General features: G+C 43.5%; 1 protein-coding gene, 1 long non-coding RNA gene, 1 other non-coding gene and 1 pseudogene across 7 annotated transcripts in view; 2 read left to right on the top strand and 2 right to left on the bottom strand.

Moving 5' to 3' along the window:
• Lpin2 (lipin 2) overlaps window positions 1-31169 on the bottom strand; it is a 74809-nt gene extending 43640 nt beyond the window's left edge. For 3 of the 5 annotated variants that reach the window (XM_006245662.5, XM_006245665.5, XM_006245663.5), the window contains exon 1: window positions 5341-7826. In XM_006245662.5, the coding sequence (XP_006245724.1) occupies window positions 5341-5445 (105 nt within the window). In that variant the 5' untranslated portion in view covers window positions 5446-7826. Of the gene's footprint in view, window positions 1-5340; window positions 7827-14907; window positions 14983-30717; window positions 30803-31029 lie in introns of those variants that run through there. The other 2 variants (XM_039083795.1, NM_001108236.1) reach the window with 2 other exon arrangements.
• Tsen2-ps1 (tRNA splicing endonuclease subunit 2, pseudogene 1) lies at window positions 8979-14901 on the bottom strand (annotated as a pseudogene).
• A 1552-nt stretch (window positions 31170-32721) lies between the features above and the next one.
• On the top strand, window positions 32722-32828 carry LOC120094977 (U6 spliceosomal RNA). The gene has a single exon (XR_005489643.1). It is a non-coding gene; the product is annotated as a U6 spliceosomal RNA (small nuclear RNA).
• An 11526-nt stretch (window positions 32829-44354) lies between these two features.
• On the top strand, window positions 44355-69504 carry LOC102555849 (uncharacterized). Its single transcript, XR_357343.5, has 3 exons — window positions 44355-45346; window positions 49706-50080; window positions 66573-69504. It is a non-coding gene; the product is annotated as an uncharacterized LOC102555849 (long non-coding RNA).
• Window positions 69505-72089: the final 2585 nt, after the last annotated feature.

The following is a 72089-nucleotide window of genomic DNA, read 5'->3' as shown; positions in this document are numbered from 1 at the left end:
CATGCCCAGCTAGCAGTCTGGTCTGTGATACCAATGTGTGCTACATAGTATTTTTCTACATATTATATTACCCCATGAATCGTTATTATTCTGGGATATATATTACCCCATGCATCGTTATTATTCTGGGATATATATTACCCCATGCATCGTTATTATTCTGGGATGTATATTACCCCATGCATCGTTATTTTTCTGTGATGTATATTACCCCATTCATCGTTATTTTTCTAGTATATATATTACCCCATGCATCGTTATTTTTCTGGGATGTATATTGCCCCATGCATCGTTATTATTCTGAGATATAAATGACCTCCAGTTTACCCTTCACCCTGGGTGTTCCTAGCTCTTGGCGAGTCTAAGGCAAAGCTTTAGGACTTTATCTGGTAATACTCAGGAGTAGTAACCTGCTGGTTAGATACAGCTGTAAAGTTTGTGTTTGCAACCACTGTTTTCAAGGCATCTTCCATGTGCTCAGGGGAGTTTCCTATGTAAACGAAATCATTTCTCAGATTACTTTCAAAATGGCAGTTTTTGTACTTAATGTACTCATTGTGTGAGCTATGCATTGATGGCCAAAGCACGTATTCTTTATCCCCTCAGAGGAGGATGTAACCCTCAGCAATAGACAAGGCATATGCTATGGACTGTGTTTGGTATAAAAACCACAGCCCATAGAGGACAGGTCTCCTACTTGAAATCAAGCAGCTCCACAGAGACAGGCCCAGCCACATCTCCTGGTATGTCATTGTCTTTTAGGAACTTTGAGAGATATGTGTACTAAGAAATCTCAAGGGCTGGAGAGATGGTTCAGCAGTTAGGAGCACTGACTGTTTTTCCAGAGGCTCTGAGCTAAATTCCCAGCAAACACATGGTGGCTCACAACCATCTGTAATGAGATCTAATGTCCCCTTGTGGTGTGTCTGAAGAAAGCAACAGTGTACTCACATAAATAAAATAAATAAATCAAGAAAAAGGAGAGGAGGAAGGAAGAGGAAGAGGGAGGAGGAGGGAGAGGGGGAAGAAGAAGGGGAGGAGGGGGAGGAGGAGGAGGAAGAGGAATAATTCGGGCCACCCCAGAATATAGGATTTCCTTTTTGAAGCATCCCTCCCTACTGGAGATTCTTTGCACTGACCTCTAAGCCAAGAATTAATATGACTCTTTTAGAATCAACACTTTCCCTGGACTTAGAACCTACATGAAGATTAGACTGTACCCAGGCTGGAGCTGTACTTTGACTCTCAAATAGTCTAACATTCATGTAGGTTGTAGGCCCCGGGAAAGACATGCTAAACCTCATCTATCTTCCCCTCTTCATTTTCTTGACCTCTGTCACCCCCTTTAAAAGAGGCTTAGTTAAGTCCTACAGCCAAGTGATGCTGGTGCTGATGCTGAGAACTGTGAATTCTGTGTGAAGGTCTCCTGCATCTGATGGTAGCCTGGTAAAGCTCAGGTAGCAATGAGCCCCATGAATTACCACTGCAGTTGGGAGCATCACAGCACTTCTACTAACAAAGCAGCTATTAACACTTGCAGGCCCACAGTTCAGTGACATTAACAACTCAAGGCTAAGAACATCGTTATCTCTAAGTCTGACAGGGACTGGAGAGACTGCTCTTCCAGAGGTCCTGAGTTCAAATCCCAGGAACCACATGGTGGCTCACAACTATCTGTAATGAGAGCTGATGCCCTCTTCTGGTGTGTCTGAAGACAGCTACAGTGTACTTATATATAATAAATGAATCTTTAAAAAATAAGTCTTATAGAACAATATCTTCTTTAGAAAGAAAGCTGTACTTAGAGTAAAAATAGAATTGGTTTTAGTACAATTCTGAGTTTGCTTGTTTGGCTGGCCCTGCTGTATTTAAAACCTCAGTTAAGGAAAAGCAGAACCATCTAAACCTTCCCTGCTGACGATAGGTAGCCAAGTCACACTTTTATATAAAAGGGAAAGCAGTACTTTTACAGTGTGGGACCCACAGACACTACTACAATCAAATAATCAAGAGGTGACTCATTAAAACGATTCATTGCTTCTGTGGTACTTTGTCAAAAAAAAAAAAAAACCACAAAACCCCAATCTAACTGTGAGATGATACCAGACAAACCCAAATCAATAACACAACATGTCTGTGCTCAGGACATATCACTGAGATGTGAAGACCGTGAAAACAGGAAGAATAAGAAGGTTGGAAGAGACTGACTGAGGACATGGCAACCAGAGGGGGATTCAGAAATAGAGGGAGAGAGAGAGAGAGAAAAAGAGAGAGAGAGAGAGAGAGAGAGAGAGAGAGAGAGAGAGAGAGAGAGAAAGACAATTCCTGGGCTCCCTACTGCTTCAGTCTGTTATATGTGAGAGGAAATACAGTGGGGCTTAGCAGGGATTCCATGTCCTGTGCTCCCTCTCTGGCTCACATCAAAGGCCCCTGAGGCATCCCTAGACCCAGCATACCCCTTCACTACATTACAGTATTTCCGAAGTTCTCAAGTGACTGACTCTAAAATGTCACCTTATTTCAAACTGATGACCAGAGGCAAGCTTTCAGTTACCAAAGTTGAAGGGGACACTTCCTGCCTTTTTTTTTCCTGTTTCATTGTCCTTGAGGAATTGGTTTTTTCCCAAGATAGTGTCAATCTCACGAGTGAGTGCCAGCCTATGTGGGTTGTGGTTCTGTGCTTTGTTGGCAGGTGTGAGAACGTAAGGTGGCAGAGGACCTCTACAGTGACCTCTACAAGCCCAGCTCCTGTGCCCCGGGTGGAGATTCACTACACTTCTGAGGTTATACAATCTGTGTGTGTAATAACACTTCTGAGGTTATACAATCTGTGTGTGTAATAACACTTCTGAGATTATCAACTCCTCGTTCAGGTTTGCCCCGGGTTCACTTGAGGTGGATTCATGTTTTTTCTTTACCTCTATTTTGTTTTTCATTTTGAGACAGTTTTAACATATAGCCCAGGCTGGCCTCGAACTCATCAGTCTCTTGAGCCTAGGAGTCACCATACTTACAGATACTTAACATACACACTCTAGGCAAGCTCCCTTCCAGATGGATATGCAGCTAATGCTAAGACGGTCTACCAAAGGCACCCAGTAACAAACAGGATTTCATCACAGAGCTAAGATGCTACCCTTACAAAATAGCATCAGCAGGACTGATGACTTACATAAGACATTTAGATAAGTCCTCTGGAGCATAAACAGGATTTGAGGAAGAGGGGGGGGGGAGTTCTATGATAAGACATGAAAACTGACAAAAGTTGCCCTGTTCTCAATTAGGTAAAAACAACATCACACGCAGAAGCTATTTACTCTAGAATGTGAGCCTATGGTTTCCTTTTCCTACTGCATGGATTTTGTAGACTACATAAGTGTATAAAACACTTTCCCGCCTGAGAAGGGTGCGATTTCAGAGCTTTTAGAGTTGTGTCCAATTCCTTTAAGACCAAGTCAGCAGCCTGAGGGTCCATCAGAGCACAAGTATTTTAGAACACTCTTGGGTGCAAGGATTTCTGCAGGGCCAGCAAACACCCAGTGCTACTCCTCAACAGGGGGAGGGTGGTGGAGGAGGAGAGCCATAGAGCTCAGCTCAGCATGGGAGCTGTGGGGATAGGGGTGGGGAGAGTGGAGTGAAGACATTAACAGAATTTCAAAACTAATTTCCGCCACAAGTTTAGTACTCAGGAAAATAGGACGTCTTGCCTTATCCTTCTGTCTTTCTGCCTGACTCAATACTTAGAGCTCTAGTTAGTTTAGAAGCCAAGACTCTATTGCACACACCCATGTTCGTTCGAAAGTCAAACTTCTGGATAATCATTACAGCTAATTAAGCAGATATCAAATCTAGTATGCCAGCCACTAGTCATTCAGAAAACTCTCTTGGGGTGGGGTGGTGACTCACAGCACATCAGTGACATAAGAGGGAATTAATGCAGTGTAAGCAAGTGTCTATGACTGCCCTTGGAAAACATCAGTAGCAAAACATCAATGAAACGCTCTTGCAATGGGCAGTCTAGTCAGTGTGTGGTGCTAAGTGGACTTCATAAATACTCCATAGAGAAATAAGTGTGTCCATATCCTTTCCTCTGACCTTTAAGACAAATGTGTGTGAATGCACGTGAACACACCCTTTATATTATACAATAGACTTCAAAATACAACGGTCTCCCACACAAGCTTATGACTTATATTCACACTCCATTACTGCTGCTGCTGCTAAGTCAAAAGTCTGCATGTGGACCCCTGGTGAGCTCAGACCTACAAGCAAATGTCATACAGAATATGGTGAACCTCCTACGGCAGCAGCATAAGTGCTTTTATATCTTTAAAACTAAAATCAGCCAAGTTAACAGATTTCAGAAATTATTTTTATTTTGTTGACTTCATGCTGATTTCCATAAAAATATTCAATCGTATTTGCTTAAAAAAAAGTAACCAAGGCAATTTAATGAGAAGATATAACAACATCAGTACTTTCATTAAGAGTTCCAGATTATCTGAATAGCTATTTAGCCTCTGCCTTACTTTAAAATGAGCATTTAAGCCAGCCCTAGTGGCACGGGACTGTTATCCCAACATTCAGGAGTGCTGAGGCAGAGGGATAGTAAGTTCAAGGCCAACCTATAGAAACAGTCAGCATTAGCAACACACCAAGACCCTGTGCAAAACAAAAACCAAAGTAATTCAGGTAAAATGTATTCAAACACATTATTTTCCTAAGGTTCTACCAGCTAATGAGTTAAATGATATTGTCTTCACATCACTTTAACAGACTTCAAGAACTCAAGCTTAGAAGCCAAGTTTGACTTTGTACCTTGTAGCAAGAGAAAACTAGATTAAACAGTTCAACCCCCTCCCACATGTCAAGCATATTTTTTGTTTGATCATAGTCATAAAAAGAGTAGCCTACAGGCATTCTTTTGTATCCAAACAAAATGCCAGTTTCAAAATACTCGCTTAGCCTTATAGGAGATTTGGCCAGGACAATAAAAACCATAAAACTTAAGTGACTTCTACCCCCTCAACTACCACACTGAGATCAAGAGCAGAACTCAACACACTACTCTGAAATCTAGCTGCAGACAAGTTAGAGCAAACACATTTCTTCTCGGCATACAGTTATTAAATAACAGAATAAGGACAGCATAAAGGCAAGAAGGGAGAGCAGGCAGTCTCTTTGCTCTACTAACATTTTAAGAATTAGAAACTCACCACAATACATTTTCCACACTAGAGGCACTTTCTACTTTCATTCAGCAGGTGCTGTCCCTTCCCAGTGCTACCCAGACTGGGCCTCAAGCAAAGAGAGAGAGAGACATGGGAGAAGGGAACTCACCAGAATACCAGGAGGGGCCTTGCCATGATAAACACCTGCAGTTTTACTCAGCGAGCTTTCCTGAACCTTCTTCTCATCTTCACTATTATCTTCTAGGTAAAACATCTTAAAACTGAAGAAACTTATCAAGCATGACTCTACTGAGGTGAATGCAGCAACACAGTTACTCTGTGGACGACCAAATGCTAACTGACTCAGAAAGGGACATGGTTAAAACTGAAAGCAAACAGGTCTTTAAAAAAAAAAAAAAAAGCAATGCACACACCACTTTACCAATGAGATTTGCTCAAAATGCCTCAGCCCCATCTCTCCACAGATGATAAGCAGGGGCATGGGGCAGGCTACGGCATGTGTTTACACTGATAGGTACCAAGTCCTGCCCAATCACAAGACGTCAACTACAGTTGCCATCACACACAACAGGGATTGAGTTAATGATTCCTTAAGCCAATCACATTTTCATATGTAGAAATAAAAACAGCTATCACAGGGGGGAGGAAAACTCCTGTAGTCATGTAAGGGAAATGCTTTTCACATGTTAGACGCATCTCTGTGCTCCTATAGTCTAACTACTAAATACGGCTACCTCACTATACTGGCATAACCAGCACTTCTCACAAACTGGGACATCCCCAGCTCAGCACTCTATAAACGACAAAACTAGACTTCACGGGCCTGACAAAACAGCATTTAGTTCCTGGTCTTTACTTGCCAGCTCTCAGAATGCCACTACACAGCAACCTCAAACTTTTCTAGAACCCTAAAGTATATAATACACATAGGTAAGACACATATATATACTTGATTTTTAAGTTAGAATATTTTATTGAAGTCATTTTTTAAGACTCTGGAGTTCATTACAAAGAGCCTCCGCCACATATGCCTACTGAATTTTCAAGCAGGTTAGTACTAAATGCTATAATAAAATGAGTGAAGACAGTCACTTGATTTGGAAGACTTGGTATGAAAAAAGAAAGTAAAATTGTGATGTATATGTGAGTTGAAATGATATTCTATATTCTGAATTAAGTGTATTAATTGATTTTTTGTGGGTTTTTTCTACACCTCGTGGGTTAAAGTATGGTACAGGTGCACACACTTAGATAGATGTGCACATGTTCAGAGACTGACTAAGTCGGCCTCCTGCTGCACTACTCTGCTCTTCCTTACTGGAGACAGGGTCTCTCATTGTCTGACAGCCAACAAACCCCAGTGATCCTATTACTTCAACCCTGGGCAGTGCTCCAGATGTGCACACGAGCTCCCGTGTGTGCTGGGACCCAATGCGGATCCCTGTCTCACCCACTGAGCTACCTCTGGCCTCTGCTGCTTCCTTTATAATGTGACAGAGAGGAGATCTGAAATTACACATACAGCTCACATTCAATTTCTGCTGTACACCACTGTATACCACAATCTCGAGAGGCAAAATGTGTTCCTGATGAGGAACAGAAGACACAGGATTTTAATCGTTCTACACAGCATTTGCCTCATCGACATTCATGAGCTTCACACGAGCAAACCTGTCCTTTGCCTTCAAACTTCACAGGGCAAACATTGTGGCCAAGAGGGGACGGAAATGCTAACTACAGCAGCACTCCCTCAGCACCCAAATAGTAACACTATGGCAAGATGGAGGTGTCCCAGTGGGCAAAGCATTTCCCAAGCCTGACAACCTGAGTTCTGTCCCCAGAACTCTTATGGTAGAAGAAATGACTCCCATAAATTGTCCTCTGACCCTCACACGCATGCTGTGGTTCTTTACCCACAAAAGAAAATGTAAAAATAAGGAGAACAATTACAAAGTCAACCTGTTCAACATTAAAAACAGAAAAACCCATTATATTCAAGTCATTTTCCCAGCTGCTGTCAGAGAAGACTAACAAAGCATCCACATTCACTTGCCCTTTAATTACACATCACATGCACAACTTTCCCCTCACAGGGGAACTGAAGAGTTCTCACGGCTGAAACATTATGCCAAGGACAAAAATTCCAGTCTCTTTCTCCATGACCCTGGCATCAGAAAGGAGTAATAAAACTTCACTCTGAGGTGAGAGACATGAGAGGTCAGCAGAGAAGAATGGGAGAAACGCGAACAGGGGATTAAAGAGAAATGACCTAAGATTAAAAAGTCAGAGGCAGAGGAAATAAAATATGGGTAAGAAAATAGATACAGAGAAATCATCAAAGGGAGAGCTAAGCAGGAGGGAAGATGGAGACAAAAGAGAGAAAACCACCTATTTTAAATGTGAGGAAGCCAAGGCTCAGAAGGAGGTTGAGCAGGTAACTAGAGGTCAGGCACTGAATAAGGTACAGGTGGAGAGACTCCCTCCAGTGTCTCCAGTTCTTTCTGTGGTTTGTTTGTTTCATTTGCCAACCTGAGGCCCAGAGAGAATGTACTATAGGGGTGGGTGGGGAAGCAGCTGACAGACTCAGAGGTGAAGGCTCAACAAGTGAAGAGTGTGGAAACTCAGCAGGGCAGTGACAGTGGTGTAACAAAGTCTGTGGGCAAGGTCCACTCCAGAGGCCTCTTACATAACACATGAGTCACTGGGTTTCCTGCCCGCCTCAGTGTTATGTCACTATTTTGATGAATACCTCACAAAATGTCCTGCCTGCAAAGGAGCACGCACCATGGACCCATCAGAGACGAGCTCATCTGAACACCGAGGTCGCCACCCACGGATCCCCGAAGGCCCATCTGGTGGCACTTTTCATCATGTTCAACACACACTACAATCACAGACAACAGTTTCCAACCAGCCTCATAATGTTCAAAGAAAAGTGTCAACCTCTTCTGCCCAGGTTAAAAATAAAAGTAAATCCTGAGGGCTCTGGAAGTGACACAGTTTAGCAGGGGCACATACCTAGCCTTCAGGAAGCCCTGGGTTCAGTCCCTAGCAAGCAGTCAAATAAAGCATGCCTGTATTGTAGACACTCAGAAGGAAAGGAAAGGGGGTCAGGAAGTTCAACACCATCCTCAAGTATGTGGAGAGTTAGCAAAGCCAACCTGGGCTAAATGAAGTTTTTTGTTTGTTTTGATTTGTTTTGTTTTTTATGCAAATGGTTGAATCCTGAGAAAAATCTTTTTTACTTTTGCATAGCATTTTTGCCAAAAAAAAAAAATTATCTGCCTGCCTTGACCCCCACAGGAGCAGATCTCCCTATTTGCCCAGACTGAACTCAAGCAATACCACCTCTGCCTCCTAAGTCTTGAGACTATAGGGAAATGCCACTCTGATGGCTCTTTTGTGACTTTGGAAAGTGGGGTCAGAATGTGGTGGTGTATGCCTGCAACTCCATCACTCAAGAGGCTGATTCAGGAGTGCAGAGAACCTTGGCTACCCAGAAGTTCAAAATAACTGTGCTATAGAGTAAGGCTGTTTGGTGAGAAAAAGGGGGGGGGGCTGGGAGTCTCCAAGACTTAAAAGTTTACATCCAGCTTCAAGAAACAAAGTTAAAATGATGTCCAGAGAATCAGATTCCACCAGATCTGTTTGTTTTGTTTTTCATTATTAAGTACATGGGACAACTAGGTGGTAGGTAGTCTTCTCCTCTCTTTTTCCTCTTCTCTTTTTAAAACTTTTTATTGATTTTTTTATTTTTACATCATGCACCCCAATCCCACTCATCTCCCTGTCTCTCTCTCTCTCTCTCTTTTTTTTCCTATTCTTTTTTTCGGAGCTGGGGACCGAACCCAGGGCCTTGCGCTTGCTAGGCAGGCGCTCTACCACTGAGCCAAATCCCCAACCCCTCCCTGTCTCTTTCTATCAGCTCTCTGTCCTTGCAATCTGCCCACAAAAAAAGAAACCAACAAAAAGCAAGCAAACAAAAAAATCCACCTTGCAGTGCAAGCTGCAGTGTGTCACAGTGCTTTGCTCAAACACCATTACTTGCAAATGTTCACTGTAATGAATTACAGTCAGGCTCAGGGCCTCTGGCTTCTACTACACTATCAATATTGAATCCTTACCCAGGTTCCTCTTGGATATATGTTGTCGCACGGTTTAATGGAGATCCTGCAGCGGCTCTGGGTCTGTAGGACTGGTCCCTTTACCCACGTCAGCAGTTCACAGACGGGATAGATGATGGGGTGGACCAGCTCAAAGCCCTGGATCTGGGCCTGGGTGTTATCTGAGCTGGTCAGCCCACCAGCTCTCTCACACCCACACTACCAGTGCTAGCTCTCCAGCACTGCCCCAGCTAGTTCTCCCACGTGCTGCAGCTGGGACCAGCTCCTCTCATGTTCTTGGGTCCTGCTTGCCTGCAACTTCACCACCAAGGTCAGCTTTACTGTTCAGCACAGGGGAAGTACAGGGCCTGCTCTCCTGCCACCTTGGGGGTCAGAGGTGAGGGAAAGAAAGCATCTCTCCAGCACCACACCACCTCATGGCAGATGAGAGTTGGGGCCAGCTCTCCAGTGCTCCAGAGCCTTGGGGCTGGCTCACCCACGCCCCTGCCGCAGGGCCAGCTCTACTGTGCTACCCACTTCTACTAGCAGGGGGCCACTCTCCAGAGGGCTGCAGCTGGTGAGGGGTGTGGTCAGCTCTCCCAAGTGCTGTAACTAGTGAGGGGCGGGCCAGCTCTAGGCAGCCCTTGAACACTACATGGTCCCAGAGGCAGCCCAGATCAGGACTTTCACACATGGTGGTAACGTGGGGCAGAGACACTGACACAGACCCCTGCTGCTGCACGGCCACAGGCACAGACAAGCCCCTCAGAGGCACCACAGACTGGGTTTCATCACCTATTGTGGGTGTGCCTTTGGGTGTCTTCGGCATGTCAGCTCTCCAAGGAAGCAGGAAGATTTCTCTAGGATGCATTTTAATAGGTAATACAATACTGTATAACTTTGTGTTCAGTTCAACATACAAACTTGGTAAATAAGTTCACTGAGAATGCATCAATCACTCAGGATTTCAAGACTTCCAGACCTTCAATGGATTTTCAACTATTGAGAATATTGGTTGAAGTCCTTGGGTGAGCTAAGCCACAGGAGTAGATTTTCCACATTTAAAGCAACAGAACATGGGGACCTGTGATCCCCAAATGTGATGTTCCTTTGGGGCAGACTAAAGCCACACAGTCAGAGTTGCTAGTAAACTGTGAACTCTCAAGTTGAAAAGTCAAACCTCATCTTGGTCACTTCTCTGTGGTGAAGAAACCCATCAGTCAGCTAAGAATCATCCTGAACTTGGATCCTCTTCATGCATTCTGGGGTTTCCAAGTCTTTGTTATTCATGGTAGAGGGCTCAATCACGTAACATAGCATCAGCTCCTTAGAGATGTTCCCTGAGATTCTGCTCAAAGTGGAGAATGACTTCCTCCAGCTGAAAACCCCATGGAGAGAACCTCATAAAGCTGTCACCTCTGAGTTCAGTGATGACAGAATAGCGGGCATGATAAAATGGAGGTCCTTTCTGATACAGCAGCAGATCTGTTCTATACTTGAGCCCCACTTTGGGCACCCACCTTTCAGAAGCAGTGGTAGTCCATGTAGGTAAGTCCTGAAGGTGGGCTAGACTATAGTGAAGACTTGCCAGAGCTTCATTACTGTTAAAGGCTCCTTCTCATAGTAAATACTTAAACATTACAGGGCATACACCAAGAAAAAAAGCCTTTTCTAGGCTAACCTGCAGATCTTCAAAGAACATGTATGGTCTTATTCTGCACACCAGTCTCTCTTTGCAGCAATTTTCCATCTAAGATCACTACCTTCTTCTGTTCCTCTTACTCCTATTTCTCTCTTCCTCCTCCTCCTCCTCTTCTTTTTTTCCTTCTCCTCTATGAACACATATTCGTCAGCAGCCCTTGTTTCATCTACTGCCTGGCTGCTGCCTTCTAGTCAAAGGTTGCCCTGGGGCAGAACTGTGGTATCCTCTGCCTCATGCCCATTGAGACACAAGGAGTGTGGCTTGGCCAGACCCCTCCTGCAGGCAGTCTAAGTATGTGTTGAGACCCTGCAGGCTATATGACTGTTCTGTACCCTCCAGTGTCACAAAAAGTTTGTAATTTCCCACTCTGCCTTCCAGGGAGAAGTAGACCTCAGAGTTCAGTGGTCATGCCATGAATTATCTTCTACACAGTGCTCTCATCCTGGTCCTGTGTACGCATGGAATCCATGGCCCATTCCACTTGATGCCGATACTTCTCTGAGGTGATTGTAGGCATGACTGTCTGCACACCTTTCCACCTGGCAGCCAGCTTGAGATCAGAGATTGGTTGCTGGGAATTGAACTCAGGACCTCTGGAAGAGCAGTCAGTGCTCTTAACCGCTGAGCCATGTCTCCAGCCCGTCATTCTTCCTTTCAACTCAAAAACATAAAATAAATGAAACTCCCTCCTGTGTTCAGACTGAGGAATAACAATGTATTAGTAAGAAAATTAAGAATATGTCATTTTGATTAATAAAAAAAATCATTACTTTTAAATGGCAATTACAAAGATTTCCACAATCCCAAGCTAAATGTGGTGATACACAGCACAAGTTCAGAGGAGGCTGGAGGAAGGATTGCTGTGAATGTGATGCTAGTCTGAACTACAAAGTGACACCCTACCTTAAAAGAAATCCATAATTTCTAATAATTCCATAGTTTCAAGACCACTCATGACAAAGTGACCTACATGAGGAGAATCACATTCACCTGAAATAAGGACACCCTGTTCTGAAGAGATCAGCTACACTGAAGTACACAGTTTCTTCCTGTTATCTGTAATTAGCTACAATTCACTATTTAAAGTTAAAACAAGCCAAAGGGACTGTAATGTTTTATTTAAGAACAAGGGGAAATTGCTCTTGCTACCACTCTCTGTGTAGCCAACCCTGGTCACACAAGCGCTTAGCATGTAATAGCTGCAGAGCTTGCTCAAGTTCCTGTAGGCATAATTTTTTGCAACCTACTTTTAATAAGGGTTCGACCTCTCCTCTAGCTCACCAGCCAGCAGAGGTAGTAGAAGAGAAGTAATTAGGATGTGGGGAAGTGGACTTGTTCAGCAATAGTTCTTAGACTGTGAGCTCAATCTCCTTTGGCAGCAGTTCAGTCCCACAGTAAACACTAAGTATGACTCAGCAGCTGCAGACCAGTCCTCCAGGCAGACGGACACCACACACGAACCGGCAGCTGAGTCCAGGCCTTTCAACAGGCGACACCAGGCATGAACCAGCAGCTGTAGTTCAATCCTGAATAAACTGCAAGGCTCGACAACCAAGCTGAGGTGAGGCTGTTGAGGCGACAAGCTGCCACAGGAACCTCATGAGAAGTTTTTAGGCGAGTTTCTCTCAATGGCTGTTGAGAGAACAAGTTGAACTCAACAATGCTATGTAAAGCAAACCAATACATGCACGGCACGTCGTTAGTGAAGAATAAAAAGCTGCAGGAAACCAAACCGATGTTCAGTGCTCATCTCCCACTGTCTGTGGGGTCCCATCTATATTCCTTCATCACAGGTCCTTTTGCACGTCTGCTCTAGCAAAGCACCCTTCCACCTGTGTATGTGTCACAAAACATCATGTGCATAACCGACTCTCCAAGGAAACCAGAAGTTCCCACTCGAGTCCCAGTGTTTGCTCCTCTCTCACTCCTTACTAACACTGCAGCATCAACTATGAATGAATAATGAGATGCAAAGAAACCAGAAGTTCCCACTTCGTGTTCCAGTGTTTCCTCCTCTCTCACTCCTTACTAACACTGCAGCATCAACTATGAATGACTCAAAACACAACACAAAAGCCAGAGGCTCTGCCTTTCGGTCCTTTTACAGCTCTCTCTCTCTGGTTCCTACTGTGTTGGAGTAAACTTTATAGGAGAAAGAATTAGATTCCTGCCCAAGAAACTAAATACCTGGAGAACTACTAAAGGGACTTTCTAAAATATTAGTTCTGTCAAGACTCCTCATTTATTATAAGGTAACGCATTTTAGGCTGAGGAGGTGGCTCAGTGGTAGCCATGGTGTGGTCCTGGTTTAATGCCTGTCTGGCAAAAACAAAACAGAACATTTCACATTTTGTTTTGATATCTATTGGTTAATTTAAAAAGTGGTTTCTCAATATTTTCATCTATTAAATGCAAGGATTAACAAATTGTATTTCTCCTGTGGCTTGGGATATTCTTAGAAAACTGGATATACACACCTTAGTTTAAAAACTTTGGAGCAAGCATCCCTCTGAAGTCTACCCCTTCTTGAGCTATGTCACACTTTCCCTGCATTTTGAGGAGCTGCCTGGCTACAGCAGTCAAGCCCATCTGCCCAATAAGAGGGACAAGCTGGGCAGTCCAATTAAGGGCCAGAACTATGGTCTCTGGCTACAGTGTATGGGCAATACTACCACAAGGTAAAGCCAAAAGTGAAGAAGGCTTCTGCCCAGCCCAAGCAGAGGTGTGTAGCGTATCCTCTGTCTAAGGTGCACCACTTATCTAACTATACAAACTTGTGTCAACGTCCTTTAACTCCACCTCATCTCACTGAGCAGTGGTGCACAGGGATGGCATGCTAAGTAGGCCATGTCACCTTACTTCACAAAGAAGTACTACAGAAGCAGAGAGATGGTATAGCCCTTCATCCCAGCATGTGGGAGGCTGAGGCAAGGGCATCTTCAGTTATAGGCCAGCCTGGATCACAGTAAGAGAAGGCTAAAGAAAAAGAAATGTTGAAATATTAAAAGTCTCATCAAACTCTAGAATAGTAATTTTAAAAATGTGGTGGCTCTACTCTTTCCAGAAGTAAATTATTTTCTAGAGATAATAGTATTGAAGCCATAGCAGGAGGAAATAGTGTTAGGTTTACTCCCCAAACATCAAAATTGAAATGACTGAAAACTTGCCAAAACAAACAAACAAACAAAAAACCAAAACAAAACTACAACAACAACAAACCCCAGCAACAAATAGTGGGAGTGTCCACCTCACACCCCCGCACTCCTGAGAGGAAGGGTCAGTCCACCTCACACCCCTGCACTCCTGAGAGGAAGGGTCAGTCCACCTCACACCCCCGGACTCCTGAGAGGAAGGGTCAGTCCACCTCACACCCCCAGACTCCTGAGAGGAAGGGTCAGTCCACCTCACACCCCTGGACTCCTGAGAGGAAGGGTCAGTCCACCTCACACCCCCGGACTCCTGAGAGGAAGGGTCAGTCCACCTCACACCCCCGGACTCCTGAGAGGAAGGGTCAGTCCACCTCACACCCCTGCACTCCTGAGAGGAAGGGTCAGTCCACCTCACACCCCCGGACTCCTGAGAGGAAGGGTCAGCCTACCTCACACCCCCGGACTCCTGAGAGGAAGGGTCAGTCCACCTCACACCCCCAGACTCCTGAGAGGAAGGGTCAGTCCACCTCACACCCCCGCACTCCTGAGAGGAAGGGTCAGTCCACCTCACACCCCCGGACTCCTGAGAGGAAGGGTCAGTCCACCTCACACCCCCGGACTCCTGAGAGGAAGGGTCAGCCTACCTCACACCCCCGGACTCCTGAGAGGAAGGGTCAGTCCACCTCACACCCCCAGACTCCTGAGAGGAAGGGTCAGCCTACCTCACACCCCCGGACTCCTGAGAGGAAGGGTCAGCCTACCTCACACCCCTGGACTCCTGAGAGGACTGGTCCTCCACAACAACTCCACCTCAAGATCCTCCGGATCCTGAAAAACTGGTAATGGATTATTTTGTTACTATAACCTTTTTCATTATTTTCAACAATTTTTTTTAAAATTTAAGAAATGTTAGTAGTTAGCAGGGGCCCTCCTCCCTGTGGCCTTTTTCCATCTATGGAAATGGATTGCTGCTGTAGTGTTGACTAACAACTTAGAAAGTGGAAATTCCATTAATAATCTTTCAGGTTGTGGTTTCTCCTGAAAGTGTAATAGTTCTTTCAGATATAGTTTATTATAACACCTAACACAGTAACAATTCAAAACATAAATGTGTGAAGGGTACAAACAACTAGTAAACACGACATAGTACTATCAGTGAGAGACTGTTGGAGCCAGTTACGGATGGTGAAGTAGGGGCCCGGGATAAAAAGTCCCACTGGCTCTGGAGCGGCTGCTTTTAACCACAGTGCCCACAGTTAATCAACAGTTTTCTCCTCATTGTATTAATAGACTTGTCAGGAGTGCTGCCAGGAAACGCCCTCCTTTATGGCAACACAGTTACTGATCGCTATCTGAAACCCTAGTTTGTTCTGCACTCAGTCCCTTTTGCTACTTTCCTGTTCAAGCTTCCAAGACATCGGACCTCTAACTGCACCCCATTATCAGTACCTCACTACCTCCCATTTCATATTCCTGCATGCAGCTTCAGGGAATAAATAGCAGAAAAGATGGCAAAGAGATAGCTACTTGTATCATGTTTGTATTTTTTCTGTTTTCAGTTTGCTGAGAAAGGATTTCAAGCAGCCTGGTTGGCTTCAAATTCCTCCAGATCCTCCTGTCTCAACATCCTGAGTGCTGGTAGCATTGCTGTGCACTACCATGTCCAGCTTGTTTGACAATTCCAACACCATGTTCAAGTCTGCTACCGTGTAATGACTGTATATAATCAGTGAAATTTAGAAGAAAATAATCAGAACTCTGATTTTTTTCTTTTTCGAAAGTTGAATCTGTTTCAATTGAGTTTGTCTGAGAGTACTGAGGATAACGTTTAGGAACACAGTATTTGCCTGGGATACAGGGGACTTTGTATTCATTCCCGACATCGTAAAACCCAAGAATCAAACAACACACACACACACACACACACACACACACACACACACACACACACACACACAAATAAATCACTGTCTAAGATATGTAAGAGAAAAATTATAGCTTTAATACTTAAGGTTTTATCCCTTGACACAAGGTCTTACAGTACAGCCCAGTTAGCTGAAACTGTCAATGCTCCTGCCTTGAGGTGCTTGGCTTTAATACTTAATTTTATATACGGCAGACAATAATTATACATATGAAGACAAATTAAATCCAGGTGGTATGCATAGCTGCATGCTTTAATGAAGTAGTAATAAGGCACTCAGTTAGCCTTTCAATTCCTAAAGGTGAAAGGCAGGTAATATCTGAAGTTTAGCACATCACTGTCAGCAAACAAACAAGATCCAGAAAGCAAAAGGCATAACAGAAACGTCCCCTTCTAAGGAAGAACTGCACTGAAACAGAACAAGTGTGACACTTTACTCTTCTTCTTCAAAACAGGTTATATTGAGTCTCTAGAAATGGAAGATAGATTTGTATAAAAATTACCAGACTTCTGAACAACCTAAGTCTGTTTTCCAGAAAATTTTTAATACTTCTTTTTTTTCTTTTTCTTTTTTTCAAAGCTGGGGACTGAACCCAGGGCCTTGTGCTTCCTAGGCAAGTGCTCTACCACTGAGCTAAATCCCCAACCCCAATTTTAATACTTCTTAATGTGAAAGACTATAAAGAGGAGGTTAAGCTAAATGTTTGTGAAAAACAGAGCATGTAACACTGTATGTATATGTGTGACGCAAGCTCATGTGTGTGTATACATCACTGAAAACAATCCTGGCATAGCAGTTTGAATGCATTAACAATAACTCCAGTCCCCGGTGCACCAGTGTCCCTGGTAGGAGCCATCCTCTCCTCGGTGTAATCTGAGCAAGCCAGACAATCCTCTACCGTGCTCTCCTGTGTCTTCTGTCCTCCCTAACAAAGGCTTCTGGGGCAGGGGATTTAGCTCAGTGGTACAGCGCTTGCCTAGCAAGCGCAAGGCCCTGGGTTTGGTCCCCAGCTCTGGAAAAAAAAAAAGGGGCTTCTGCTTTGTATTTATTGATCAGCAAAGAAAGCATCACCTGGGGAAGGAATGAGGAATGCTTTATAGAAACCTTAACAAGCAAGTGATTATTAAAACACACTCCTGGGTCAGGGGCAGGATCACAGCAGTAAGTTAGCTTAGGTTGTAAACCTTATTTACAAGGAAAATCTAAGGCAAGGATGGTTTCACGGTGTTTTCTTAAAGGCAGGTTAAACAGACAGGCTGAGTAAACAGTCGGGTAGCAGTCTTAGTTTTAAATGACCTCAAGCCCTAGCACTAACTTCGGCAGTCTCCGGGCAAAGCCATGCGAGCTGCCTGGCATCATTGTAGGAGTAATAGTGGTGGGTGTGAATATGCTCAGCCCAGAGGGGCACTATTAGGTGTGGCCTTATTGAAGTAGAGGAAGGGGTCACTGTGGGGGGTGGGCTTTGAAACTCTCCTCCTAGCTGCCTGGAAGGAGAGATCTTTCTCCTGTTTGCCTTCGGAACAAAGAGGTAGAACTCTCAACTCCTTCTCTAGCACCATGTCTGCCTGGACTCTGTTATTCTTCCCACCATGATGATGGACTGAACCTCGGAGCCTGTGAGCCAGCCCCAGTTAAATGCTGTCCATTATAAGAGTTACCCTGGGGGGTTGGGGATTTAGCTCAGTGGTAGAGCGCTTGCCTAGGAAGCGCAAGGCCCTGGGTTCGGTCCCCAGCTCCAAAAAAAAAAAGAAAAGAAAAAAAAAAAAAGAGTTACCTTGGTCACGGTGTTTCCTCACAGCAATGGAAACTCTATATTTTAGTGCTTTGCTTGTAGGTATGTGTGTGGAATGTGTGCTTGGTGCCTACAGAAGGCAGCTGAGGACACTGGATCCCTGGACTAAGAGCTATAGACCGTTGTAAGTAGCGATGTGAGTGCTGAGAGTTGCACCCAGGTCCTCTGGAGCAGCACATGCTCTTAACCAGCTCCCTGCCTAGCATTATTTATCTATAATAATTTATTCATTATAATCATTTCCTGGAGTTAGTCCTTTGTATGCCTTCATCTTTGATCCTTAGAATTTGGATGAAAGTTACATTTGCTTACTCCTTGAATCCTCACAGATTTCAACGAGATATCAGAGGAGCTAGAATAATGGTTCAGTGGTTAAGGGCACTGGCTACTCTTCCAGAGAGCCAGATTTGGTTTCTAACTCCCACATGGCAGCTCACAAATGCAGTAGCTTCAGCTCAGATGCTCTCTTCTGGCCTCTCTTGCCAAATCATCTTTGCAATGACATGAACGAACATGAATAAAATATGCCGATAGTGCTCTTTTTAAAACTGAAAGCATATTTTATATCAAGGGGCATTATGAAAAGACAACCTAAGAATATAAGAAAACACTTATAGTCTTTGATGAGAGTTTAATATCCAGAATATAAAAAGAATTACAAGTCATCAAAAGAACAATTTATTTATGGCTGGGGAGATAGCCACCCACCACATGTTCTCAGTCTGGCCTTCACACAGGACAACAGTTCCTAAAGTAGCACAGGAGGCACACCGTGCAAACCTATCCCTCAAAGATGTGGGCATGGAAATACAATATTCACTAACCAAATATTTCCTCCTACAGGCCAGGAACCATGCTATCACCTGATTCTGCTCCCCACATTGTAGAAGGGGCTGTAACATTAGAACATCTGAAACATAAAACTTGCCTTTTCTCTTTGCTGACTTCTAGGTAAGCTTTTAAACACAGAGTCAATTTGCCAAGAGAATTGGTGGTTAGCATCAGTTAGATTGTCTCACACGTGCCCTGCATGCCCTGAGCTGCACGAAGAAACAGCTGGAGAACAGGAGAACAGCACGGTGGGGGTGGGGTTAGTGGGGGCCAGGCCACAGGAATGCTGATTGGCTTTCTAACTTTTAATCTATTGTTTAAATCTGGGTTTTCCAGTCTTAGCATACTTCATTTGGGATAATTCTTTGGGAATGAAAAGACATTCAGTGTCCCTAGCCTCCAACCACTAGATGTCAGCAGCACCCTCTCCTAAATTGTAACAAAACAAAAACAATTCTGGTTACTTTTTCAAGTCTTCTAGCAGCAAGCCTGCCCCTAGGTGGTCATCACCATTACTCTTCAACTGTGTATTTAGTTAGTTTGTTTTGATGGTTGGTTAGGTCTGGCATCACCATCACTGTTCTTCTGTGTATTTAGTTAGTCCTGTTTGTCTTGATGATTGGTTAGGTCTGACAAGCTTTCTTATTTCAGCCTTGGCAGGATCTACTAAGTAGCCTAGGCTGGCCTCAAACTCATGATGTTCCTTCCAGTCTATCCACTACTGGTTTTACAGTTGTAGCCATTACACCCAACACAAGAACCACCAATACACACGAACGATATTTACCTTGTTTCTGACTGTTCTGACTAGGATTAGAAATGTAGGCTGGGTCTTACATCACAGCTCTCTCACTTGCTATGGACCTGCAGCACATAAGCATTCTTAGTCTCAACTTTGACCTGAGCTTCATTAGGGCTCCTATCAGGTAGGACTGTGGTCGTCAGTATCCATGAGGTGGTACCCAGACACTACTAGCAGACAAAGACTAAGCAATGCACAGTCAGGGCTTAACCAGACTGTCATAGGAGCTCTGCCATGAAGGAGCTCACTATTTAGAGAGGGACACAGGAAAACACACAAAGGACTACATCTAAATTCTCATTGCCATCAACAGTTCTGAGTCTGTTTTAGCTTTGTAAATCAGTTTCCCATTCCAAAGAGCTCCACCAACTGAATCCCACTCTTTGGCTCATTGCTCAACAGGATAGGTCTAATTCACAATCCAGCTACAAAGAGGCAGGACGGGACTGAATTGGGTCAGAAGAGCCTAAAGCTATATGAAATGGCTGTAAAAGTGAAGCTAACAGCCTGAGCTCTCCCCGGCCTGTGCTCAGGCAGGTGGGGGCACTTCCCCACCCTGTTCCCCTCTTCCAACTTGTCAAGCAACACTTTCTAATTACACTCGAATCTCTGCAAAAACCATTTAACATGAAGGCTATGTGTGAGTCACCTCTTAAGGCCCTGATAAATCAAGATATCAACACCCAGCACATTATCAGTTCCTCTTTCCTCGGGATGAATTTTCTTATTTATTTTTAACAGGTATTGTGGAGGCCGGAGGCACTGGATTCCTCTACAGCTGGAGGTACAGGTACGGTGCACCATCTGTCATGAATACTGGGAACCTAACATGCTTCACCGTGCTCTGAAAAGGGCAGTGAGCTGTAAGCCATGAGCCACCCACGTCCTAAGAGTGGTCTTTCAACAGCTGCAATCTTAGAAGCCAAAAGTTAGTTCGTTTCTCTTAAATGCATGGTTCATCATCAGATATTGCACTGAATCACTTTTTAAGCTATTTGTAAAACCTTAATCTACTTTGAAGGGTGAAAAAATACTCTACATTTAACATTAAAAGAATAATTTACTGGAAGAGGTGTTTTCCAGTACAAAAGGATAATTGAAACGTATATAATGCCAATAACATGAGCAAAGGAGAAGTGGCTAAGTATGTCACTCTGTAGAGTGCTTGCCTGCACTAGCATACACTCACCACACACACACACACACACACACACACGCAAACACACACAGACACACACACACGCAAACACACAAACAGACACACATGCACGCAGACACACACACAAACACACATGCACACACACACACACGCAAACACACACACAAACACACATGCACACAGACACATACATGCAAACACACACACAAACACACACACACACACACGCAAACACACACAGACACACATGCACACAGACACACACATGCAAACACACACACACAAACACACACACGCAAACACACACACACAGACACATGCACACACACGTGTACACACATGCACCAGTGAAAGCCACAACAGTCTTTATTCCTTCGGTTGTGTTCTTAATCATCCTCCTTCGTAGCTGCATTTTCATTAGTAGAACCAACAGTTTCCTTACACTACACATATAATAAAGGATAATACTAAAAACTACTAAAACTATAAGTAATTTGGTATATAGTAGAGGCTTACATTAATAGTGTTACATGTCATCTCTAATGGGCTACCAATACTCCATTTTCAATATGCAGAGAAGATGCAAAAAGAGCTGCTGCTTCCTTACACCCTAGGACAGCATCCCCCGTATCTACACCTATATCCCCAAACAGAACCATGCCCCTGCTTCCTTACACCCTAGGACAGCATCCCCCGTATCTATACCTATATCCCCAAACAGAACCATGCCCCTGCTTCCTTATACCCTATGACAGCATCCCCCGTATCTATACCTATATCCCCAAACAGAACAATGCCCCTGCCATCAAGTATTATTTGATTCTCCCAAAGACCTTCTCTCAGCCACCAAAATCTTAGAAGGGGAAGCCCCCCTCAGGGTGCCAACCCACACGCACCATCATCCACCCCCTACCTCCCTACAAACTGATATATAAAAGAATACAGATTAGATTTTTAGTAGAGAACTATTGGAAACACACCACCTCATCCTGGTGATCAGGGCCGTGGCCATCATCATTAAGTCACATGTTACTTTACCCTCCGTGGTCTTCCTTAGCCATAACCCAGTCTTATCATGAGGAAAGAATAAGAAAAACTTACAGTGAGTGATCTCACAGAACACTAACTAGTAGTTCTCTAAAAGCTGGTCCTCATTCTCAACAGAAGTAACAATAAATTGAAACCATGGAAGTCCTTGAAAATGGACTCAAAGAATGAAGCCACACCTGCAACACAAAAGGGTCACCAACGACAAAATGTCAACAGCCTCTGGAATCCCATGCAGACAGGACCACACTAAGCAAGAGAGAAACATTCCCAATCAGAGGAACAGAACCCAGCACCAGCCAGCCACCTCCTCAACTCCATGAGGACAGGGTGCAGATGATTCTCCGTGTAGGGAGAAACTCAGGAGCATAACAGGCATCTGGTTTCTCCTGTGCTCTCATGCCCTCTGGCCCACAGACTCTGGTAACACATGTGCTTCCTATTCAGGTGTGAGGAACAAAACAAGGTCAGGAGTGAGGCAGGTACTTCCCAGGTGAGGACACGGCTACAAAGTCATAAACCAAGGCACTTCAGTAAAAGAAGACAAAGTTAGAAGATCCAGGTTTAAAAGATATGGACGAGAGAGAAAGAACCACAAGTTAAAAGAAAAAAAAAGTTAATGCCTCAAAGGTAACAATTCCAAATAAGAGGGGAAATGGGCAAAGCTTCAGGACAAGGGACCCAACAGAAGGGGGATGACCGATATTCAAGACGGGACAGACCCCACTGACAGTCAGCTAATGTGCACATGGAGTCATGACTGGTATTCAGAAATGAAAGCCAGCACACCACTGTTCACTACAAAGAAAACAAAATGTGTAGGAAAAAGTAAAATCACTGCATATGCTTAATTCTGAACATGATTTGGCTATGAAAACATAAGCAGTGGAAATTGCTTATACTAGTTAAATATTAAATATTACATAAATATTAGTTACATTGAGAAGTTATCTTAGGCAAATTTATCACTTCTCCACAGTCCACAGCCCCACGCCAGGGAACCTTGAAGTCCACTTTCAGATTGGGTCTTCCCACATCAGTAAACCATGACAATCCCCCCGAGCTGCGCCCACCAGCCAACCCAACACACACAAGCCTTTGCTGAGGTGCCCAGGCCATTCCCTACGCTGTACCAACTTGACAACTAAAACCGTCACACAGGATTACTAGTATTTCCCAATTCACAGAATTATTTCAATTGCTTCACAATTTTTATTAACATGAACTAGAATTTACACAAAAATACCAATTCCTGACTTTATCAACTGTCAGCCACAAAACTGCTTATATTGTCACTAGGAAGGTAAGAGTCAAGGAAGAAAAATCTATGCAAGCACACAAAATGGTTTCTTAGAAATATTTAAAAAAAATCCTTCAACTAAACATTTGTACATTAAAAATATAAACATAGGAGCTCTCTCCAAGGTATTTCTTTGTCTCTCATCTTCCATTATCTAAGCTGAATCCTATTCCTAACCCTCAATGCCTCAGTTTAGAAAACCCTGCTTTACATATGAGATGGCTAGTTCACTTCTCCCAACAGCATTACAAGTTACTTTCAGACTGGAGGAACTTTTGTTTCCTTTTGCTCCACGACTCTCTCGACTTCAAGGTAAATATGCTTTTAAGACATACCCTCATCTAATATCAGACGTAGCCAAGCGGACAGGCTGGCAGATCTCTGACAAGAGACAACCGAGTCAACCATGTACCAAAAGTATCATGAGAAAATGCCTTGATGAAATCAGTTATTTTGCATGATTAATATATGCTAATACATTTTGGTTCTAAATATATTTCTTTTAATGAAAATATTCTTAGCCACTCAATGATTCTAATACACAGAGAAAAGTCACATCACAGAGACCTTATCTGCAGGTGTAGGTACTGAGTGGGTCCAGTGACACTGTGAGGGGAGCCCTGAGGGACAAACATGATTACCTGCTGTACTGAGGTCTCAGCTGGGTACTGATGTGATGGAACCCAGACTCTGAACACAGAAAGGGACGGGCACGCCTGCATCCAATGCTGACAGGTTAGTGCTCTTCTGCTGAGGACTGTACTGAGGGGATCTGGTGTCTACTCTCAAGTCAGGAGCAGTCAAGATTACTAAAGGAAATCCTTCAAGGCAGCAACACAGTAGCTACTCACAGAGCGTGTATCAAACAGTCCAACAACCACTTTTCCTCCTTCCCAACAGTGACACGGAACCACCCTCCATATTTGAAGAACAGTTTTTAAGTATTCTTTCTGACCCAGTCTCAGCCTGGTGATGGGTGACAGGGAACGTCAACTGGATGACGTCCAACTCCTCCCACAACAGGCACCTAAAAGGCATGGTAGGACCTCTTCAATGCCATTATTTCCCCAGCTGTTTCTCTCTCCCTGGCTCAACTGGCTTTGTTCACATCACATCAGTTAGGTGGGCTACTTAACTAGGTAAGCCATGAGCCATCAGAAAGCCTTATGACTGAAAACCAACCTTTCAATTAGGCATTTTATCCAATACTCTTTGTAAATCACACAGTTTCTCTCTTTTAAGTCATCCGTCATAGTTAATTGGATGCTACGGCTGGCAGACTGCTGCCTCTTACTGACAAAAGGGCAAAGCAGTTTAAGGAAACTTAGTATGTGGATTGATGTTTTGGTGTATTCAAAAAGGAAAACAGGGACAAGTGCAATGAGTGCATCATTTAAATAAAAGGTGCCCCCCCCCAATAGATGCTTCCTGAAGCCCAGACATTCCTGACTTACAGTCCCTAAGAGAAGCACTTCCTTTCCTAAAGACCACAAGTTTACAGACTCAACCGCTGGGTAAAATATCACAGCACAAACCAAGCAACACCAATACAAGCTTCAAATTCATATTAACTACTGACATGGTGGATAATAGTTCAAAGACTCACATAACCAAGACAGATAACACTGTTCCGGTTCAGTCCTAATCAATGAGCTTTTTGTTTAAGATTGGTAACTTTTTATTTAAACAGGCATGATAGAACACTTGGGAGGTGAAGTAGGAAGACTAGGGGTCCAAGGCCAGTTTGTGCTGCATACAAATATTTCCAAAAAAGAAGCCATTGTATTGTATAGATTTAAAAACAGGTCTTTAGGTAAATATCCTTGTGTCAACTCCCCCTCCATTACATCTCAGGAGTTACACTTCAGAACATAAAGCAAGTGCAGCCAGCAACTGAAGAAGCTACTTCAACTACACACCTATCTTCTATGTAGTACCGGATACTGCACACCTATCTTCTATGTAGTACCTGATACTACACACCTATCTTCTATGTAGTACCGGATACTACACACCTATCTTCTATGTAGTACCTGATACTACACACCTATCTTCTATGTAGTACCGGATACTACACACCTATCTTCTATGTAGTACCTGATACTACACACCTATCTTCTATGTAGTACCGGATACTACACACCTATCTTCTATGTAGTACCGGATACTACACACCTATCTTCTATGTAGTACCGGATACTATGCACCTATCTTCTATGTAGTACCGGATACTACACACCTATCTTCTATGTAGTACCAGATACTACACACCTATCTTCTATGTAGTACCGGATACTACGCACCTATCTTCTATGTAGTACCGGATACTACACACCTATCTTCTATGTAGTACCAGATACTACACACCTATCTTCTATGTAGTACCAGATACTACACACCTATCTTCTATGTAGTACCGGATACTACGCACCTATCTTCTATGTAGTACCGGATACTACACACCTATCTTCTATGTAGTACCGGATACTACACACCTATCTTCTATGTAGTACTGGATACTACACACCTATCTTCTATGTAGTACCGGATACTACACACCTATCTTCTATGTAGTACCGGATACTACACACCTATCTTCTATGTAGTACCGGATACTACACACCTATCTTCTATGTAGTACCTGATACTACACACCTATCTTCTATGTAGTACCGGATACTACACACCTATCTTCTATGTAGTACTGGATACTACGCACCTATCTTCTATGTAGTACCGGATACTACACACCTATCTTCTATGTAGTACCGGATACTACACACCTATCTTCTACGTAGTACCTGATATTACACACCTATCTTCTATGTAGTACCGGATACTACACACCTATCTTCTACGTAGTACCTGATATTACACACCTATCTTCTACGTAGTACCTGATACTACACACCTATCTTCTATGTAGTACCTGATACTACACACCTATCTTCTACGTAGTACCGGATACTACACACCTATCTTCTATGTAGTACCGGATACTACGCACCTATCTTCTATGTAGTACCGGATACTACACACCTATCTTCTATGTAGTACCGGATACTACACACCTATCTTCTATGTAGTACCGGATACTACACACCTATCTTCTATGTAGTACTGGATACTACGCACCTATCTTCTATGTAGTACTGGATACTACACACCTATCTTCTATGTAGTACCAGATACTACACACCTATCTTCTATGTAGTACCGGATACTACACACCTATCTTCTATGTAGTACCGGATACTACACACCTATCTTCTCTTCCTGGACCAATCTTGGCTCTTCTGAAGGATGCTTTTCCCACCTGAAGTTCCTCCTCTTTATCTGATAAAAAGAGTGATGTAACTATGAAGATCAAAGCTAGAATCTTCTCATTGAAATACTCGTCTCTAATCATGTTTCCTAAACTTTACAACTCTGGTCTCTTTTAAGCCCCACTAAATGCTATTTAAATTTCAACTATTACTCCAAAAACAATGAGAGAACACTCCAAACCTTAAAACACACCCCAATGCAATGCAGGTCTCTGCAGTGTCTCTGCCCCCACTCCTGTGCACATCTGCTCTGAGGTCTCCTCTCCCTACAGAAGTGTGTGCAGTTGACAGACCCTACCCACTACACCTTCTTCAGGTGTCAGCCCAACTCCCCACCAATCCCCAAGTCCTCTTTCTCACTAGACTGTGCTGTAACCCCCAGGACTAGCTTCCTGGGACTTGGACTCAAGGTTACCTCTCCCTTTAGTTTGGCATCTAAGGAAGAGAAAGATCAAAGGGGCTCTGCTACATAGAATTTCAGGAAGCTTCAGAGGACTAAATTATTCATCCTGATAATGACTAGCAATGACAAGGACTCCAAAGCTGACTCCAGAGAACTCCCCACGCAGCACAGAACATAAAGCAGTGTGTCACCACATGTAAGTAACATGTCACCACGTGTGAGGGGGTCGGTGCCTAAAGGAGAAGTTAATCAAGATGCAGGGAGCTGGGGGTATTAGTGTCTGGGAAGAAAAAAGCAAAACCTCAGAGAACGAAGATGAAAACTAAGAATGAATCACTGTTATTCCAGCGCAGGAGAGGAGAGTGGAAGACAGCTGGGGTCTAAGCCACGCTGAACGTGGCGTATTTCTGGCTGATCCAAGTGCAGCGGTGAGACAACACACACACTACTCAACAATCACAGAGGGAACAAGAAACAGTGACATATGAAATGAGGCAGTCAGGTGACGTCCAATTCAGTGTTCAGTTACAGCTAGTAAGTCAACAGAGAAGTGAGAGCCCTGGAGAAACTGGAGGAAGGCTGGGGGAGGGGAGCTGCTGCCACCCCCGCTAGGTCTGCTCTTTGGGAAGCCACTGTCCTCACACCAAAGATACAGAACTTACACTGGACAGCAGCTCCTACTCAAAGTGTGCGTCACTACCAGATTACAAATTCTAAGCTCGAAGAGTGAGAAAAAGTGCCGTCCTGTAAACAGCTTTCGAAAAGCTCATGTCTCCAGGGCGGTTTTCCCACCACACCGACCTTTCTCAATTGTGACCCTAATAATCGGAAAGAATTCTAAAATTTGCAGTAGGACACTGCCTTGGCTTTGCACAGAGGTGAGGTGGGACAAGTAGACAGTGTGACCGTTTTTGACATGATATGCAAGTTAGCATTCTACTTTTCCTTATTTCTTAGTAACATCACTAACAGCTATGTAAATCCACCAATAAGAAAAAATTCACTGAATGTTAATTTCCAAAAGTTAATATCCTTCGAGGCCAAGGACTCTAAAGCCCATGAGATGGCTCAGCAGGTACTTGTCAGCAAGCTTGACAACCTGAGGTTGATTCCTGGAACCCCTGAGGTGGAAGAACTCGGGCTCCAGAAGTACACATGGACAGGTTCACAAATTGTTTTAAAAGACTCAACTGTAGTCAATGAGAATTGGAAAAGAAATGCTGGTGTTGTTCTATCACATCACATGGTATAGATCTTATGATGTAATAAAGTCTCCTAACACATGCTTGGGGTTTGTCTTTTGTTTGCTTCTGTTTTGTTCTGAGATAAGGTCTCGCTCTGTACCCCAGGCTAGCGAATCATGAAACTGGTGAACTTCTTCTGCCTGTGGATCCCAAAGCGCTGGGATTACAACTGGGTTAACCTCTTTTCTTCTATTTCTCCCTCTTCTCTCCTTCCACATTATAACAACAGTAGGAGGAGATCATTGACTCAAGCGTCCTGCCATAAACAACAGGGTTGGCAGTGAGGAAGACAGACTAGAATGGACAGGGTAGTTGTATTCTGGCCAGCCGACCATCACACACAGATCACTACCCATAGCTAGGGATCCCTACTGACTTCGCGTGGTCCCTGACAGTGATTCTTCCCTCCTATGTTCATCCTGAGAAATATAGGACATGTGAAAGGTTGAGTTATTAAATACACTGCTGTGCCTGGAGAGATCCATCAGTGGCTAAAAAAGTTTACTGTATGAAGACCTGGGCTCAGATTCCAGCACCACTAGTCTCTCACACACCCGCTACCCCAGCACTGGGCAACTGGAGTCAGACTTGCTGGCTTAGCAGAGTAACTAAATATATGACCTCTAGGGTCAGGGAGAGACTGAGAGACTCTGTCCCAAAAGAATATGGAACAAGGGAAGAGAGGAGGACACCTGACTCCCTCCTTTGTTTACATGAACACAAGGGGACACATTGACCTATGACATAGGTAGACCCCCAAATTAGGTAACTGTCAGCAAAGTGAGTAAGAAAACTTAATCAAATACGTTATTACAAGGGGCTTAGGATATAGCTCAGTTGGTAGAGTACTTGCCAAAGCCCTGAGTTCAAGTCCTGGAACATCCTAAACCAATCATGGTGGCACACAGTACATACTAAGTTCAAGACCTGAACTATCTGTCTGAGACCATCTCAAAAACATATAAACCTTATCGTCAGGACATCATCATCACTCTAGGGTGTATCTTCCAGCTCTTGCCATGTTCAGTGAAACATAATTCACACAGAATTCAGCCAACTGAAGCCCCGACTACAAAGCTATAAGCTATTTTGCCATGAAGGTGATATGATAGGTCCTAGGACCCTGCACCTAAGCCAAAAGCAGTAACGTAGCTAGCAATGAAGGGAGTCAGACAGAGCTAAAGCAAAGTTCCAAGTAAACCCCTAAAACAGGTACAGCCCCACCCCTAAACAAAGTGACAGGCCCTAGGGTCAGACAGAGTGCTCCAGTGAAAAGACACGAAGACTTAATGGAGACTTAAAAGCTTGCCCACAGGCTGCTAGGGACCTAAGGGAGGCAGCCCAGTATACCTCTCAGCAGGAAGGATTCCAGGTCCGTGTTTCATCGCTGAAGTATATTACACATGCAATCAGAGAATAGCTGCAGTGACCCGTACTGTACTTAAGTCAAATATTAATATTTAAACCCAACAGGATGTCCGCTGTAATGTTCACTGGCCTAACCTTTGACCACCTCTGACCTGTGGTAGCACCAAGATTATCCACCCATGGCATACCATACAAGAAAATTTGATGATTTCATTTCAGGAAGATCCACTGGCTCCCAGTGACCTACAAGGACAAACTGCTTGCTGCTTCTTCCGTTCATTCAAGCAGCCCCAACTGAAGCTCTTCTAAAAGCCAGCCTCTGTGCTTGGTAAGGAAACAGCTACTGGAGTCTTGCCTGCAGAGATTCTGTGCCCAGTGCAGGGAATAAGTCCAGTCAGTAAGAGCCCCCCCCCCCAAAAAAAACCCCAAAATGCACAATGCTAAGTGATGAGGTCAGGCACACAGCAATTCAAGAAACAAAGCCCCAACCTTTATCCCTTTATCTGCTTAACTGCACTTGGCGTTCAAGGGTTTTCAAATGTTCCCATTTCCAGAGCCTCTTAAGTACAGAGCTTCTCTGTTGAGTCTCAATTTTGCCAAACGAGAAAAGCTGAGCCAACCGTTTCGTTTCTAGCATTCTACAGCTATTCTGCTACTACTTAAAACATGAAGATCGGCGGGACCGATAAAACACAATCAAGAACACATTCAACCGGGAGGAGGAAGCCCGTAGGTGGCTCCCCACGGGCAATATGAGAGGGCACACAGGGCAGGGCAGGGCAGCCAAAAAAAAAAAAAAGGGCTAAAACACCTGTTTCCTCCCACACCTGGTAGCTGGCTGTGTCGCTAAGCCCAGTCCAGCATCACCTGTCACACTTCTTAGTCTTAAGCCTGTGAAAACCACCAACGTCAGATCAACACATAAACAAAGTGGCAAATAATCCCAAAATAGACTTCAAAATTGAACCTGTGTTATCATAACGTTTTAAATTAGTGAGGCGAGATTAAGTAATAACTTAACCGGCATCCCTACTGCTGGGCAAATGAGCTTCAGCGCCAAGCAAGAGACTCAGTTTCAATTTTTAATTTTTTTGTCTCAAAGATGCATTAAAAATAAGTGTGGCCGCTTGCTCAGCAAACCCCCAGAGCCTCTCCAAGTATCCAGCGTTCCAGTACTTTCTGAAAGCGAGGGCGATCTTCCTAGTCTTGTTCTGCATAATTATGTCTCTGAAACGCCATCCTAAATTTGAATGAAAATAATTTTCTTATGCTGGGGTGGATCCGCGGCGCTCAAAACTGGGCCGTAGAGCTCCGGCTCCCACAACAACCAGGACCTCCCAGTGTCCCGGGGGTCGCCAGCAGCAGGCTACTCACATCTGAACCTGGTCCACGGCCTGCAGGAGGCGGCGGCGGGCAAGCCAACGGCCTGAGGGAATAACTGCACCTCGCCAGCCCCGACCGGGGGATGACCGCGACCGCGCGCCGGCACCCCCTCCCCCAGGCCCCGGGCTGCGGTCCCCGGCCGCGCCGCGCAGGGCCCTGAGGACCGCTGCCGACGTGGGGGTCTCCGCAGATGCCCGCGCGTCCCCAGGCGGCGCGGCCGCGGCCACGTAGCCCACGCGAGGAGAGGCCGCGAGCGGGGACGTGGCCCCCGGGAGCCCCCGGCGCTGTCTCCGGCCCGCTTACCTGCGGCACGGCGCGCGGCTCTCACTCGGCAGACTGTCGGGCGGCCCGGGCGGGCTGCGGCGAGAAGCGGGCGAGCAAGGGGCGGGGCCGCCGCCTCAGGAGCCGCGGGCCACAGCGGAGCCCGCGGGGCCTCATGAATGGGACACGGCGGCGGCGGCGGCGGCGGCGGCGGCCAGGCTGGCGGTAGACTGCGCGCACGCCCCGCCCCGCCCCGGCCACGTGACGCGAGCTCCGCCCCCGCCGGCCGCGCGCCGCGAGCCCTGGGCCCCGCCGGGAGAGCGGCTCGACGCCGGCGCTAGCCTCGGGAGAGCGCTTTTAAAAGTTTCCTCCGGTCCCCATGGCAACCTTTGCGGCGCTGCGCGGGGCTTCAGAGCCCAGCAGCCAAAAAAAAGTGCAAACGGTCTGCTGCGTGATGGTGTGCAAACGTTGTCTCCCGCGTAACGCGAGTGCACCATCATGGGATCGCTGCAGAACCCGTATCTTTCCTTATTTACCCTTGGAGCTCAGTGATAACACCTCCTACTTAAAAGTGCACTTCAACGGCTGCAGCTGGGAGTGTTAGTGGCGTCTCCTGCTTTTTGTCTTGTTTTTCTGCAGCCGGCCCTTCCGATGGGATGGGAGTAGAGGTGGAAGCCCACGGCATCACTTCTAAAGGCTTGTTAATTTCTCCATGTGCACCGCGAGCGTGAGCAGTCTAGGGGCCGCTGAGCCATGCGTTTATACCGACTCTCTCTGGGAGGGACCCGGGCGCAGCAGTTTCTTTGCAACAATGAAGCCTGGTGGGCATAGGTTGTGCTGGGACCCAGGAAACCTTTCACTTCCCGGCCCAAGTACCTCCAGGTGAAATTCAACCAGGTTGCCTCAGTAAGGCCATCCAAGTTTACTGGGATTTTTTTCACCTCAGTGAGGCTTTTTATCTCACCAGTGAAAGAAATTTTTTCAAGGTTGGAAGTTTCCCGTAAATGTTCGAGGGATGTTACTCCGCTATGGGGAAGTGCAATTAAAGAACCCAGTCCTCGATCCCCAAGTTGATGCACTGGAAACAGCGACGCCTTCCCAATGGGGCGCTTTGAGTATTACACGTGATTCCCATAGAAAGCCCAGCATAGCTTCCAGCCTGGACTGTAGAACACGCCGTTACTATTTGTTTTCTAGCTTTTCATTCTCCATCTTGACTTTTCCTGTTTCTCTCGGGATAGTTTCATTACCTCCTACCTTGGGAGGGAAATATTCTCAGGCTTCCTTCCTTTCATCATGCAGGAAGTACGAGACAACCCGCCCTTCCTCTGTCACCGCCCCCTCTGGGGTTTGACACCTTACTCCGAAGGATTGGCTCCTGTTTCTAGTATTTTCCTCATTCTCTGGTGGCTGCCTGATTTTATACTACTACTGAGACAGAGTGGGAACTAATTAAATATTCATTGACTGTCCCTCAACTTCCTTCCGCTGTGAAGTGGGGGCACACCCAACTCCCATCTGCTTCAGTGCCCAAGTCTCTTCTCACTTTCTGACCCCGCCACCTTCCAGGTCCATAGCCCGGAACCTTCCCCCACCAATCATGTCTTCTAGTCTAGATGTCTCTTCCTTCATTTCAAAGCGAGAAGGCCTTGCTGACCCTACTGTCGTTTGGTTCAAGATGTTTTGACTGGAATTTCGTGCCTTCTTGATATTTTGTTTAAGAACAGACATCTTGGGCTCGCTTTGGCAGCACATATACTAAAATCGGAACGATACAGAAAAGATTAGCATGGACCCTGCGCAAGGATGACACGCAAATTCGTGAAGCGTTCCATATTTTTAGAGGCCAATACTAGCAGCAAACCATTGACCTGAGAACAGGGTCCCTGTTAGAGGAGTTAGAGAAAGGATTGAAGGAGCTGAAGGGGTTTGCAACCCCATAAGAACAACAATACCAACCAACCAGAGCTCCCAGGGACTAAACCATCATCCAAAGAGTACACATGGACTGACCCACGGCTCCAGCTGCATTTGTAGCAGAGGATGGCCTTGTTGGGCACCAATGGGAGGAGAAGCCCGTGGTCCTGCCAAGACTGGACACCCCCCCCCAACATACACCAACATATAGGGGAATGTCAGGGCGGGGAGGCAGAAAGGGGGGGTGGTTGGGGCGGGGGAACACCCTTATAAAAGAGGGGGGAGGAGATAGGGGGCTTATGGGTGGGAAACCAGGAAAGGGAATAACATTTGAAATGTAAATAAAAAATATCCAATAAAAAAAAACAAAACCAGACATCTTTCCGTGTACTTTCAGGATTTCCCTCACTGTGCTGTAGCACCCCCCTCCCGGTTACAAGCCCAGGTAACATTCTTCACAATAAGAAGGGGAATTGGGGGGTTGGGGATTTAGCTCAGTGGTAGAGCAAAGAAAAAAAAAAAAAAGAAGTGGAATTGGCATGCCTTGCTAAACTATTTTTAAAATGTTTCTAGGTAGTACCTGAGCTCATCATTGTTGGGTAATGTAAAAAAATTAATTAATTAATTAAAGTCAGCGTATCAAGAAAACCAAAATGACATTTGCTAAGTACGGTCTTGAGTGATGCCTTACTACAGTGGTTCATCGGTTTTAATATTGGAAAATGAGTGTTTTGAATATCAATAGGCCACAGTTTTCAATATAAGCATGACTGTTATTTCCACTAGTATTTACATAAGGTGTTTCCTGGGTCAACAAAAGCCTGGTTCCTGACAAAGTTTTAAAAAAAATTAGTGGACATCTTCTCCAATCTGATCTTCCTTGAACTCTCCCTTACCCCTAACTGTGCTCCTAAACTTCTCTGTGTCCTATATGTGAGTTTGTGATCTCAAATAGTGGACTTCAAAATGCATGTAAAGAGAGCCCCAAACTTTAATTAGGTTTAATTTTCCACAAAGGTGTGCTCATCCAATCGGACACCTGGAGCTCACTAATGTGTGTCAGCTAGCTTCCATGTGAGGTGAGTTTGTCTTTATTCTTTCCCTGTTTAAGATCAGCAAATCTTAGAAGGATTTAATGAGCTGTGACATCTGTAAAGTTGGACCTCCACCATCTTCCTTCTCTCTAACTTAGACAACACTCCCATGTTCAAGCTGCCTGCTTTCCCCACCGAAGCCGCACTACCAGGCCCATGAAGCTTCTCTCTTGAAAGACTGTCCGTCCTCCACCCATGATACTGCCCAGGCTAAGTCACCAAGGTCCCTTTCGAAGCCAAACATGGCGGACTCCTTTTGGGACCTGCATCTTGAGAGACTCTCTTGACCACCATTTCCTTGAAGCTCCTGCCACCTCTCCTCAGCTGAACACCTCTGAAATCTATGTGCATGTGCTAGGTGGCTTTCACAACGGTATCAGACGTTAATCTACCCTTTGACCCAGTCAACGGCACTACCAAACATTTAGTCATCTTAGTCAGAGGCCTAGGGAAGAGTCTCAATTCCAGTACCATCATCACACATCCATCCTACCTCAGCATTTCTACTGTCTAAAGTTCTCTGCAGAATGCCCACAACAGCCACATGTCACATCCTCTTTGGCTGACCAACATTCGACCTCTCCCTGGTTGCAGTAAATCTCTCCATCTCTCTGTAAGTCCAGAAGGGCGAGAGAGCTTTCTTTCCATCTCTCCAGCCAGTAATCCTAACCGCCTACCCTGGTTTGGGCAGATCTGTCCTTGCCAGTTCTTTGCCTTCAGGAAAAAGTCTGACTTCCCTGGGAGCACATCGCCAGTGTTCCCCTTTGCTCCAGTTTTCTCTCCTGTTCTACGTGCCTCAGCTGGTCCTTCTGCAGTGTGGTAACATTTTCAACATTAACTTCCATATTTCTCCCTGCACTCTCCTCTTTACAAGAATTCAGCAGGCACACCACTGGTCCTGGGGAAGTCTGCTGGGGAGATGAAAAGCAGAAGTTGTCTGCAAGATGTTTCCTTCCTGCCTTTTATTTCCCAAACTCTAAAAGCACCAAAGAACCCAAGTCAAGAGGGAGAAAAAAAAAATGTGTCTTTCAATCCAGAAAGAGAGCTTTCTCTGGAGTTAGGAGGAAAGCTACTACACTCTCCTGCCTGGCAGTTCCGAGGACAGGGTGAGGTAGGGAATGAAACTTTAGAAAAGCAGCTTTTCTGTCCTGGGTCAAATGACAGCCCGGATTTCCTAAGCTCCGCCCAAGGTATGCCCAGCTCTTTTTGTAATTACATTCAACTGAGACAGAAACAGGAGTGACGCAAGTCCGTTCCCACAGCTGAAAAGTGGTGCTGAAAATTGTCCTCTGTGACTCTGAAAGCTGTTTTTGGAAAGATATACTAAATTTCTTTTTGTAAAACAAAAGATTTATTTATTTATTTCATGTATATGAGAACACCGTCTTCAGACACACCAGAAGAGGGCATCTGATCCCATTATAAATGGTTGTGAGCCACCATGTGGTTGCTGGGAATTAAGCTCAGGACCTCTGGAAGAGCAGTCAGTTGCCCTTAACCGCTGAGCCATCTCTCTAGCCCAGTAGTGTAAATTTAAGGTGACGGAGCATGACATTTCAATACATTTGTAAGAAGTGTAATGATAAGAAAGCTGGCTTATGTTTAGTTTCTTGGTCTTAGGAACACTCATAGTGTTGTCTACAAGTAATTCTAAGTATGCAATTAGTAGATGTCAACCACAGTTGGAACTCTAGAAGTTCTTTCTCCTATCCAGCTACACTCCTGTCCCTGTTAGCCCTCCTTTCTCCATTCCCGGGTTCTGTAAACATTGTGCCCACTTGCTCTCTAGACCTAAAGAGATTGGCATTGGCTTTCAAGTGTAAGTGAGAATGTTCCCCAACCTGCATTTTTAGTCACCAGTTTCCATCACCTTCTCTCGGTGGCTTCTACTGCTCTTCCCCAATCAACGACTCTTTTTTTCCTTAGGCTTGTAGCTGACCACATAGAAGTAACAATCTTAGCTCTTCTTCTGAGCATACCAGGCAAGCAATAAACACTGGATGAACAGTAAAGATGGGCTTTTCGTTCTAGAAATATACTTGTCTAGGGATCCAGACCACCTCTCCCTCTAAAGCAAAAAGTACATGCTCTCTGCATGGCTCCAGGGACAGACCTTCCTATGGTGACAAGGGGATGAGAATCCCTCTACTACCCTCTTTCACTTCTCCATGCCCTGAATAAACTCTATTCTATACTAAAAACAAACAAACAAACAAACAAACAAACAAACATAGATAGAAATCTGGGACCAGGTGATCTGGACTCTCAATGGGAGAAACTATAGCACCCAGGAAGCACAGTGTGTTTATTACACAGCTGAACACGGAAGCAGGGTTATCACAAACAGCTGAGCAAAGAGGTGAAGCTATTACATACAGATAAACAAGGAGACAGAGACTATGGTCTATAGCTGGATAAAGGAGACCGATTCTAGTCTTGGTAGAAGCAGCCTTTGTATGGGTACAGTCTTTAGGCCCTGAAGATCTCAGGAGAGAAAGCCACAGAGGACATTTTCTGCACTCCACTCACTGTCAACCTCTATATACAGATCAGAAGGGAACACTTTTCCATTTCCTTTGGGTCTATGGCTAGGATCTTTTATATGGCTAATCCCCTAACAACAGCTCACACGTTTACTCAGGACCCTACATGCTCAAGGCTTCCTCCATGCCCTACATCAGGTGAAATGTTTAAAATATATTCCAGAAAAGTCTACAAGTTGGCAAGAAACTAAGACATCAAGACAGGACGGAGGCCAGAAGCCAGAAGGCAGAAAGTCAGCACTATCCTGAATTTAAACACTGCTTCCTGCAGCCCCAGGTGTCTTAAAGGTCAAAAGGAAAAGATACCCTATGCTTAACAGATGACCAATAAAAATAGACCCAGAAGCAAAATAAAAGAATGAGGAAAAAAATATCAGTTTTCCACAAGCCCACTAGAAAATCTCACTGAAGTTGACATAAGCATTTTGAAAAGCATGGATCACACCAACTAGAGTCTCTGACTGTTAAGCAACTGAGACAAGCCACTAGCCTGGTGGTGCCTGGTTGTAATCTCTTGGATTCTCTTGGGAGGGAAAGGCAGGGGGCCAGCTTGGGTATAGAGTGAAAACTTATCTCAAATGGTCATGAAGTAATTCAGTTAGAATTAAAGAAATAAAAAACTAGACAAACTGACTGACTAGCAAACTTGTGGTGAAGGAGCAAAGCTGTGTGGAAATGCTGCAATGGAGTGTACGTCAGTTATTTGATACTATGTATCAAAGCTTTGGAGCAAAAAAAATCGGACAAGTAACCAATGAGACTTGTAAAAGAAACCCTTTGTAATGTAAAGAGCTCAAGGTGTAGAAAAAGAGCAACAAAATAAAGTCCAATAGAATAAAGTAATAAAGATAAAGTAATATAACTGGCAACAACAGCAGAGCAGAAGGAACACCCACCCCAGTTTGTTTATCTAAGACTCACAAGTTTACAAACCTTGTAGAAAACAATGAAGCAAAAAAAGAAACAAGCCAATGTGAATAACAAAACTATAACCACACACATACAATCTAGAAATCGAAAAGAAAATGTGGTAGATTTTTTTATGTTAATTAATTTGAAAACTGGACGAAGAGGTCAGGACAGAGTCATAATCATGTAAGAACTTTTATCAGTAATTATTTTCTGGAAGAAAAATTCAGGCTGAAACTGTTTTGCAAAGGCTTTTGGTCAAACACTGAAATGGTAAGAAATTCCAATCTCATGCAAGCTATCCCAAAGTGCAGGATAGTGGGGTTTCTTTTTCAGTCTCGTTTCATGGAGCTAGTATATTGGGACACCAAAATCTGACCAGAAGAGTGTGAGAAAGAAAAAAAAAATAGGTCCAATTTCACTCAAATATAGATGCAAAAACCCCAAATGAAATTTTAGCAGTTTCAACCTGGCAAGACAAGACATTATACCCGAGCTAACTTCTTGGATAATGCAAGTTGTACTACGATGACCAAGCCAATTAATGTCATTCACCACATTAGCATAATGATCTGAACAGATGCAGACTTCATTACCCAACCCAAGGAATTCACCTACTTCCACCTCCCCAAGTGCTAGGATTAAAGTCCTTAGCCACCACATCTCTCAGGAATGCTTCTCGGGATACGTGGCATCCATCAACTCTTACAGCAAATATCATAAGCTACGCTTCCTTTGAAAGTTGGGCACAAGTATTGTATTATATATATTGGCTCGGTGTGATATGAGAAGATCAAACCGGAGGAGTAAGGTAAGAGGTAAAATGTCCATACTGCAGTGGGGAAACCACCAGGATGCGATGAAGTATGCAAATGTGCAAAAGAATACATACTTAAAGAAGTCCAAGCCTTTACAATGTTGTTGGACGTCAGAGTCAACATATGAAATCACTAGCAGTAAATAGGGAGTTTTTGTTTGTTTTAAAGATCCTGTTGTGCGTCATATTCTTTGAGACAAACTGCCACCATCTTCATCAGACCAGCTGTGCCTGTTTGTGAAATGTCCATCACAGTTGGGCTTGTTGACTATCAGCATTCCCCCAGGAATATCAGGAGGAAGAGCAGAGAAGGTCATGGAACCCTGACCCAAGGATCCGGCCATGCCTCTCAACTGGTTGTTTGCCATTCTCCTCTAACTGCACATGGCCTTAGTAAGGGGCTGGAATATATAGGAAGGACTAGAGAAGGGGCTCCATCTTAGAAATCATTGGGAAGTCATCTTTAATGGTATGGAAACCTTCTGGTATGGCTGCTTAAAAGTCACACACATTCCTTCCCAGAATCCCCCACTCGTAGCTCTGTAAATCAACCTAAGAAACTCATTGGCACCCCTGGGTACAAGTGGAACTGTACCTTGGCTTGTTGGAAGCTTAGGATAAGAGGGCAGACGTTGTTTTCATCTTCCACAGGGAAGAAATTTTAGCAACAGGTGTATTTAGAAAGATCTTTTTAAAAGAAGGGAAATAAAACAAGATACTTAGGGACGATTCTGACAGAACATGTGACTGACCTTTATAAAGATCACTCTCAAACCTCACCGAAGGATTATGAGGAAGACCAAAGGACATGATAATGTGTGTGAGCAGTTTTGTGTCTGTATTACAGAGGTTTTAGGAGTGGAAGCGAAAGTCTTGGACAAGCTGTGCCCTGAGCTACCCTCTGACTGCCCTTGGTTTTATGAAACAAAGTTTTTCTTTGTATCTCAGGCTGACCTTGAAGTCATGTTTTTCCTGCTTCTGCCTCTTGAGTGCTCGAAGTTATAGGTATGTAACATTAGACCCAGCTAGAAATAACAGGCAGAAAGGTCTCTATAGTTACCCTGTGGAGTCAGTGCAATTACACAGAGGCCCACTCTTCCAAGAAAGTCTTAAAGAACATAAAAGTAAGAATTACCTTGTAGTTATCAAAACATTCCTAAGGAGGCAGGATGGTGTTGGTCCAGGATAGACAAAAAGACTAATTAAACACTTTAGAGTCAGGGAAGGGGAGTGAGAAAGGATAATGAAGACTAAACTTGACCAAAGTACATGATTTTATGTGTGTGAAATGTTCTAATGAAATCCATAGTTTTGTACAATGATTATACACTAATAAACACAATAGAAATGCCTTGACAAATGCATGGGCAAGCACATGAGTGTTGGACCCGTATACATGAAACTTTGAGTTCCATTCCCAGAACTTTAGTACTAGACAGGGGAGGGGAGCATGCCTGTAATCTTATCACATGGAAAGTAGAGGTTAGAGGATCAGAAATTCAAGGTCATCCTTAGCTACTTAGTGAGTTTGAGGCCAGTAAGCTACTTGAGACTGAGACCACATATGTGCGTGTGCGTGTGGGTGTGCGTGTTTGGGGGAGGCTGGGTGACAAACAGACACAGAAAGAAACAGAGAGAGGTTCCATTTTTAAGAAGACAAGTGCATGGCTATGTTAATTAGTTTGATTTAGTATGGGGAGCAGAGAGAACCCTGAGGGGGTGCTGTCCTGAATCAATGTGTATTGTTTGATATCACACAGCCATGTCGAGAAGCTCAGCCTTAGACCTATGGGGAAATGGCAAAGCCTTCTCTTTAGGTGAGGCTCAGTGGGGCAGCAAAACCTTTTTGTGTGGATGTTATAGGGTGTGCAGAACATGTCCATCATAGCTTTCTTCCTACCCTTTACCATATTTATGGCCTAAAGACCATTCCTACCAAGATAAGCTAAACTTGCCTCCTTGATCCAGCTGAATACAGCTGTATATAACAAACCCTGCCTCTTTTTTTATCTATATGCAATAACCCTATTCAACTGTATATAAAATACACTGAGCTTCTCAGTGTTTGTTGATAAGTTTGTCTTTTTTCCCATTCCCTCACTGCCTGTGGTGGTTTGAATAAGAATGACCTCCATAGCCGGATGTAGATCTCTCCTGAGAGACACAACCAGAATACAGCAAATACAGAGGCAAATGCCAGCAGTAAACCACTGAACTGAGAACAGGACCCCCGTTGAAGGAATCAGAGAAAGAACTGGAAGAGCTTGAAGGGGCTTGTGACTCCTAATGAACAACAATGCCAAGCAACCAGAGCTTCCAGCGACTAAGCCACTACCCAAAGACTATACATGGACTGACCCTGGACTCTGACCTCATAGGTAGCAATGAATATCCTAGTAAGAGCACCAGTGGAAGGGGAAGCCCTGGGTCCTGCTAAGACTGAACCCCCAGTGAATGTGATTGTGGGGGGGAGGGCGGCAATGGGGGGAGGATGGGGAGGGGAACACCCATAAAGAAGGGGGGGGGATTAGGGGGATGTTTGCCCGGAAACCGGGAAAGGGAATAACATTCGAAATGTAAATAAGAAATACTCAAGTTAATTAAAAAAAAAAAAGCCCTCATTGTAAGGTTGGCTGAATTACAGTGAAAATTCAGAATGAGCCTCAGAGTGTGTTGGCAGTTAAAGTAAAGAAAGACATTGATTAGTTAAAAAAACAAACAAACAAACAAAAAAAAGAATGACCTCCATAGACTCCTTTGTTTGAATACTTGGTTCCCAGTTGGTGTAACAATTTGGGAAGGATTAGGAGGTGTGGATTAGCAGGGTAAAATGTCAACTATCCAATGTCAAGATAATGATGTGACCAACCTAATCTCAGATAACGCTGCTGGCTCTCACTCACATTGTAATGGTTTCAGAAAACAGTTTGGTATTTCCTAGATTCGAAGTTGACAGTCCATATTCACAAGCTGTTCCAGAGCTAGAATCCTGCCCTAAGGAGTTAGTGCACAGGAACACGCAAAGACATACATTAAGAATAGAGAAGAATGTAGAAGCATGGATCAGTCTGGAAGATACAATGTTAAGCATCAAAAAGAGCAATGTTTCATTCTGCCAACTCTATTCTGTGATATATTGTTTAAGGATGAAAGCAAAGGCAACAAACACCAGAAAGAACAAGAAAATCAACAACAGCTTTGAAGAAAGAAGTCTGTAATCCCAGCATTTGGGAGGCAGAGACCAGAAGATCAAGAGTTCAAGCCTCAGCTATACCATGATTTTGAGGTCAGCCGGAGCTACAGGAGACCTTGTCTCAAAAAGAAAAACAAAAACCAAAAAACAAAAACAAAAACAAAAACAAAAAACAAACAAACAAACAAAAAAGACCCAACAAAACAAAACTCAAAGAAACAATAAATTTATTCTTTCTTTCTTTTCTTCTTTTTTTATTTCAGGAACAGACTGTCTGAGAAATAGGGAGGTTGTTGCAATCTGAGAGAGGCACGCAGAGTATCTCTGTACTGGTCATGTGCTATTGCTTAGACTGTAGCATTGCATCTTTATTTCACAATACAATTTAAGATTATTGTAAGACAGGAAAATGAATTAAATCAATATACCTCTATAGTTTTTACCAAGTTATTGTGTACTTTTAAGCTTTGTTAAGTATTGCCTTCAAGACAAAATCTTTATATTTAATAATTTTCCTAACACCTTGCAAGGAATAGCCTTTTTAAAAAAAAAAAAGCAGAGTGTTATACAATTTGTTTTGTAAGAAACCCTTCTAAATGATGAGGAAAGAGTTATGTGAAATGGGCCAGACAGGCAAAAGAGAAATAGCTGAAGCATGGAAGTCCTTGTACATTGCATATCTCCAGTGTGTTATGTGTACGTCTCTGCTTTTGTTTTGTTCTCTTGAGACTAGAACCCCACAGTATCAGGTATACTAGGCATGCATATTTCTACTCCATTGCATTTTCAGCCCCTTTGGTTTTCTTTTCTTTTATTCATCTATTTTAAAGTTATTTTATTGTATACATACAACTGCTTTGCCTGAATATATGTCTATGTATCATGTGCGTGCCTGATGCTCATGGGGCCAGAAGAGGACAGAGATCCCCTGAAACTGGAGTTATGGAGGATCATAAGCTACTATGTGTGTGCTGGGAATTGAACCCAGGACCTCTGGAAGAGGAGCGAATGCTCTTAACAACTGCATTGAGCCATCTCTCTCATCCTACTAATTTATCTTCAAGATAGGGTTTCCTGTGTATCCCAGGCTGGCCTTGAAGTCACTGTACTCGAGGTCTAGAACTCATGATCCTCCTGCCTCAGCCACCAACTGCTGGGATTAGCCCCTTGGTTTATCTGCTTTCTTTCAGAATGGTGGTTATAAATCTTTGTCCCCAGAACACCCAACCTTCTAGTTATTTTGTAGGCTTTCTTATTTTCACCGCCATCTTCCTCTAGCTCATAAAATTAGAGTCCCTTAGAGACCGCTGTGTTGGAACGATTGCTGAGGATGAAATCCCTGTGGACTGTCTGGCAGAATTCCTTGGGACATGTCTGAGGGAACTTATGCCATGGCCAGCACTTAGGACTCTTGCCCTGCCCAGTAGACTGATCTATCTATGGAAGGCTGAGCAGATTCTCTCAAAAACCATTAGCTGTCTGGAGTACCCACTGTCTCCCACAGTTTTCAACTGGCCAGTCTAGCCAATTCTGAATAAGAAGGGGGCATTGGAGCTGTGGTGACTAGTTTGGCCCTTGTTCTGAGTTACTTCATACTACCTAGAACCGTGTCTTTCAGGGTGTCCCTTGCCCTGGGTGACTCCATTTTAGGTGTAAATGCTGAGGCAGAATGATTGTGCAAGTAACCAGCCACTATCTGTCCAGAACAGACCATTAGGTTCATCCTGATAACTTATTCATGTAAATAAAATATTATTGACAACGAGCTTATGAAATTCAGTCAGGGAGACACAGACACATGGGCTTATCAAAATCATATCACAGAAGCCAGTCCGTGAGCTTATTAAGAACCAGATAAAGGATATGACTCCTTTATCTAGGACTGTAAAAGAAGGAGTACCCCCAAGCTGAGTCATGGCAGCAGATTGACCCATCACCCAGTCACTCATAAGTTTTGCCCAGGGGAATTGCCACAACTAAGGACCTCTGCCTCAGTTCCTGGACTCCAGCTCAAGTTCAGTTTTTCCTGCCCAAGATAAAGTGCCTGCCTCCTGCACTTTCCAACCTTGGGCCCTGAACAGTTCTGGTATTTCAAGCTTCCTAGCCAGTCCTATTCAGAGGTTTTTCCTGGTTGGTGTTAGCTCATCCTTTTTCCTCTCTCTCTCTCTCTCTCTCTTCTCTCTCTCTTTCTGTATATTTATATGTATGTGTATATGTATATATGTGTGTGTGCATGGAAATGTGTATGTGTAATTGTGTGCATGTGTATAAGTATGTGTGTTATGTGTGTGTGTGAGTATGTGTAAGTATATGTAAGTGTGTGCTCTCCCCTCCAAGATGCAACTCATATGATACCCACACTTTATCTTAGCTGAAAATAGAAAAGATAAAAGAAAAAGTACAAAGGCCCTGGGTTTGGTCCCCAGCTCCGAAAAAAAGAACCAAAAAAAAAAAAAAAAGAAAGAAAAAAAAGAAAAAGAAAAAGTACAAACAGGAAGGAACAAGAGAGAACAAGACAAAAAAGCCACTCAGGCCGACCGCCATGAAAATTAGAAAAAAAAATTTGTGGCCATTCTGTAACTAAATATGTATGTATGTGTGTGTCCCAGATACATTGTTAGCAATTAAGATTGAGTGAAAGAACCTGTGTTTGCCAATAGCCATGAATACCTTGGTGAATGTGCTGGTGGGTTTTTGTCAGAATGACACAAACTTAGACATACACAGAAGACGGAATCTTAATTAAGAAAATGCTTCCATACGATGGCCATTTTCTTAATTAGGGATTAATGTGGGAGGACCCAGCCTGGGTTGGCATTGTACCTTAGGCAGGTGGTCTTGGCATCTATAAGAAAGCAGGCTAAGCAAGCCAGGGGAAGCAAGTCAGTAAGCAGCATCCATCCATGGCCCCGGTTACTACTTGCCTGAAGGTTTCTGCCTTGAGTTCCTGTCTGGATTTCCTTTGGTGATAAACTGTGACCTGAGAGTTCCAGACTGTGATAAGACATTTCCTTCTCAAGTTACTTTTGGCCATAGTGTTTTAGCAGGTCACTAGAAACCTGGATCACAATAGTGAATTAGGCAAAATATAAAATGAAAGTGAGCCGACTTGTGAAGCTATTGTTACTCAATAAACTATGAAACTGTGAAAAGATACAAATGTGTTTCTTTCAGTTTACTCCAACCAACAGCCTCAACAGGGTTCCACCCATTCAAAAAGGTATCCAGGGCCCAGAGGTATAGCTCAAAGTGCACTGCTTACATTTTGTCCAAAGCCCAGGGGGAAGGGGAGAAAATGAATATATTGATATGAATATACTGATCACTGGAAAGTAATTAGAAATCTGCACTTTTTCAAATAGATTAACCACATGGTGATATAGATGATATTTAGTCCTTGTTAATAGAAACTAACGGTTGTTCATGAGAGGCACTGTGTGATTTTTCTGTTCCTTGGCAGTAAACATTTGTGTTTATACAATCCAACAACTAATGACAAAATCATTTTGTCAGCTAACAGGGACAGGAATTTTGAGCGTCACTCACCTCAGAAGGAATGCGCCCACAGCAAGCATGGAGGCTTTCAGGGAGCCCGCTGTAATGCAGCCATGATTCTTAGCCTGGCCTAGAAAACCCTGACACGTGAGTCTTAACTGTCCCGCTCTTCCAGACTGCTTATATCAGTGACTAATATCTAAATTTCTTTTCAAAACAGTTCTTAATTTGAACGGAATGCCTGGGCTGTTGCCAATTGTTTTTAAGAATGTGCTGCGGGAAGATGGGCATTTGGTCTCTGAAATTCTTCCTAAGAAACTTCCAGAACCTCCCTTTCTTCCTTGGAAGAGCTGAGGTGTGCTCTCACCAGGACAAGGCCTCATTGTTTTAGGTAAGCGATGCGACTTTGGCAGCTGTGTGGTATTATTCTTCCTCCTTCTCGCTTACTCTCCCCACCTCTTTCATGAAAGGTCTCCTCACCCATGTTTCTCCTGTCTCCCTTATATGTCTCTAAATGGCTTATTCCTGTTAGACAGATGACCCAGCTAGAGGAGGGGCAGACGGCTTTGTAGGCTGGCCTCTACTCTGCCAACTTTATCCTTTCTTGCCCAGAGATTCTTCCCCAGAGTTTTCGAGATAAATACGCAGCCGCTTTACAGTGTGCATGTGTCTTAACTGATTGGTGAATATACATAGGGTAACCCCTGAGCTACTTAGCTAATTGTTCACCATCCACAAACTTGAATGAGAAAAGAGTGTACTCCTCAGCCCAGGGATGGACCACCTTGTTAGCACCAATATCTAGGCAGAGAAGTAGTCAAGACTTGTCTCAAAGAGCATACAAAGAAGGAACAGGGACAGCTGGGTGGGGATATTGCAAGTGTGTCCTTGTTGAACAGCTGCTGTCCCCAGCTCTATGCCGGCAAACAACACATCCTGCTCCCACGGCATCCTCCACATCCAAGACACAGCTCACAAGATATTCAGGCTTTGTTCTCATCTAGAAAGGAAATGTACAAACAGGGGAGGGAAAAGGAGGACCAGGATAAGAAAGTCCAGGCTGGATGCCTCCAAACAAGAAAATAGTTTTATATTTCGGAGGAGGAGGAGGAGAGGAAAACCTTCCCCAAGGCTGAAAAATATCGATATCCAGTAACCACATTCTTTCCCAAACTTTATGTGCCTTCAATTTTTGAAGAAGTCTTTGGAATTTTTCTGCAACCTGGTGCCAGAGAGCACAGCTCGGTATAATCAACAGTCCAGAAACAGATGAAGCCGGGGAAGAAATACTCAGGAATGATTGTACACAAGACTCAAAGGGGATGTGGAATCTGCAGGGAAAGGGCTCCTCATTTTGTTCTCAAATTGGAGGCTAAACATAGGTCCCATATAAACAAGTGTGTGCATGCCCAGAAGGCTCTTCATGCTGGGCCAGCACCTCTTCCCTCCTCCATTTTTAGCCTCCTGGAGGAAGTTTTATGTTGTTCCTGTTAGAAGTTTAGAGATAAGAGAACCCCTGAGAAGACAGGCTTCAGAGTGGTTTGTCAACTGATCTCTGTGCTGTATGCAGTGAAAACCACTAGCCATGTCTGTTAAAATGCTTTCTTTCCATGTTATGAAATGGGACTGGAAGGCACTTGGGATAAATGACCTAGGTTAGGGCCAAGCACTCACACTGAGACTTACAATCTCAATTGCTCTTCATCTGTCCTACTTTGGAACTTTTAGATCATAAAATGTTAGCACCATCTATTTGGTACCCAGCCTATGTAAATTTTCAATTTCGTTCATTTTTCCACATACATGGCTGCTTTATACAATGTATTTGCAACTTCCTCAAGGACCAAAATATGCCCTTCAATTATTTGCAGTTCTGTTATTAGTTTAGGAAATAATGACAATGGCGATTATAAGTGTCTGTTCCTTTTCCTGCTACCGCCTTTGTCACAAATACCCACTATACTCCTGGAATGTCACACACACACACACACACACACACACATATATACACATCACATACATACCACATGTAAACACATACACCACACATATACCATATGCACACACATACCACACACATACACATACACACATACACCACATGTACACACATACATATATATACATTACACACATATACTACACATACACATTCATCATATGCACAAATACACACACACATCATACATACCTACCACATACACACCACACACACTTATACCACCCATGCATATACATACACCACCCATGCACATATATACCACACACATACACCACACATGCACACTATACACCACACACACACACCACATGCACACACATACACACACACACACACACACACACACACACACACACGCAAGCCTGTGCGTCAGTCTCTTCCTGTGTGTACCTGACAAGCTAACAAAAGCCCTCCAATGGCCTTACTCAGATCTGAATGATCTTCCTGGTTCTGCTCATGCTGCTTCATACTCAGCCTTCATGTTGCCTCTGCTCGAAAGCCTGCTCCACATGAGACTCCATGTCACCATCATTTTCTCCTGTGGCCATCACCCTGCTTGTTCATTTGCCCTCAAGCCTGCATACATAATTAAACAGCATCTCGCTCCCCACAGTACCAGCAGTAACAGGACAGTGTCTGACATTTACTCAATGAACACTTATTAGCTCAATAACCCAAAACCTCAAGTCTCAGTGTACTTTTCACTTTTGGGCTAAAATCTATGTCGATTATATAGAATAAATCAGTAGCTTGTTGTTAAACCCCTCATGTATTACAAAGAGATTCAAAACGGATTTCAAAAAGATGTTTCCCTTTCAAAAATTTCTTTTGTATCTCAAACGTTACTCAGAAACATGGCAACAGTATCACCTGAGGTGAAGAGTATCTTCCTTACCAACATACACAGTATTTAATTTATAGCAACTGCTAATGATAACACCGTGTCTTCTAAACTGCTGGCACTTCTAATTAAAGCTTTTCTTATCTCATTTCATTGAAATTAGCCGTAAAGCAGCAAGGCAGATCAATGAACAACAGTGGCCCTCCTCTTAAGCCTAGTTTCATAACATAAATCATGGTGGGACTTTAGACTGCTGCAGTTAGTGACTGTGAGTTGCTGTTTACAACAGTCTAAGAAAAGAGCAGGGAAGGAGCCTCCTCAGGTGCCTGTGATGAATGGGTATGTGCTCAAGTGTGCAAAAGGAAAACTGACTTATTCAGCCTTCTGTCACTTAGGAGAGCTGGAAGGAAGCATTCGGAGGAGACAGAATTAATACTCACAGGAGTAATTACTACTTCAGAAGTAATCGGGGAATTTCCACATTTCTCAAGGGGTAGAGCATCTATAACAGAAATGAGAACTACAAAAAGCAGCATGAAGGATTCTAGACAAAACAAAATCAACAAACAAAAACAGCAAGAAACAAAGCTGCCCTATGATCCATCTGGACATATATACTCAGTGGTTCCATATTCTAGGACAGAGATTCATACATGTCCACTGCTGCTATACTCAGAATGACCAAGCAATGGACCCAGCTTGGATGCTCATCAACACGTAGATGGGCAATAAAAATGTGGTACATGTACAAATCAGAATTTTACTAATCTGTAAGGAAAAGGGAAGTTACAAAGCTTGAAAGATAAAAATCCTCTTATATCTCATGTATATAAATATAGGCAAAGCCTGAAAAACTAAAAGAGATGGTGAGACCAAGAGAAGGTGAAAAGAAAGACAGAGGAGCTGGAACGATGGCTCAGCAGTTACAAGCACTGGCTACTCCCAGAATCACAGGGTTCTATTCCCAGCGCTTGCCCACCAGCTCAACTGTCAGTAACTCACTTCCAGGGGATAGGACACTGTCTTTTAGCCTCATAAGGAGCCAGGCATGCAAGTGGTCCCTAGAACATCCATGCAGGCAGAACAGCAACACACATAAAATCAATGAATCAAATCAAATCAAAGAGAAATGCTGAGGAAGAGGGTGGGAAGGGCAAGAGGACACAAAAAGGCAGGAAAAAGGTGAGGGAAGGTTAAAGGTGGGAGCATGGTGACAGGGAACATGAAGGAGGATAAGAACAGAGTATGTTTGAAAACGATGCAGTGCTGCCTAACACTTTTTATACCAATACATTAAAATATGGGAATGAGATGAGTAGAAGCCCCTAAAAGGGAAAAGAGAGTGCTTAACACAGAGTAATAGAATAGGAACTGTGCAGTTTAAAAACATGTATCTTTATTATTTTAAATCATATCTCTGTGTGGGTGTGCACACGAGGACAGCCCTGAGGAATCCAGAAGCATTGGGTCTCAAGGAACTTGAGTTACAGGGACTGTGAGCCACCAGTGTGGGTCCTGGTGAGCTCAGGACTTCTGCAAAAGAAATATATGCCTTCCACTCCCAAGCCTGGAACTACAGGGTTGGGTTAAATTGAAACAGTGGCAATTATTCCACAAATTCCCAATTAAATAAAAGAGATGTTTGAGAATGCTTGCCTAAATATAAAAAAGAAAACCGTGAAAATTTGGAATTTGGGCACATGACAAAAATTTTATTTTACTTTATTATTCATGCCAAGGATAAAATTAATTGAAAATTATAAATAAATTAGAGAAATTTGTAGGAATGCAACTAGCCCGATCTGAAAATACTTAATTTTAAAGTAAACATTTCTTACATTTTTCAGTCTGTAATGTAAATAACGCCTATTTCCTGTTATTTTCTACTCACTCACTAATCTTTACAGGGATCCAGTTAAGTCACCGGGTTTGCTTCCTTTCGATTCATGCTGATGTAGCGAGCGCACAGCAGCCGCTGAGTGTGTGGTATGACTTGTTCAGGCTACCCAGCTAACCACGCATAGCCAGCTGGGGATGGAACAGAAAGGCCTGACGCACTCTGTTGCCTTTCCAAGTTGTGAACTCTTCCTTCTTCCTGTTGACAAACCTGGCTTACCCACAGATAGGACCTAGCAGAGCACTGAATACGACTTGAGATGGAAATGCAGCCTGGAGTCCTGTGGAACTCATAGAGTGAGGTCTTCCCTGAACACAAGGAACCTGGGCTCTCACCAAATGGCAGGTGCTGCCGCAGGACTGAAACTCTGAGCAGATGTTGGAAGGTGAAAAAAAAAACTTTTTAAATAAATGCTACTCATTAGTAGTATACGTGCACAAATAACTTGCAAAAGTAATCCATTTTTCTTGTTTGGGCATGTGTATGTGTATGCTGTAGTACACGTATGTGTATGTATGCCTGTACGTGTGTTCATGAATTCCTGTGCATTTGCATGCAGAGGATAGAGGCCTCTCTGTACTAGTTGACTGATTTGCATCTCATGTGTCGAGGCAGGGCCTCTCACTTGAACCCAGAGTTCACCAATTCCACTAGCCACGCTAGCAGGGATCCTGGTCTCTGTGACTACAGATAGACCACCACATCCACCTGGCACTATGTGGACTCTGGGGATCCAGATCATGTATTTAACAGCTCACAACATACTTCTGTAAGAAACCTAGCTGCGTATGGAGGCTCATGCCTGTAACAGAAGCACTTGGGAGGCTGAGGCAATACAAGTTCTAGGTCAATCTGAAATTTCAGATTTGGATCTTGTCTGAAAAGCAAATAAATCAATAAACAAGAAAAAACTGACACATAAGAAAAGAACCTCCTTTGCTTTCCAAACCTAAATCAATATAAGACCCCGCCAAAAAAAGAAAAAGAAATAAAGAAAAGAAGAAAAGAAAAAAAGCATAGATTTTTCTTCCCCTAAAGGTTAGACACTAGTTAGTTACACTAGAATTTCTGTTTCTGCCTTGGTTAAATCAGAAAAGCCAAAGGGCCTGATCAGGTCAACTTATGCTGATCGCCCCATAGAAAAATCATCTGAATAATCAGTTTGATTCCTTCTTGCTCCTGACCTTTACTGTTGGAAACCTGCCTCTGAGTGTATTCTATATGTTACTCATATATTCCATATGTGTGTTATATAAAATATATGGTACATTATACACAACATAGAATATAAACTATATATTATAATATATAACACAGTGTTTTTGTTTATATTTTTCCTCATTTATATAATATATATAACATTTATTATATGTAGTTATACAATACATACATATATATATATATATATATATATATATATATATATAACTCATATAGCCTCTCTTGCTACTTGCTCTCTTGAATTTCATGTCTTTTTCTCAAGCTTTCACTGATTTTGTGCTTGTCTGGCTGACTGCTATGCATTTGTCCTGTGTGCCATTGGACCTGGAGGTCATGGTTCAAGTTCTAAGAAGACGATCTTTTGGGAGCTGGCACTGAGGTGATGCTTACATCATATTTTTTTTTTCTATGAAGAATTGAGTTGGAATTTTGATGGGAATTGCATTGAATCTATAGATTGCTTTTGGCAAGATAGCCATTTTTACTATATTGATCTTGCCAATCCATGAGTATAGGAGATCTTTCCATCTTCTGAGATCTTCTTCAATTTCTCTCTTCAGATGAAGAAATGATGTTCTTCTTTTTTTTTTTTTATTAACTTGAGTATTTCTTATATACATTTCGAGTGTTATTCCCTTTCCCGGTTTCTGGGCAAACATCCCCCTCCCCCCTCCCCTTCCTTATGGGTGTTCCCCTCCCAACCCTCCCCCCATTGCCGCCCTCCCCCCATAGACTAGTTCACTGGGGGTTCAGTCTTAGCAGGACCCAGGGCTTCCCCTTCCACTGGTGCTCTTACTAGGATATTCATTGCTACCTATGGGGTCAGAGTCCAGGGTCAGTCCATGTATAGTCTTTGGGTAGTGGCTTAGTCCCTGGAAGCTCTGGTTGCTTGGCATTGTTGTACATATGGGGTCTTGAGCCCCTTCAAGCTCTTCCAGTTCTTTCTCTGATTCCTTCAACGGGGGTCCTATTCTCAATTCAGTGGTTTGCTGCTGGCATACGCCTCTGTGTTTGGACATGTAATATTACACTAGTGACACATAGCACAGTTTGTCTGGAGCTGGGCCTGGTTTTCAGGTCAGGAGGACTGCTGTGACAGACAAGCCCCAAGTGTGTCTGAAGCCAGTCCAAGCTGCAGGACCAGATGTTTGGTCAGCTAGACTCTGTCACGGGCTTATGGGTGAACCAACCACACTAAGAAAAGGAGTGTGATATAAAGTGGGAGACAGGTAAAATAATTCCCCTGCTTCACGACCTGCTCTGGGCCTACTCTGGTTCTACCTTTAGTAAACACTGACTGTTACACCTTATATATTAAATATACAGTTTAGTGTATAGTATACAGGGCACAGTATACAGAATGTAATATAGTATATAGTAGATAGACAGTATATAGTATACAGTGTACGGTATATAGTATACAGGGTAGTATAAAATATATAGTATACAGTGTACAGTATATAGTATATTAGTATATTAGTATATAGTATACAATGTGGTATATAGTATACAGTGTAGTATATACTATACAGTGTAGGATACAGTATACAGTATCGTATACAGTATATAGTACAAAGCTGATGATATATATTATGTAGCAAGTTATTATACAATGTACAAATATTATGTTTCAATTTTAAAAAGCAGCCCAGAACGCCAAGTAAAACTCATGTCACAGAGATGCTTCTTGCATAAAATGAATGCAGAAACTCACTGCCTTAATTATCCCGACACTAAGGGTAAATCACGATCCACTATATTTATTTGCCTAAAACTCAACTCCACTTGTCAAAACAAGTCAAAATGAAGGAAAAAATTGGCCTTGAAAACATTTTTTTGCAGACAGCTGCCATCTGTGTCCACGGGACCATAAAAACTGCTCATGAAAACTCTTGTCCCGATTCTTGTCTTCCGCTTCATCCTTCCCACGTGTAACTTGTCCTTTGGGGAGCAAAGCTTTCTCTCCCTTAGCAGGTGATAGCACCTTTTGAAAGTCAGAGGAGGGTCATGGGAATCTGAGGCTTTCCAAGGCAGCAAAATAGAGGAAGTTGTTGTGTGTTAGTGAGGGCCAGCACTCCTTCTAAGTTATGTGATATAAGACGTGTGTTTATATTACTCCCTTGTGTGTGTGTGATGAGTGTGTGTGTGTGTGTGTGCGTGTGTGCAGGTGTGTGTGTGTGTATGATGTGTATGGTATATTTTTGTGTATGTATGTGTATACTATGTGTATGGTGTGTATACATGCATATTTTTGTGTGTATACTGTGTGCACTCCCATTCGGGATTTATGCATTTCAGGCAAGCACTCTATCACTGAGCTAAGTCCATAGCCTACATCTTCTCTTTTATACTCAGAGAAAGCCAGAATCCATCTAATACAGCTAGGTGCCCAGCTTCCAGCCCTGGGCTTTAAAAGGCCAGTATCTTAGCATAGCCGGGAGAGGAAGCAGCTTGTGTGGAGGTTTAAAAAGACACTCCCTTCTTCCCTCACAACCACTGACTACTTCTGACATTCCTCCTCTGTTCATCCATACTCTATCAATACTTCATGTACAAGAAATGCTGTCCCCATTACAAAGCTTTAAAAATGTGCTTGATTCAACAATAATAAAATAGTTGCTGTAAAATTCTGGGGCAAGGGGTTGGGGATTTAGCTCAGTGGTAGAGCGCTTGCCTAGGAAGCGCAAGGCCCTGGGTTCGGTCCCCAGCTCCGAAAAAAAGAAAGAAAAAAAATTCTGGGGCAAGGTAAGTAAAAATGTCATATATAAATTCCTCATTTAGTATGCTTGAAAGACTTTTGGGGGGGGCACAGAAGCTCTCTCTATGTCTTTAATATGTTGTTGTCTTTTGAAAGGGGGCTGTCCCTAGCTCTGTGATCCTGCTACTGAGCAATGTCAAATGTGATCCTTTACCCACAGGAAAATCAGTAACAGATTGATAATGAGCAAAGCTGGCTCTTCCCCAAAGACTTGTGCTTATCCCAGATGGCTGTTAATAGGTTAGCACAAGACAAAGAACTTTTGGTGGCAGGCAGCAAGACGGTGAATGGGCTCAGCTCTGGGATGTGCATGCGTTTCTGCCTACACTGCAATGGTCAACAAGATAGGAACTGTCTGATGTAAGAGGTCCAGCGTTACCTCTTGTCACAGTTGGGAGCTCTGAGTCTGGATCTTTGGTCCAGCCAGGTGACTTCTCTGTAAATTATCCACCGTGGTGACTTCTCAACTGTGTTGTAAGCTGGAACCCAGCATAGGAAATAAGGGAAAGCGTGGCACTGTTTCTTCTTGTCGAAGAGTTCTGTGGTATTCCTGTGGCATAGAGGACAACATGTCTGTCCTTGCTGCTTTTGCTGCACTAACAGATTTGCCTGGAGTTGCTCAAGCCCCCAAACTAGCCCCTTAACAAGGCCTCTATTGTGGAAATGTAGGCAATAAATTCCAGAGCAACAGATTTCAAAGGTTTGAGGATTAGCAGCAGGTCCGGTCTAGTTTCTGCTTGCTGAATAGGCAAACTGTGCAGATGGGCCACCCACCCACTGACTGCCTGAGGTTGGATTCAGCAGGGATAAGTTAAGTATTTATTCAAGGTTGTCTGAGCAAGGATCCTATCCTGTGGAATGCAGCCAAGGTCTAAACGGGCTACACTAAGCATCCTAGGAGGGTACTGAAGGAGGACCAATCTATGACATTTAAAGGTGTTCATTATAAGGGCCAGCAAGAGTAGAAGGAACAGGGGCTAATAGGTGCTGAATGGAGGCTGCTCGGGGAACTAGAAAATGGCCAAAGCAGATTGCATGATGAAGCCGGGGGAGGAAGAGGAAAGAAAGTGGAAGGCAAGGTTTCTATATCCGAAGACACTACCTGACATATGAACAGCTAAATAAAAAGCAAGACTTCTACCAGTCATGCTATGACTGTACTAAGAGACCAAACATCTGCTTTTCTTGCGTGACACTAAGCCAGATGCAAAGAGAGAGACTCAAATAAATCTAATGAAATAGGCAAAGGAAGTACAGAAAAACAGCACTCTTTCGGGAAATAAACCAAGAGGAAGTCTCCGCATGGTGTCTCCTCAGCTGACCCAACAGCCAAGCCTGAGGTAACCTCTCTCACTTGCGCCTGTCTATTACCCACCGACAGGCACTGTGTGAGTATTTTCTATCTTATGTCATAGGTCCCCCCACCTTTACCCATATTTCACTTTCCAAGGTTTTGGTAACAGGTAGTGAAGCAAGTCTCAAAAGAAATAAAAGGAAAATGCCAGAGACAAACAATTTGCTGTTTTAAATAATTTTTATCCTATTATATTATTTTTTCTACTTTATTAGTGGTTACTGTTGCTACTCTCTTAGTGTGTAAGCCTCTGTTCAGCACCTATTGTGTGTAATCTACTCTGTAAGCTAAACTTCGTCATGGGTCGGGATATAGGGAAGAGCATGACTGTGTAGAACTACAGCTATACAGTTCTCATAGGCATCTATGCTGTCTGAGGTTTCAGGCATCCACTGGGGGGGGTTGGTCTTAGAACACAGTCCCAAAGGTGGGGGGGGGCACTGTACACTGTCCATAATAAAATGAAGCTACTATGGGCAGGGGCGTTGGGAGGTTAATGAGGCATTAGATGTAGGTCTGTGGTAAAGCACTTTGCCCCCTTAACCATCTTCCCAGCTTAGTGAAGAATTAAGGTAGAATTTTGAGGTTGGTTGATGGATATATTTTGCACAGATAGGAAACAAAATGAAATTGGGTATGTTCTTGATAGTTATGTATACTCAGGGTAGCAAACTCATGCTAGCCTTGAACTTTGTATGAACCCTCGGTGGTCCTCAGCATAATCTTCCTGACTGTGCTTCTGGACTCCTGGGATTACAGGCACGCATCACACCAGATTTTAAAACAAAACCCCTAACACCATAAAGCACAAAGTATCAAAGTAAACTGAAAACAACAACAACAACAAAAAACTTCCATAATTCCATTTTTTTAACAGTTGTATAGACACACACCGCTTTCATCTTTTGCCCCCTACATTCATTTATGTACTTCTGAGTTAAAAACAAAGCAAAGGATACAGGCACAGTGGCTTACCTCTATAATCTCAGCACCTGGAAGCACCAGGCAAGAAGGCCAGGAGTTCAAGGTCACCCTTAACTTCACAGTAAATCTGAAACCTTGCCCCAGAAAACCAAACCAAACCAAACAGCATTAATAGTAGCAGCTGCAAAGGCCACAACAGAAACAAGCAAAACAAAGGCTTTACTTACTAGGTAAGATCTCAGTCATACTGAAGGACTGAATAGCATTTCCTTAGTGGATTACTAAGGCTGTTTGTTTGTTTGTTTTTCTCATTAATCTCCTATTCTTTAGTATCAAAATAGCCTTTTGCAGTGGTGTAAATAAAATTGTGATGAACATAATTATTAAACCACCTTCTACTATATTATGCTAAACTGTTTGTTTAATGTAATTGTTTTCTGTGTCTTTGGACACAGACCCTTAGGTACAGTCATAAAGATTTTGTTATATAATTTTTTATTCCCTTTTACAAAATTGTTTTCTTCTACCAGTAGGCTTATTTATTTTTAAAAGAGTGATTATAAATATTTGAACCTGTTTCCTAAGGGGGAGAGTCTAACATTCTAATTCAACAGGAAGTTCTGAATAGTTAACATTTGCTTCAGTGGAGGGCTGTGTGCCTTAGCAGTTGAGGCAAACATGGGGCAAGTAAAAAAGTTAAAATTAGTGACAAACAGCCATTTGGTTCACATTCATTTGGTTCAAACAAATCTTTTTTTTTCCACATACTCTTGTTTGATTTTTAATTTCTTCCTTTTTTTTTTTTTTTTTTTTTTTTTTTTGGACAGGTCTCGCTGTGTAATGCTGCCTGGCCCAGAACTCACTATGTAGACCAGGCCAGCCTTAAACTCAGAGACCTTCCTGCCTATCTCTCTCCAGTGCTGGGATAACAGTCTTGGCACCTCACTAACTCCTATAGAGATTTTAATAGAAAATACCTAGACACTGAAACAGTGTAACTCCTATAGAGGTTTTAATAGAAAATAACTAGATGCTGAAACAATGTAACTCCTATGGAGATTTTAATAGAGCATAACTAGGTGGTGAAACAATGTGATTTCCACCAACCTTGCAGAGATGCATCATATATTTTGGTGTTGTGATGCCCCATTCTTGACTTTTTTTAAAACACTTTTAAACATTATCTTTATTTTGTGGGGGCATGAGTGTAGGTTAGAGGAGACCTTGCAGGGGCCAGTTTTCTCTTTCCACATTTATTTGGGTTCTGAGTAAGAAGCTCAGGTTATCAAGGTTTTGCAGCAAGCACTTGAACCTATGGAGACATCCTGCTGTCTCCTTTCTGGACATTTCTGAATCTCATCCTATGAACTGTTGCTGTTTTCCACAGAGTTACACTCTGTAGCCCTGGCTGGTCTGGCGCTCACTATGTAGATCAGGCTGGTCTCAAACTGACCCTCCTGCCTCCCAAGAGCTGGGATTACAGGGGTGTGCCACTATGTTCTGCTTCATCCTATAGATTGTCACCTATTCTACAGATGTGTATGTAGAGGTTGGGGAGGAAGATGCCTCTGAAATTTCAAAAGCAGGTATTCTACACTTTGGTCAGGATGCTATCCTCCTCTGACTCACATACAGGCAAAAATTCCAAATGTTTGTTTTCTCAAACATTATGTTCACCCAACATAATTTTCTCTCTTCTGTGCTATCCAGGGCAGTGGTGAAACATTGATTGTCAACTTGATAAGCATCAGATTTATAAGGAATAAAAGGAATCTCTGGGTATGTCTGTGTGTGTGTGTGTGTGTGTGTGTGTGTCTGTGTGTGTGTGTCTGTATCTGTCTGTGTTTGTCTGTGTGTCTGTGTGTGTGTGTCTGTATCTGTCTGTGTTTGTCTGTGTGTCTGTGTATCTGTGTGTGTATCTATTTGTGTCTGTGTGTGTTATGTATGTGACTGTGTGTGTCTGTGAGTGTCTGTGTGTCTGTGTGTCTGTGTGTGTCTGTGTGTGTATATGTGTGTCTGTGTGTATGTGTGTGTTGGGAGAGGGAGTATCTAGATTAGGCAGAGGTAAGAAGAATCACTGTAAATGTGGGATGTACCTACCATTCTGTGTGCTAGAGTCCTGAACCGAGTAAAAGGCAAGTGAGCTGAACATAGGTTTTCGGGCTCTGCTTCCTGACTGTGAATACAGTGTCTAGTGACTGTGATATAGTGTCTAGTGACTGTGGATACAGTGGCTAGAGACTGTGGATACAGTGGCTAGAGACTGTGGATACAGTGGCTAATGACTGTGGATACAGTGGCTAGTGACTTTGGATACAGTGGCTAGAGACTGTGGATACAGTGGCTAGTGACTGTGGATACAGTGGCTAGTGACTTTGGATACAGTGGCTAGAGACTGTGGATACAGTGGCTAGTCACTGTGATATAGTGGCTAGTGACTGTGGATACAGTGTCTAGTGACTGTGGATACAGTGTCTAGTGACTGTGGATACAGTGTCTAGTGACTGTGGATACAGTGGCTAGTGACTGTGGATACAGTGGCTAGAGACTGTGGATACAGTGGCTAGTGACTGTGGATACAGTGGCTAGAGACTGGATACAGTGGCTAGAGACTGTGGATAAAGTGGCTAGTGACTGTGGATACAGTGGCTAGTGACTGTGGATACAGTGGCTAGAGACTGTGGATACAGTGGCTAGTGACTGTGGATACAGTGGCTAGTGACTGTGGATACAGTGTCTAGTGACTGTGGATACAGTGGCTAGAGACTGTGGATACAGTGGCTAGAGACTGTGGATACAGTGGCTAGTGACTGTGGATACAGTGGCTAGTGACTGTGATACAGTGGCTAGTGACTGTGGATACAGTGGCTAGTGACTGTGGATACAGTGTCTAGTGACTGTGGATACAGTGTCTAGTGACTGTGGATACAGTGGCTAGAGACTGTGGATACAGTGGCTAGTGACTGTGATATAGTGGCTAGTGACTGTGGATACAGCAGCTAGCCTTTCTCTGTTCTGCTGCTGTGTCTTCCTGCTTCCTACTATCTCCCCTGGTACTGTAAACCAGACTGAATTCTTCCTCCTCAAGTTGCTTTTGTCAGACATTTGGTAGCAATGACACAAATAACACTCCCAATCTGAAACTGTAAGGCCCAGCACTATAATTATTTCTTTGTAGTCCTCCCCAATTCAGTTTCCCCATTCTTTCTCTGAGTACTCACCTACCAGAATCCGTCTTCATCATAATAACACCTGTGCAGCTGGATATTTTGTAGTTGTGCATAACATTGCCCAGCTGTGCTGAGGAGTCTCCTCTGAAACACAGGCCAGGGACCTTCACATGAGCCCTGCACTTCATAGAAACCCTGCTATGTCTCTGCTCTCTAAGATCCTTATGCCAAACCCTTTCTCTTTTTAATACCTAAAACTAAGCTTCTATCTCCTTCTTGATCCCTCACTTTAGGCTGGTGGCTTAGCATCATGATTCCTTAAGAAAATCCCTAGTGGTATATTCCTATAATCTCAGCAGTCAGGTGGCTGGGACTGGAGGCTCTGGAGTTCAAGGCCAGTCTGTTCTCTCTTGACCCACTGAAGCTATGACTGGCAAAGGGTGAGCCAAGAGGAAGAGCTGGACACATGCCTGCTTCCCACACGAGCTTTGGTATGCTCTCAAGGTTGCCTTTTCCACATATATAGTGCTAATAAAGCGATTCTCAACCTTCCTAACCCTGTGACCCTTTACTATAGCTTCTCATGTTGTGATAACTCCCTACCATAAAATTATTTTACCACTACCTCGTAGCTACTGTTATGAATTGTAATGTGGATATCTGATTTGCAAGATAACTGATATGTGACCCCTGTGAAAGAGGTCATTCACCCCAAAGTGTTGCTACCCACAGGTTGAGAACCACTGGGCTCGTATTTTTCCCCTTTGTTATCCTGCTCATGAAACTGAATCAAATTTTTGAATAAACAACTCTCTTCCCCTTGATAATGTGTATGTGGTGTGCAAGTGTGTGTGTGTGTGTGTGTGTGTGTGTGTGTGTGTGAGTGTGTGTGTATGATGTGGATAAAGTCTAAAAGTCTAGAAAGGAGACCAAGAAAGTCTAATATTAGGTGATAATGAAGAAAGAAGCAGTCTTGGGAAGATGGGAGAAAGTCAGAGACACCAAACTGACAGAACGTTGCAGTGATGCTGGACAGATGGCTCAGCAATTATGAGTGTCCCCTGCCTTCCCAGAGGACCCAACTTTAGTTCCCAGCACCCACATCAGGCAGCTCACAACCAGCTGTGTCCTTTGCTTTTGATTGTTGTGTTGATGTGCTGAAGATCATGACCAAAAGCAACTTGGGGAGGAAAAGGTTTATCTGACTTACTTGTGACAGTTGGTCATTGAGGGACGCCTGCAGTTTGTGGTGGTAACCCGAAGGCAGCTGAAAGCAGAGGCCTGGAGAAACGCCGTTCACTGCATTGCTGTACAGGACTTGCTCAGCCTGCTTTCTTATACATCTCAGGACCACTTTCTGAGTGGTGGCACTGCCCACAGTGGGCTGGGCTCTTCACATCAATCCTTAATCAAGAAAATGTCCCACAGGCTTTCCTGCAAGGTAATCTGATGCAGGCATTTCCTCAATTGAAATTCTTTCTTCTCAGGTGGCAGTGGCTTGTGACAAATTGACAAAAACCAAACAAACCCCTCCACAAACTAAGCAGCACAGCCTATAACTCCAGCTCCAGAGAATCTAACATCCTCCTCAGGCTTCCTCAGACACCTCTACACATGGCACACACACACACACACACACACACACACACACACACACACACACACATTTTAAAAGAAAGGTGAAAGAAGATATCAGAAATCCAGAATATACACATGTGAAAATGTCATAAAACATTAAACTATAACAATGGCAACTAACACGCGAGTTTAAAAGTTCAAACATAAAATATATTGTATTCTTCTTACTCTCTTCTCTGGAATTTGGCTTGGGTTTATATTGATGTGTTTCATCGTTATTAGTAATTATTACTGTTTTTTTGGAGACAGGGTCTCACTATATGGCTTTGCCTGGCTTGGAACTTGCTGTGTAGACCAGACTGACCTCCAACTCACAGTAATCCACCTGCCTCTGCCTCCTGGGTGGTGGATTTAAAGGTATGCAACACCACATCGAGCCTGGTATGTCTCATGTAAAAGATTTATTACCATTTATTCTATATGTTGGGCGTTTTGCATGTGTGTATGTCTGTGTACTATGTTTGTGCCTGGTGCATGAGGAGGCCCCAAGAGAGTACCAGATCCCCTGGAACTGGAGTTACAGAAAATTGTGACTCACCGTGAGGTGCTGAGTACTGATCCTTCTTCCTCTAGAGGAACAGCCAGTGCTATTAACCTCTGAGCCATCCCTCAAGCCCCTGATATGTCTCATTTTAGACTCTGGGTCTCTCAACTGATCTTCTATGGTTTTCCTTTTTATATATCTAATCTGATTCATGAGCTATTTACCTTCCATTTACTTTCTAATTCACTAATTAGTTCTCTGGTCAACTCTGTATTGAGCTTTTCTTCTATTTCAGTAAATATAATTTTGATGTTCCTTTCCAAATGCATTTGCTTGTTTCTATGGCAACTGGTTCCTGCTCACAAGCTCCATTTCTTTCTTCTTTCCATATTTAAACACAACTACCTTAAAAATGATTTTCTATTATTCCATCGGTTCTTGCTCTTGCTGAATCTTCTGCTCTGATGTGCTTCTACACGAGACATCGTTTCCTGAGTGGTTTCTGAGCTTTGCTCATGAACTCATCTGTAGTATTTGTTTTCTATTTCCCACAGTTCTTGGACTGTGTAGACAGACTTCCAGGAGAGCTGGTGGTCTCAGAGGTAGCCGCTTGCCCAGTTAGAATGTTCTAGTTTCTGTGTTACAGAAGTGGCGGTGATTCCTTGGCTTTTACAGGGCTCTCTTCTCACACAATTTGCATGTGTGTGCATGCCCATGTGCATGTGAGTTCAGGAGCTCTAGGAGGCCAGCGATGTCAGATCACACCGGAACTACACTAGCCAATGGTTGTGATCCACTGGACCTGGGTGCTAGGAAGCAAACTGGGGTCTTCTGCAATAGTGGTAACCACAGTTAACCCTGGTGTGTCTCTCAACCATCCAATGGTCTCTTTTCTACTTTATTTCTTTAAAGAACTTAATCTTTAAACACTATCATGTTCTGAGGCACTAGGGTTTGGGGCTTCAATATATGAATTTTGAAGTAAGGACATAACGATATCTGTTGGACACCTTTTCTGGAAGTATCTATTAAACCACATTCTAGGACCTGTCTTCTCTTGGGGTGCTTTCATGATGCTGAGTGATTTCTAGTGGTAATACTTGTCCTTTTGGTTTCAAAATGAAGGAGACTCACCTGCTATGAAAGCCTGGAGGGAGTGCATCCACCCCCACAGAGCCCTCTCCATCATGGCTCCTACCTTTTCCTACACCCTCACCAACAGCAACTGCAGTGTCCTGAGAACACCCATCTGTCTTCCTCATACACACGTGGCTTCCAATTACTGCACTGCCAAGTGTTTAGTAAGCATCCCTAGGGCAAATGTCCGTGTGGCTCACCTCACAGCTCTTGCTCAATCAATATTTTCTGAAGGATAAGTGATTGTCACAGCAAACCTGGTGGCGTATCCTGAGTATTAATATCCCTTCCCCAAACTAAGGTCAGTAATCGACTAATCTGAAGACATTAGGTGCTTAGTGTAACTTTTACGAGCTTCTCCAGGTAAATGCTTGGGAAGCCTACTCTGTCTGTGGGCAGAGGAAGCAAGTAATGATTCTGTACCTTTCTATAGGTTAGATGGACAGCCAGGAAAAAAAGGAGTAACAAGCTATTGTTATAGAACTCTGAAGCTCCTGCATAGATGGTCCACAGCACATGCGAAATGGGTCATGTAGTGATTTGCCCGATCACTACATAAAGTATGTTTTAAAAGATGTATTTACTGCTTATTTTATTTATGCTATGTGGTTTGCTTGCATGAACTCATGTACTCATGAACTCAGTGCATGCTTGCAGGAGCTTTTGGGGGTCAGATCCCCTGGAACTAGAGTTACAGGCAGAGTCACAGGTAGAGTTACAGGAAGTTGAGAACTTTCATGTGGGAGTGAGGAGACAAACTTGGGTCCTTTGTAAAAGCAGTAAGTGCTCTTAACCATTGCTACTTACCTATATAAAGTATTTGTTTAAATGTTATTATTAGTTTGTGTGTATGCACCATAGGGTGTATGTATGTGTGCACCATAGGGTGTATGTATGTGTGCACCATGGTGTGTGTATGTATGTGTGTGTGTATGTATGTGTATACCATGGTGTGTGTGTGTATGTTTGTATATGTATGTATGTATATATGTATTACCATGGTGTGTGTATATGTATGTATGTATGTAACATGGTATGTATATGTATGTATGTATGTATATGTGTGTGTACCATAGTATGTGTGTATGTTTGTATATGTATGTATGTATGTATATATGTGTGTACCATGATGGGTGTGTGCAACATGATGTGCTTGTGTATGTATGTATATATACCATAGTGTGTGTGTGAATGTATGTATGTATGTGTGTGTGCTCCATGGTGTTTGTATAAGGGTCTACCATGGTGAGTGTGTGTGTGTGTGTGTGTGTATGTGTGCACCATGGTGTATGTGTGTACTATGGTATGTATGTGTGTGTACATGTGCAAGTGTGTGCCATGGTGTGTGTGTACAATAGTGTGAGTGTGTGTGTGTACGTACCATGGTGTGTATATATGTGTATGAGGGTGTACCATGGAGTGTGTGTGCACAACATGGTATATGTATGTGTGTATATTGTATGTAAGTGTGTACCATGGTATGTGTGTATATGTATATATGTGTGTGTGTGTGCATGTGTGACTGTGCACCATGGTGTGTATATGCACATGTGTATTCACCATGGTGTATGTGTGTGTGCACTATGGTATATACATATATATATGTACATACATACCACCTTTACGTGGGTTCTGGGAATGGAAGTCAGATTGTTGGGGATCGAAATTGAGTGATTAGGCTTACATACTGTTGTGAACCAGCTTCCTCCTAAATTAAAAAATCCCCGACCACTCAAAGTATCTTCAGGAAAACCCTAAAACTGATCAGATTCACTAGACCCCTCCCTGCAAGAGGAAGCTGCATGGTAGCTGAGCTGACAGGACTCAGACAAACTGAGTTGTGACAACACTCTGAGGCAAGAGCAGCTAGTTGCCTGAGAGAAGCAGAGAGTGGCTGAGCTGCCTGGAAGAGGCTTAGAGCAGCTGCGGCACCAGGAAAGGCCTTTCTCCATCCTGTTGAGCAATCTACAGGCTACGTGTTGTGCTCCAGGTCCCAGCTTGGGCGCTGCCACCCACGCTGGGGTGGGCTTTGGTGACCCAGCTGTCCTTGAGTCACTTCTGCTTCTGTGAGTGACTCCTCACCCATACTTTTATAAGTAATCAATAAAACTCATTGGTTCACCAAATTGGACCTAGGTGGTATCTATACTTTGATCTGTTGTACGTTCCTTATCTAGGGTAAGTAGACCTTTGCGTTGCATCTCCCCTAGGAAATTTGTCACACAACACGTGCCAAGCACTTTTCCTCACTGAACCATCTCGACAGTCCCTACATAAAGTATTTTAAAGCCAGTGGAAGAAAATGAATTCTGATCCACCTCTCCCCCACCCATTTTATTTAAAGGGCATTCCCAGAACTTGACTCTGGTTCTGAAAGATGTCTTTATAACCAACTTCCTGTGTTGACAAGGGGCACAGTGTATATCTATAGCTGTGGCTATGGTAGAAGTAAGAAGCAGTTTCAAATGTTTTATTTAAAGCATTTATGCCGAATGCTTCACTCCTTCTTTAAAAGGGGAACAAGAATACCCTTGGCAGGGAATGGGGAGGCAAAGATAAAAACAGAGGCAGAAGGAACACCCATTCAGAGCCTGCCCCACATGTGGCCCATACATATACAGCCATCCAATTAGACAAGATGGATGAAGCAAAGAAGTGCAGACCGACAGGAGCCGGATGTAGATCGATCGCTCCTGAGAGACACAGCCAGAATACAGCAAATACAGAGGCGAATGCCAGCAGCAAACCACTGAACTGAGAACAGGACCCCCGTTGAAGGAATCAGAGAAAGGCCTGGAAGAGCTTGAAGGGGCCCGAGACCCCATATGAACAACAATACCAACCAACCAGAGCTTCCAGGGACTAAGCCACTACCCAAAGACTATACATGGACTAACCCTGGGCTCCAACCTCATAGGTAGCAATGAATGGCCTAGAAAGGGCACCAGTGGAAGGGGAAGCCCTTGGTCTTGCTAAGACTGAACCCCCAGTGAATGTGATTGTTGGGGGGAGGGTGGCTAATGGGGGGAGGGGAACACCAACATAGAAGGGGAGGTGGAGGTAGGGGGATGTTTGCCCAGAAACCGGGAAAGGGAATAACGATCGAAATGTAAATAAGAAATACTCAAGTTAACAAAGAAAAAAAAAAACAGAAGAAAAAAGAAAAAGAAAAAAAAAACATTTATGCAATGTTTTAAAAATTCAAGACCTTTAGTTTTATCTTACTTACAGCTCTGTAGTAAACAGCTATAATGTAATATTATAATAAAACAATATGCTATTATATCCCCATACTATCTCTATGTAGCAAACAATGCAGAAATAATAACTTATAATTGTATCTCTACAACGTACCACCTCAGTAATGGTTTAACTAATGAATGGGATTTTATTTCCTTATTTTAACTTCTATCCTTTTGCCTTATTTTGCTTTAAGTGATTAACAAAGATCAGCTCATTTACTGGGTACTTTGGCATTGGGTGATACATTTTCCTATTTCAGTTTTGAATTAACAAAGTGGAGTGGACAGACTGGCTGACTGTGTGTCTCGGCTGTGCCAGCGACCCAGCTGCTTCCACTTCTTAAATGTTGCTTGCATGCTGCCCACTCAGATCCCCCCAAAATGTCCTCCATAGGCTAAAATGACTCTCTGCGTGATTGTATTTTTAAATGTTTTCATTATTTTTATTTTTAATGGGGTGAGGGGGCACATGTGTGTGCTGGCGCCTTCAGAGGCCGGAGAAGGTGTCTGATCCCCTGGAGATGGAGTTCCAGGGTTCCAGGCAGTTGTGAGGCTCCTGACAGGGGTGCTGGGCACCTGACTTGAGTCCTCTGGAAAAGCAGTAAGGGCTCTTAACCACTGAGCCATGGCTATAAAATGTTTCCATCCCTACAGACAAACTTGCTTATTGCTACACCTTTGCTTACAGCTTTTCTGATTTGGACGCTTATATTTAAAGACATAACCTTTGTTAAAACATAGCTTTTAAAGCGTTCGGCAAGCTTTTTTAAACGGCAGTGACCTCGACAAGAAACTATATTAAGTGTAATGAGCGTTGAGAGATATGAGATTAAGAAGTATTCTAATTGAATAATGATTAAATGCAGCGGACTAATTTTTCATATGTATGATGTTTACACGAGTGGGCCATAATTATGCTGTCTCTTCTTTCTTTTCCGTCACTTTGCAGTGCTGGACGTTTGTGAGGAACTCGGTCCTGACGCACTAGAAGAAACAGTTCTGCACCCGGGGGCACTTCCTCGATGCTCAGCAGAATGCATGCAGAGGTCAAAGCCATCAGTAACTTGCCACTTACGTTGGCCATAAGCCTTGCTGGATACCAGGGGTTTCCAGCTGCCGCGCTGAGGGCTCTGTGAAGATAGCCAATATTAGCTGTGAACTCTGTAAATACTTACGAAATGAGCAATAACGAAGACATATCTGACCTAGTAACATGACGTAGAGTGATTGCTTTCCCCTTCAGCTCAGAGGAAATCAGGAGCTGGATTTCGTTTGCGCGAGGTTGTCTCCCCTTTATTTCCTGCCTCACAAACTGGCAGCCTCTGAAGAGGAAGACTTCAGCTTTGCTGGTCTAAGTGTAACCAGGAGCCACTTCGCTTCTTCCTCTGCAGATTTCTCTTCCGTGGAATCAAATAATGAACCTCCCTCTTGGCATTGTGGTCCTTGGTTTGGGTTGCACAGAGGGACACTTCTTGTGTGACTCTCTGGCGAATGGAACTCTACTGTGTTGGAAGTAAAGGAACGGGGTGCGCCTGTGTTGGCAGGTGGCAGTGAGCATGGATGCTTTATGGGCCTGGTGAGCCATCAGGGAATGCTAAGCTGTGGAGAGCAGTGAGGAGTGGAAGGACTGCATGGATGGGCTGCATGCATGGGCTGCATGCATGAGCTACATACATGAGCTGTATGTAGCTAGCATGGAGAGCTGCTTGGGCAAGGCTTTTGGTGGGCAGGCCCTGAACACTGTTTAGATAGCCAATATTAGCCTAGAGCCATCAGATAAAGGACACAAAACAATACAAGGGACACAGCTGGTTTCTGGAAGGAAATCCTTGAGTTCTGTTTGTCCCAGTGATACGGAACCTTTATTCCAGGCTTAGACACACCAAGGCCTTTTAAATCCAGAGCTGGTTGTATTTTTGTGCTGCTGGAATTCAAACCTAGGGTCTGGCACCCACTAGACAAATACTTTACTATGCTATGACACCCCCAGTCTTTTCAAACCTTTAAAAGTACAGTCCTCTCCTTTTCTTCAAAATGTAAATACCTGCCCTCAGAGTTGGAGTCCGGGGACTGGAGAGATGCTCAGTGAGTAAGAACAATGGCTGCAAAAGCCTGGGGGCCTGAGTTTGAATCTCTAGCACCCAGGTAAAAAGGCAAGCACGGTTGTGTGCACCAGTAAGCCATCAAGCACGGTTGTGTGCACCAGTAAGCCATCAAGCACGGTTGTGTGCACCAGTAAGCCATCATGGGGTGAGGGAAGCATAGACAAGTTGATGGCAGTAGGTACTTAGAAGTAACTTAGAAGTAACCAGAATATACAGACTGCGTGAATAGCAGTGCAGTGTTATTAGCTATCAGCTGGTGTGCAAATGTCGCGTACGTAGTACCCGAAGCATTATGATAACCAACAAAGCAGTATAGAAAATTCCAGAGTCATAGTTGGGGAAACTTACTTTCAACACAGCAACAGAACAAAAATCTGCTTGCAGGTGTTATGCCGAGTCCATGAACTATGAGCACAGCACAAGGATGAGGGACTTTGATTTGGGGGTGCATGGTAACAGAATTCAGAGTTCCTGGTGTCTTCTCTCTCTTTCTCTTATTAGTTCTTGGACATTGACCTCTGCAGCCACGACACAGTGTTCTCCATTGCCTTTAACTCACATGTCTCACATCGCCTCAGCGTTAGCTTCTAAAACTAATTTTTCTGTTTTCACATGTGTGTATGCATGCATGTTTTCATTAAATATAGGCACATATGTATGATTGCATGTGCACATGCTTTAGCTGGTTTGGGGGCTCCCTTGACTCTGCCCTCTGAGGATGGATTTGCAATCAGACAGTTACAGCTACACAGCACTCATGTGAGTTCTGGGATTCATGCCCCAGTCCTCAACCTCTGAGCCATCTTTCCAGGCCCTAAAAGCATAATTTTTAGTAAACATAATATTTTTTTGCCATTATGTTCCCCTTCCACACTCCCTCTCCTTCAGCCTCTAAATGGTCTCCTCTTGGCTTCAGGACCATCTTCCGGGTTGCTCTTGCACATAGGCAGGCAAGTCCTCCTGACCAATTCTCTCTCTTATCATCCTGCAATTCCCAGCCGGGACTTCCTCATTTCACTTCCTAAACGTGTATCCAGCCTGGGCATCATCCTCTTCCCCTGGGTCACCACAGCCAAGCCCTGAAGCAGCCTCCGAGGTAGCCCTGACCAAGGAAGAATTTGACTCCCCAAAGGTTCAGGTAGAGGGGTGGAGAAGACGTCATGGGCAGGCTGATACCTTTCTCCATGCAACATCCTTGAAGGCTGGCACTGAGGCTGGAGAAGCCTGGTGCTGCTACAGGTTGATACCCTTGTGTGCTGGTCCTCCATGCTGGGCCAGATGAGGTGCACCAGGAGCCAGAGAAGGGACATGGGAAGAACTGTTCTGTTGTTAGCCAAGAGTTTACACTTCCGTAATGTCCACTTAGTGGATCTGAACTCCCACCTTGTGCTGGCTGTCTCTGTTGAAGGGCCTCTCTTTACCATGTCCTGCAGCACAGACCTGTGGGTGGTAGACTTCTCAGCTGTAGTTTGCCAGAGAACGTCCATTTTACTTACAGCACCTGAAAATGTTGCACATCCTCTCCCCAATATAATCTGTGTGCCCCACAGACATCAAGGACCACCCTCAGCTAAGTTTTTTTCTGATTATGTTTCAGCTGGGCTCTTCTTCTTTTATCAACAACTTTGCTTTTATCTAGACTTTCACGAGTTTTAGAGACAGTTTCTAAAACTTTTGCGTGTGAAATATTTAATTTAAAACACTTTATGATTTGTTACCCATTGCCTGTGTAAGTCTCTTTCTGAATATACAATAAACATATGGTCGAAAAACAAAGTCCATTTTGTTTTAATTTTGTATGATATCTATAGCAGATGTGGATGTGCACGTGTGTGTGTGTAAAAATGGCCGCCATAGGCTCATAGAAGTGGCACCATTAGGGGATGTGGCTTCATTGGAAGAAGTGAATCACGAGGGGCAGGCTTTGGCATTTCAGAAGCCCAAGACAGGTCAAGTGGTTAACTCTCTCTTACTGCTGTCTGCAGTCCAGATGTAGAGCTCTCAGCTTCTCCAGCACTGTGTCTGGCTGCGTATAACCATGCTTCTCTCCATGATGATAATGGACTGAACCTCTGAAACTGTAAGCCAGTCCCAGTGAAATGTTTTTCTTTATAAGAATTACAGTGGTCGGAGTTGGGGATTTAGCTCAGTGGTAGAGTGCTTGCCTAGCAAACGCAAGGCCCTGGGTTCGGTTCCCAGCTCCGGAAAAAAAAAAAAAAAAGAATTACAGTGGTCATGGTGTCTCTTCATAGCAATGGAAACCCTAAACAAGACAGAGTGTGTGTGTGTGTGTGTGTGTGTGTCTGTGTCTGTGTGTGTGTCTGTGTCTGTGTCTGTGTCTGTGCTGCAGCATGTGTGTGAAGGTCAGTGAACCATCCATGAAAGTTGGGTCCTTTTCTCCCACCATGTGACTCTTGGGAACTGAACTCGGGTCCTCAAACTTGGTAGCAAGTCCCTTTACCCACTGAGCCATCTCTCCAGCCCGGCTCTTTGGTACTTTAATGTTCTTGATCCTTCACGCAACCCCTCCCCTTTCTACAGCCTACCAGGCAGAGTCTCATAATAGCCTACCATTGTTCCACTGCAGTGTAACCTGTGGTCTTCCGACTGCTTTAAAGAGTTTTCCTTATGAATATTTTTCTTTTGCAAATTCACTGTATTTTGGTAATCTTCCATTTCCTGCTTAATGTATTCATTCTCTCCTCGGCTCCTTGGATACATGGAAGATATTAAGTCTTTTTGCAGTCAGTACTTGGGACTGAATTTAGCTCACACATGCTCTGCACAAGGAATATACGAATGAGCTACATTCTCAGCTCTCTTTTTTTTCATTTTGAGTCAAGGGCTCACAAGATGGCCCAGGCAGGCCTTGAACTTACGATCTGCCTGACACAGCCTCCCTAGTTGCTGGTATGACAGACCTGTGCTAGCAGCCTGTACTATATTTATAATGTTTGGTTTAAATTACTTATTCACCTAACATGTGCTCTGTCATGAGCTCCAGACTCATGTCATTGCTGCAATTGTTTTCATGACTACTTTTCTTCTAGCCATCAGCTATGACCGTCTTATGTCTTTGCAGGCATACTATTTATATTACTTGTCTGTCTGTATGTATATATGTATGCATGTATGTGTATATGTTTATCTATGTATAAATGTACATGTTTATGTATGTATATGTATGAATGTATGTATGCATGCATGTATGTGTATGTGTATGTATATACAAATGTGTGTGTTTGCATAAATGTATATATGTGTGTATGTATATATGTATGTATATATGTATGTGTGTATGTATATATGTGTATGTATAAATGTATGCATGTATGTGTATATGTTTATCCATGTATAAATGTATGTATGTATGCATATGTATGTATGAATGTATGTATACATGCATGTATTGTGTGTATATGTATATGTATATATGTGTATGTATGCATAAATGTATGTGCATACATATGTATATGTGTATGTATGTATATATGAATGCATGTATATATATAAATGTATGCATGTATGTATACAGTATGTATATATGTATATATGTGTATGTATATGTGTGTATGTATGTATGTATTTGGGGTGCTGGAACCTGAATAAGGGATTGCCATTGTGAGGCTAGTATTCTCCCAGAAGCAACACCCCCAGTGTAAAAGCCTGCTAAATTTGGATTGGCTACTTGCTATTGTAACTGTTACACCATTCAATACTGTGTTCATTTGAAGTACTTTGCATATGATTCTGACACATAGTTTCTACACTTACAGAAATTTCATCCTTTTTAGGCTTGTTCCCATGTGTTTGTGTCCGTGTGTGTGTGTGTGTGTGTGTGTGTGTGTATGTTGTGTGTTGTTTGTATGTGTGTGCATACACACATTTTTCCGTGTGTGGTGCCTGTGTGTGTGCACACATGTATGCCTCTGTGTGTGTGTATATGCACATATACCTGTATGAATGCATAGAGGCCAGTAAATGACATGGGCTGTCTTTCTCTATTGCTTTCTGCCTTATTACACTGAGACAAGCCACTCAGGAAACCAGAAGCTCGCCATTTTGGCTAGGATGTCTGGCCAGTGAGCTCTCCTGTCTCTGTCCCTATGCTAGAATTATAGACACTTGGAGCCATACCTGATTACTTATGTGGATGCTGAGGATTTGAACTCATTTCCGTATGATTTCAGAACAGGCATACTTAGCCATTGAGCCATCTCTATCTGCATGCAGCTTCCTTTACAGCTTTGGGAACTGGAGCAGCTTCCTATTCAGCTTTCGGTCTAGTACTACTGGCCTCCAGAGTGAAAGTGAGGAACTTCTGAGACATCTGCCCAACACCGTTTGTGTCACCCTTTTCA

Source organism: Rattus norvegicus, chromosome 9 (genome assembly GCF_036323735.1).
Source record: "Rattus norvegicus strain BN/NHsdMcwi chromosome 9, GRCr8, whole genome shotgun sequence".
NCBI lineage: Eukaryota > Metazoa > Chordata > Mammalia > Rodentia > Muridae > Rattus > Rattus norvegicus.
The sequence above is the reverse complement of the archived record's forward strand: the minus strand, read 5'-3'. Positions and strand labels throughout refer to the sequence as shown.